The sequence below is a fragment of the Azolla caroliniana genome, unplaced genomic scaffold, assembly GCF_043228905.1.
Source record: "Azolla caroliniana isolate FFs.n. ecotype wild unplaced genomic scaffold, voAzoCaro1.0.p SCAF_3, whole genome shotgun sequence".
Taxonomy (NCBI): domain Eukaryota; kingdom Viridiplantae; phylum Streptophyta; class Polypodiopsida; order Salviniales; family Salviniaceae; genus Azolla; species Azolla caroliniana.
In genome coordinates, this window is record NW_028230438.1 from 15,051,508 (window position 1) to 15,123,596 (window position 72,089).

The following is a 72,089-nucleotide window of genomic DNA, read 5'->3' on the forward strand; positions in this document are numbered from 1 at the left end:
TGAGTATTATTGTTGAATATAGTTTTTTGTGTTTCTCTCTCTGTCTCTCCCGCGTATACCGTGTAAGCCTAAGCTCTCCATTGAACCTGAGTTTCCTTCCTCTGTTCTGTCTTCATACTTGCTTCCGCACGCTACTTTCTACAAGATGAGAATCTTTGAGAGAGAGAGAGGGAGAGAGACCAAGAAGCACGCAATGTAACAATTTATTCTGAATAGTTATAGTACAATAAAGGCAACGACTCTCTCACAATAGCAACAACCACAAACTAGGTTATAGAGCCCATTATATACTAATTGGGCTAGGGCAATTGCCCTTTGAAATATTTACAGAATTGTTCTAAACCTAGTTTGTCCAAGGTACAATGTGAATACGGCCATTATAGACCAATATTCCACACTCATAATCCTCCTTGGTCCAGAAATACGTACATTGACACATATAGACATATATTCATATACATACAATGTACATACAAACATACACACACATATACATACACATACACATACCCTTAGATCTGAATGCATATGCATACTTTTTTTTATTTATACATGCATATACAAACACTTCTATGTGAATACACATACATATTGACATGTTGATTTGTACATGCATACCTATTTTTCTAGATAGATATATTCATTTGTTTATATTGATTAATGGTAGCCTCCATATTGCAAATTAAGAAATGTACATATGTATTTACACCTACCTTTTGAGTATATCGAAGTGCAGGAGAAAGTTACCTTAATAAAATTATACCAATCATGCACTTTTACTCCCAAGAGAGTCGTGTCATCCATTGTGAAGATGCTTATGTACTATTGGAGTTCGGATATCTACACATTTAGTCTAGGTATTTCCTCTAATGTCAAAACTGAATGAGCCATAGTGTATTCTTGCACACTTAAGCATCAGTGTCATTCTGGACTAAACTCCCTTAAAGATTCTCTTGACATAGGAGTATCTTTAAGCTACATAAGATGCTTGTAATGGAAGTGTCCTATGTTCTTAAATATATGTATAGGATCTAATAAATGAAATATGTTACTCTCATAATAAAGACAGGTTGGATAACCAATCATTGGATACCCTTCACCAAACATCATAGTCGGAGAAATGAAAATAAAAATACAATAGACCCGCAACAAAATACCTAGCTGAATCGACTACACAGACATTGGTCAAATCTGCTACAACCGATTCGGCGAACACACAGACATGAACAGTATACTCCAAAATATATCTCTATATTAAGTCCTTCTTTCAGTCACCCATATACAATACCCCTTTATATAGGAAAAACATGAAGAAGTTACAATACCCATTAGCACACCTTTTCTAATCTAATAGTTATAATGTCATCTGACATACCATTACAAATCTACTATTTACATTTGTTTTAATTAATACATAATTCGGCAATAATAATTTCGGCTACATAAATTCGGCCATATACATTATTCAACTTCAACTTCACACTACTTTCGACCATTCGACCATTCGACACTTTCCAAACAGCTTTCGGCCTTTTCACACTTTCATTCCGTCTTTCGGCAACTTCATACCCATTCGGGTAACACATGGCATGCCAGGTGGGAAAGTTCTTTGTACAGTTGAACTCAACGAAAATATTCCATTAATTTTTCTTTCCAAAATTTCAAGGATGCTTTGATCATGCTAAGTTGATTCTCGCTTGATCTCATGGGCCTTCTCTATCTGTTGCATTTGCTTATTTGGCTAAGGCATGCCATGTCGAGTCTTCGGCCAATGATTCTTCCTTGGGTCGTCGGCTTCTATCTTTGGTTCTCCCTCTAATGCCAGTATTTCCTTCATTTCTTGCTGCATTCGTTCAACATTCTTGTTGTTGGGGTGCTCGACTCATTTCACTCATTTTTGCCTCACCTCTTATAACAAATCGGTTTCGCCTGCTCGTTGGACGCACCTCTTTTAATTACAATTTGTTGTGGTCTATGTTGTGGCTGCTTCGCTACCTCCTGCTGTTAGGGATTATATTGGAATTTCCTAGCTTGTCTCGGCCACCTCCGATCATCTTGGAACCATCAGTTCTCTTGGAATCGGCGGTTCCCTGGCCGATTATTCTTATCATGTCTTTTGTCGAAGTGCTGATTTTGTATTGGGTCGGCAAATCCTACTCGATTGTTGTTGTCGAATTGCCATCTTTCAACTCATGGTTCGCCTTCGTACCGCGATGAGTAGTCTCTCTCGTACCACTCCGTGCGATCCCTTCGTTACTCATCTAGTTGGAATCACTCCTTACGCCGGAATCTTTTGTCTTGCCGAAACCGGTCCTCTTGTCGAAATCAATCTTCTCTTGGTGGCTTGTCATTCATTGGCTCTATTTGTCTCACAAGAGCCCTCACTTTATTCAAAAGATTGTACTCACATTGATCAATGGTGTGAGCTCTCTAATGGCATAGCACATAGTGCGTACTCATCGTACACTCCAAAATGGAGTGTCCGGGGTTCAAAAATGTAGTGCATTGCACCGCCTACTGGAATTTGGGTTCCTCCTCGTTCGGCAAGGCTCTTTGCAATGACACCATCAACACTCCATTGTTTTCTAGTGCCTTGTCTATAACGGGCATGACCATTTAATATCCCGTGGTGAGAATTTACCATAGTATTCTATACACGTGGATAAGTGTGAGGGTTAAACGAGAGTGTAAAGAAGGGGAGGATTACTTTTAATCCTCGGGATTGAGACAACCCATTAGGTCAAGTGTGAACTTGCCTAGGGGCCTTGGGTATCGCTATAAATAAGAGGCCTAGCTACCCTCATTTGAGGATCTTTTGACTACATTGAGACTCTGCTCGTGTGGTGGGTCAACTCTTGTAGCGAGCGCGCCAGCACCAGGTACGACTCGACGCCACGGCGGTGGTATGGGACGCCGATCGAGGCTCGAGTCCGTCTCGATCCCTTCGCTCAGGGGTGGTCGGGTGGATCGGCACCCTTCTTTCTCTTTCTCCTTTCTATCTATCATTTGTTTATCCTTATCTAAGTACGTAAGCGACAACATCCTTTTTGTGTATTCTGCAAAAAGAAGGGTCATACAAAAGATCAATGTCGAAAGCTCCAACGGAAAGAGCACGACAACAAAGCTAAAGTTGCAGACCATAAAGGTCAGATTCCTAATGTCCTTCAGGTCTAAACACATCATTTAAGTAATTGTCAATGTTCTTTCCCTCACTATGTATTGGGTCCCAATGATTTACTACGTTGAAACGGGTATATCAATGGATCTCCCGTACAATTTTTATTTGATTCGAGAAGCTCACACAATTTTGTGAATGATCGTTTGGTTCAGATATGGGGAATCCAACCCACCGTAAGTGATCACACCTACACGGTGCACTTGGCTGATGGAAGAGTACAATACATCAACGGGGCGATTCATTCATTAGGAATTTCTATTGATACTTATATAGAGGAAGTAGACTTCCATGTAATGAATCTTTGTACCACCGATGTAATACTGGGTTATCCCTGGTTTTATAATAAAAACTCTTCTTTATTTATTGATTGGGTTCGTCATTCCATTTCTTTTGTACTGAACGATTGTACGCATTTTATTTAATGTGTAAAAAAACAATCCCTCTCGATTGTTTCCTCGTGTCCATCAATATCCGAGTTGTCTTGTTCTACATTATTTTATTGTGTACTTGATCCGGACATTCACATTTACAATATCGATAATGTCCCGGTTCAATTAACATATTTTGAACAACAACAACTTGATGAAATCTTAAATGATTTTCATGATGTTTTTCCAAGTGAACTACCTGATGGGTTACCTTCTAAACGTAATATAGACCATCATATAGATATTGTACCTGGTGTTGCACCAATAAGTATACCTCCGTATCGCTTAAGTCGATCCGAAGAAGATGAGGTATCTAAGCAACTCAAGGACTATTTACGAATGGGTTATATACGTTATAGTAAATCTCCATGGGGTGCACCAGTTCTCTTGGTTAAAAAGAAAGAGGGCACATGGCGTATGTGTATTAATTACCGACGCTTGAATAAAGTGACGATCAAGAATTCGTACCCATTGCCCCGGGCTGACGATCTAATTGACCGTCTCCAAGGAGCTCGGTATTTTACGAAACTTGATCTCCGTATTGGCTACCATCAAATATGAATAAGTGAGGGCGATGTTCCTAAAACGGCATTTCGTACGCGCTATGGCCATTACGAGTTTTTGGTTATGCCTTTTGGTTTGACCAATGCTCCAGCTACATTTCAACAAGAAATGAATGACATTTTCCGAGAACAACTTGGAAAATTTGTCGTTATTTTCTTGGATGATATTTTAGTTTATAGCCGTACATTACAAGAACATGCTAGACATGTCCGCTTTGTTTTACAAACATTGCGTGACAAACAATTTTATGCGAAGATCTCAAAATGTGAGTTCTTCAAGAAATCAATTACTTATCTTGGACATCTCATAACCGAACGAGTTGAAATTGATCCTTCTCGCATTGAGAAAATCAAGCTTTGGCCCACTCTTCGGAATATTCCAGAAGTTCGATCATTCCTTGGTTTTGTCGGGTTTTTGCGAAAGTCTCTTCGTAATTACTCCCAATTGACGACGCCGTTTATTGATCTTTTAAAAGGCCAAACGCGTAAGTCTACAAAACCTATTGTGTGGAATGCTACACTAGACCTCGCCTTTAAGGAACTCAAGGACTTGGTTTGCAAGGCTCCTTCACTTCTTTTACCTGATCCTTCAAAACCTTTTGAGGCTGAAACCGATGCAAGCGATTATGCTATAGGTGCTGTCTTGTATCAAGATGGTAAACCAATAGCATTCGAGAGTAAGAAACTTGATTCTGCTCAATGTTGGTATACCATTCAAGAAAAGGAATTATTTGCAGTTATACATGCGCTCAAAACATGGCGCCATTATCTTTATGGAAATCGCTTTGTGGTAACTACGGACCATGAGTCCTTGAAATATTTTTGTGACCAACAAGACCTGAAAGGTCGTAAGGCACGATGGGCTGATCTCATCCAGGACTTTGATTTTTCCATACGATATCGTAAAGGTTCCATGAACACTGTCGCTGATGCACTAAGTCGCATCTGTGAAGTTAACACGCTTAGCTTCACTGAAATATCATCAGATCTTTATGATCACCTTCGAGGAAAGTATCCTGATGACAGTTATTTCGCAAAATATTGGGCAAGAGTTGAGTCTGGAACTGACACCACCACATCCTTGAAGGAATACTTCCACATTGCTAACAGTTTGCTCTACCGTAATGGGAAGGTTTGTGTTCCAGATTTACCCGAGGTCAAAAAGAGGATTCTTTTTGAATGCCATGATGCACCCTCAGCAGGGCACCCTGGATTACATCGTACACTCGTTCTCATCTCCACTCAATTTTATTGGCCTAAGATGCGTCCTGACATACATAGCTATGTGACTAAATGTCACCAGTGTCAGGTTAACAAAGCCGAGCGACTTAAAGCCGCAGGACTTTTACATCCCTTGGACATTCCCAATAATAAGTGGGAAAGTATATCCATGGATTTTATTGTTAGTCTTCCTCGCACCCAAAAAGGTCATGATGCCATATGGGTTGTCGTTGATCGACTAACTAAAATGGCCAGATTTATTGCTACTAAAACCACGGTAACAGCTCCTGAATTGGCTTACCAATTCGTGGATGAATTGTTTCGTTTTTATGGGTTACCGATGGATATCGTGAGTGATCGAGATCCAAAGTTTACTAGTGACTTCTGGACACAAGTCTTTAAGAAGTTAGAAACTACGTTGAGCATGAGCTCCACAGATCATCCTCAATCCGATGGACAGAAAGAACGAGTAAATCAAATTATTGAGGACATGCTTCGAGCATACGTTGGTGCAAAACCAACAAAATGGGAATGTTATCTCCCAATTTTGGAATTTGCTTATAACAGCTCCAAGCATACGTCGACGGTGTCGAATACAAGTGTATAATGGACGTATTCACACTATCCCTTTGTATAGCTCAAGTTTGGACCATTTGTGTAATTAGCATAAATGGTAGTTGCCCTAAGTCGTCACTATATAAAGTGACCTAGTAACCTTTTTGTAAGGTTGGTTGTATTATTCTTTTCTATTGAATAGAAAGTCATTTTGTGCCTCTCTCTCTCTCTCTCTCTCTCTCTGTCTCTGTGCACGATCTTGCAAACTGTCATACGCAGGTATTCAACCCCAATCGAATGCTATTTGATCTTCCGCATTGACGGCCTTTGTCCCCAACATCTGGTATCAGAGCCTGCACAGTATTCGGTCCTTCAACCCGCTGTCGGCCGTCGTCTCAGCCTGCACAGCATTCGGTTTCCTGCGTCATTCGAAGAAGAGGGAAGAAGAAGAAAAAACGAGGCTTGCATCTCATCACGTTAGATCATCTTCGCTTGGAGTAAGCCAGCCGGTTGTACTCTGTTCCTTGTGATCGTAACCGCTCGAGGTGAAATCCCCTTGTGCAACATTGACACGATCGTGCTCCACTCGGTTAAACGGCATCCGAAGAGGTCATCAAACGCTGCTCGCCGCTCATTGTAACCACTCGGTGCAGATCGGTCTCAAGACAACAACCCCAATTCGTGCTTCATTCGGCTGATCGACATTCGGGAGGATCAGTTGGATCCGTCTCTCTCGTCGCTGCAGTCACCCGAAGCAGAATCGGTCCAGACAATCGGTTTCAATAATCGGTATTTGGCATATATATTCGGAAGCGAACCGGGCTCACTCCGACTCGGCAACATTCGGGAAGACCAGTCGGTTCTGTCCCTCAAGTTACCGGAGTCAATTCGAGCAAGTTCAACAATACATATATCTGAAGCCGAACCGACTCGGGTTCAAATCCGACTAGAACGATATCGGGTGAGCCAACCGGCTGCACTCCAACAAGGTTCGTAGTCAACTCCGAACCGAGCTTCGTCAACCGAAACCAAATTTGATGGCATCAACATCCGGCTCGTCAGAAATGAGTCTACGAAAGTTCGATGGATCGAACTTCAACTTCTGGAAAGAGCAAATGCAGGACTATCTCATAGTCAAGGGGCAAATCGATCCCATCGAAAATGAAGAACCTCCAGAAGGATACAAACCAATTGAGTGGCAGAAGCTGGACAGAATCGTCCGCGCCACGATTCGGATGCACCTATCGGAATCGGTATACTTTACGGTGCAATCGTGTACGACAGCATTCGAACTGTGGAAAACACTGTCGGACACTTACGAAAAGAAGGTCGCCGCAACGAAGATGTTTCTGATCCGGCGCCTCTACAACTTGCGGATGAAAGAATCTGATTCGGTTCAAGCACATCTCAATGAGTACGAAAGCATAAGCTCCCAAATCTCATCTCAGGGGACGGCAATCGAGGATGAACTCAGAGCAATGATACTCATGAGCAGCCTTCCCTCATCATGGGAAACTTTCGTCACAACCGTGTGCAACGCGTCAACCACGGCTGTTAAATACTCCGAAGTCACGAGCGCAATCCTGACCGAAGCAGCTCGGAGAAAGTCTTTCGCCAAAGACTCAACAGACGACGCTTACGTAGTACAAGGTTCGACTGACCGATCGAACATACGAGGAAGAGATTCCTCACGGCAGCCGAACAATCAGCGAAGACGGAGCCAGTCACGGGATAATCGAATCTGCAACTATTGCAAGAAACCCGGACACATCAAAGCCGACTGCCGCGCACTCAAGAACAAGAACGACAAGTCTCAGAAATCAGACAAGAAGAGTGGCCGGCATGAGGAGATCAATTACGTCAGCTTCTCAGCTGATGTGCTACCAAACGACCCGAATATACTATCAATCGAAAATCCAGTCGGATCAGAAGTTCTGCTCACGACTGAAGAATCGAGCACATGGCTCTTAGATTCGGGCGCGTCATTTCACGTGACTCCTCATCGATCCCAATTTCAGCAATATACGATCCGTCACTCCGACTCAGTTCGAGTCGGCAACTCGCAACACTGTGACATCATTGGAATCGGCACAGTAGAGCTCAACCTTGCAGGTGGCTCTACACTTGTACTTCACAATGTCCGACATGTACCCGAGCTCTCAAGGCCATTGATCTCAGTCGGACAACTAGATGAAGACGGCATTCGTGCCGGTTTTTCTTCGGGAGGGTGGACACTCCACAGGGGGAACCTCCTGCTTGCTAGAGGACCCAAGATACACTCACTGTATCCATTACATGTTACGCTCAGAGAGGGTAACCTGTTTTTGGTGGATATTCCTGTGTCATCACTATGGCACAGAAGATTAGGACACCTCAGCAAGGCCGGCATTACGCACCTATCTAGAGCCGGATACATCCCTAAACTCTCCTTCTCGGACCCTCAATTCTGCGAACATTGCCAGTATGGCAAACAAGCAGCCGCATCACACCCGACATCAGCACCAAGAGAAACGAGACCTCTCGATTTAGTCCACTCGGACGTCTGTGGCCCAATGCCGCATCAGTCTCTCGGCGGTGCCTCTTACTTCGTCAGTTTTATTGACGATTCGACTCGAAAGGTGTGGGCTTATCCAATTCGCACCAAAGATCGTGTCTTCTCGATCTTCTCCGATTGGCTCGCTATGGTAGAAAATCAAACTGACCGAAAACTGAAATGCCTTCGGACCGACAATGGGGGAGAGTTCAAATCAGAAGAATTCGTCAAATTCTGCCGACAACGCGGCATCCGACGTGAATTTACGGCACCACACAGTCCGGAGCAAAACGGGATTGCAGAACGCATGAATCGGACAATCCAAGAACGGATAGTTTCCATGCTCCAACACTCCGGACTGTCGGATGGCTTCTGGGCAGAGGCTCTACTTACGGCAGTACACATAATCAATATGTCGCCAAGCAGACCTCTAGGACTTCAAATTCCTCAGGAACTATGGATCGGCAGTAAGCCGAATTACGACAAGCTGAGGATCTTCGGATGCGAGGCGTACGCCCTTATTCCGAAAGATGATCGCCGAAAACTTGCACCTCGGTCCAGGAAATGCATTTTCCTTGGATATGGATCAGACGGCGAAATGGGATACCGACTCTGGGACCCCGAACGCAGACAAATCGTTCGAAGTTCGGACGTTGTGTTCAACGAGTCGGCTATGAATCCATCAGTCGAAACACCGATCGAAGTCCGAAGGGTAACATTTTCCGATGTGCCGACCCTTCAAGAAGGCCCCGCTCTTAACACACGGTCAGCTTCACGGGTAGTTGAACCTTACACTACCGACTCGGACAACTCTGACTCAGCACAGCAGAATAATTCGCTTTCGGACCATCCGACCTCGATACCCGATACGACCAGTCCAATCATACCTCGACGATCCGAGAGACTGTCGCAACCTCCGGAGAGGTATTCTCCTGGAATTTTCTTCACCGACGCCGGCGAACCGACGTCTTACGAAGAAGCATCGACATCTGTCGATTCAGCCACCTGGCATCTGGCGATGGAGTCGGAAATGCACTCCATTCGGGCAAACAAGACTTGGGATCTGGTCGAATTACCTAAGAATCGACGTGCTCTTCCTTGCAAGTGGGTTTATCGACGAAAAGAGACGTCTGATTCGACCACCCCAAAGTACAAGGCCAGATTAGTTGCGAAGGGCTTCCGACAAGAATATGGCGTCGACTTCGACGAGATTTTTTCACCAGTGGTGAAAATGACAACCCTTCGTTTTCTACTCGGCGTAGTGGCAGCCGACAACTTGGAGCTGATTCAGCTAGATGTCAAAACAGCCTTCCTCCATGGTGATCTTGAAGAGGAAATTTATATGGAGCAGCCAAAAGGCTTCGTGGCAACTGGCCAAGAACATCTAGTCTGCCGACTCAAGAAGAGTCTATACGGCCTCAAACAGGCACCGCGACAATGGTACAAGAAGTTCGACGACTTCATCCAATCGATCGGCTTCTCAAAAAGCGATGAGGACCATTGTCTTTTTACCAACACAGCTCAAGATGGATCACCCATCTTCCTCATCATTTACGTGGACGACATGCTAATTTCTGGACGCCACGCGGGCGAACTTGCCGATCTCATTCGGCAATTGCGGTTGAAGTTTGCCATGAAGGACCTCGGTCCGGCACGACACATACTTGGCATGAAGATTAGTCGGCATCGCGATAAACGACATCTTTTTTTGTCTTAGACCGACTATATCGGACGTGTCTTGGAACGCTTCAACATGCAATCAGCCAAATCTGCTTCAACCCCGCTCCCCATGAATCTTCGGCTCTCTCAGCGAGACTGCCCGACATCCGGTCCGGAGGGGGAAGATATGAAGTCGGTACCGTATGCACCGGCAGTCGGCTCCCTTATGTACCTGATGGTCGCGACACGGCCTGATATTTCTCATGCCGTAGGAGTCGTTAGCAGATTTATGCACAATCCTGGCCGATCGCATTGGAACGCAGTCAAGCATGTGTTCAAATATCTGGCTGGCACAAAAGACCACGGCATTCTTTTCGGCCCGAACTCAACCTCAGGCGTAGTCGATTACACCGACTCGGACTTCGCCGGCTACATAGACAGTCGGAAATCAACAACTGGATACTGCTTCAAATTCGGCAATGGAGCAATTTCGTGGAAGTCGAAACTTCAGGAGTGCACAGCGACCTCAACGACCGAAGCAGAATATGTAGCTGCGTCCGACGCTGCAAAAGAAGCTTTGTGGCTCGGCCGGCTGGCGCACACGTTTCGACAAGTCGACCATGACTCGGCCCCAGTTGTCTATAGCGACAGTCAAGGTGCTGTTGCCTTGTCGAGAAATCCGGTTCACCACAACGCCTCCAAACATATCGACGTTCGATATCACTTCGTTCGGGACTGCGTCATTTCAGGGAAAATCGGTCTAGAGAAAATATCCACAACCGACAATGTCGCAGATGGAATGACCAAGTGTCTTTCGGCAGACCGCTTTCGGTCCCTTCGGCATCAGATGGGCGTAACGACAAACCAGTCCGGTTAGAGCCGGACACAGCGCAGGATGGTTTCAGACAACCGACATCAGTTCCTTAATGATCGGCTTCAACTCTTCCGACCCGACCAGTCCGGTCTTCTGCCTTCGGACCCTGCCGACTCGAACAAAACTGATATGTCCGAGAACCTAGGTTTATACCTGTAATCTTAGATAACCCATGTATACGCCCATTACGGGGGAGTGTCGAATACAAGTGTATAATGGACGTATTCACACTATCCCTTTGTATAGCTCAAGTTTGGGCCATTTGTGTAATTAGCATAAATGGTAGTTGCCCTAAGTCGTCACTATATAAAGTGACCTAGTAACCTTTTTGTAAGGTTGGTTGTATTATTCTTTTCTATTGAATAGAAAGTCATTTTGTGCCTCTCTCTCTCTCTCTCTCTCTCTCTCTCTCTCTCTCTCTCTCTCTCTCTCTGTGCACGATCTTGCAAACTGTCATACGCAGGTATTCAACCCCAATCGAATGCTATTTGATCTTCCGCATTGACGGCCTTTGTCCCCAACAGACGGGATATAGTCCTTTTATGTTGATGTATGGTTTTCAGCCACGAGCCCCGATTGATGTTAATATACATCATGATGAGTTGCGAAGTACGCAAAACTTTCTTCGGGATATGCAAGATATGTTGCATATTGCACGATATAATATAAAAACAGCTCAAGATAGAGTGCGTTTTTATGCCAATCATCATAGGCAACCTCGTGTATTCAACCCTGGACAGAAGGTATTTTTACGTGTACCTCACAATTCTAAGACATTGTCTACGGGTAAGTGCGCTAAGTTAGCCCCACGGTTTTGTGGACCTTTTACAGTCCTCAAACGCATTTGGTCATCAGCCTATCGTCTCGCTCTTCCCGATGGTGTCGGAATTCATCTAGTCTTTCATGTGAGTCGTCTAAAAGAACTTCTAGGTTCTGGCGACAATACAGTTACAACTGAAACTCTGGTTACTTCTAAAGAATTATCTTCTAAACCACATGTACTAGAAAGAATTCTCGATGTTAAAACAAAAAAATTACGTACTAAAGAAATCCGAGAATTTAAAATATAATGGATGGATAAATCAATAAAAGATGCCACATGGGAACGCAAATATACTCTCAAAACTAATTTCCCTAACTTTCCATTGCAAGAGTGCAATGTTTTAAAGAGGGGGAGTATGTAACGGGCATGACCATTTAATATCCCGTGGTGAGAATTTACCGTAGTATTCTAATACACGTGGATAAGTGTGAGGGTTAAACGAGAGTGTAAAGAAGGGGAGGATTACTTTTAATCCTCGGGATTGAGACAACCCATTAGGTCAAGTGTGAACTTGCCTAGGGGCCTTGGGTATCGCTATAAATAAGAGGCCTAGCTACCCTCATTTGAGGATCTTTTGACTACATCGAGACTCTGCTCGTGTGGTGGGTCAACTCTTGTAGCGAGCGCGCTAGCACCAGGTACGACTCGACGCCACGGCGGTGGTATGGGACGCCGATCGAGGCTCAAGTCCATCTCGATCCCTTCGCTCGGGGGTGGTCGGGTGGATCGGCACCCTTCTTTCTCTTTCTCCTTTCTATCTATCATTTGTTTATCCTTATCTTAAGCTTACTTTAGTACTTAGATCTCTAATATTGTCCATGTCTAATACCTAGTCGATGACTTGTTCAATTGTGTTATCCTTGAAGTCTACCACCGCCAAGGTCGTTCACAATGGTTCTCTTAGGGCGGTCAGGAACATCTCCTTCAAGTCTTCATCTAGTGGTGGTCCCGTCAATTGTTTCCTGAGATTTTGGAATCTGATAACGAGCTGCGACACTGTCTCATACGGCTCTTGGTATGCCACATAGAATTGCCCCATCAATTCTCTTTAGGCTACTCGTCTGTGAAATAACTTAACAAAGTATTCACTCAATCGATTGAAGGAGTTGAATTCTCCTTGATTGTGTTGGGAATACTAGTTAGCTGCCTAGCCCTCTAACGACAAGCGAAATTTAGACGCATTGGCCTTGACTGTAAGAAAATAAAAAAGAGAGAGATAGAAATAAAAGGGGGAGAGAGACAGAGAGAGAAACGCAAAGTTCGGAGATGTTTGAGAAGGAAAAACACTAATTTTGATGTATCTTCTTGATATGGTGTCGGTTTCCTTTGTTCTTTAGCTCATTTCGAAGCCTGCGGATAGAGCTTTCTAAAGAGTATCTGCATGTATCATTTGGTGGTCTTGGTAGAATGTTATGAGTAAAAATTCCATTCGATTGCATGCATCTCATGATCGCTTGCTTTGATTCCTTCTCCAACACAATTACTTGTAAGTGAGCTCTCTCCTATTTCTTGTCATATGGATGATAGTGTTTTCATGAATATGGATGAGTCTCCAAATTCTTCAAAGGATGCGTGCATGGTTGAGTTGGTATCAAGCCCAAGAGGGGATGGTAAAAGAAAACGATGCAATGACATGTCTTATGCTGAGGCAATGCAACAAGATGATATTGAGAAAGATGATAGTCATTGGGAACATTTAAGATGCATGGCAAATATATTAATGGAAGATTGTATAAGGGAGAATGTGAAAGTTGTTGAGGAGTTTGTTGACGATGAAGTGGCTAAGGTAGAAATAGACAATAAGGAGTTTTTGGGCTCATTTGCTAATTTTTTGTGATAAAGGAGGGGTCATATTGTTTTTCACGGGAAAGATACCTTTCCTTTGGAAGGTCAAACAATGGTTACGTGGGATTTTACAAGCTGATTGTGTTCAGGATGTTTATGCTGGTCCTCGTGGATTTTATGAGGTTGTTTTGGTATCACAAGCCTATAAAGAGAAATTACTCAATAAATTGCCAGTTTTTTATGAGAAAAGTTTGGTTCATATTGTTCCGTGGAGACCACTAGTGGAATATCAAGATATATTAAAGCAAGAGTGTCCCGTATGGGTTGAGGTAGAATGCACATATTCGGTGGTTTGGCAAATATTACGGTCAGCGATGGAAAGTTGGGAAAGATCTTGGTGCCTCCTAGTGCTAATGCTCAAAATCAATATCGGATGTGTATTCTTTGGAATACTGCTATAAAGAGGCCAAGTTGTTTATAGATTGCATGCTCTTGTATGCCGCCTATGTATTTTCGGCTTAAATGGGGTACATTTGCAGGACATTGTTTCCACTATGGTGTGTTGGGGCATTTTATGGCTGAATGTCCTCAAAAAAGAAATAATGTAGTGGAAGTGGTACATGAAGAGCCTAGAACTCATGATCAGATTCAAGCTTTGACAATTTCATAGCAAACAAAGGAACCAGAAATTGTGAATGAGAAGGATGGAAAGACTCTAGAGGATGAAGGACAATAGTCAATAGTTTCTGGAAAGATGAAGAAGTCTAATAAAAATGTTGGGCATAATGTATCTATGGAGAAGGTCACACCGACACATCCCATGCAGAATAAACCATGGGCTCGTCAAGAGGACTATCCAAGGAAATTATCTTTTGATAATAAAGGTAATTTGTATGTTCCTTGGAATAAATGGAAATCGGTGCCTCGTTCATATGAGGAGCCATCAGGGTCTGGAGTTTTGCATTCCCATAGTAATTCATATGCAATCTTAGGGGATTTATTTCAAGATATGGCAGAAACATTACCAGTGAAGGAGAAGGAGATTTCTCGAATAAAAGGAAAAAATAAAGTATGAAGATCACCACATGGAATGTGAGGGGATTGTGTTCTATATTTAGAATGCATGAGGTTTGGAGAATTGTGTTAAGTGAGCAATGGGATGTTTTATGTGCAGTAGAGCATAAAGATCATCATAATGCTGGTTTAATTAGTTATTCTAAGGGTTATACATTATGTTATGCTGGCAAGGTTCATGGGGATTATTCTGGTATTGTCATGTTTATAAGAGACAAATTTCACCCAAAAGTAATTGTTTCAGATGAATTTGGAAGATTTATTGTGGTAGAGATATGTTATGAAGGGAAAGCTCTTTGGTTAGTTGGTGTGTATGCATCAAATGCTTCACATGAACGAAAGTTGTTATGGAGATCTCTAAACTTGGTGCTTGATAATGGTAGACCGGGTTTATCAATGGGAGATTTTAATGTTTGTTGTGAGACAGATCAATCAACATCTATCCACTCTATTATGGATGGACCAGAGGCTCAAGAATGGGGAGATTTTGAGACTGAAGTCATGTTAAGGGATGTATGGAAATGGATCAAGGGAGATGAACCTGGTTATAATTTTCAATCGGCTCAATATAAGGATCTTGGAGTAGGTTGAATCGAATGTATGTAATGGATACCGAAGGTTTTTTACCAGAGATTTTGGATATTTTAGTGTCTTATGGGTCAATTATATCATATCATTTCCCGTTAATTTTTGAGTTCAATCACCACTCAATTAGAGGTTTTCATGAGTTTTTAGGAAAACCACCATTGATTTTTAATTCATCATTTTTGGATCATGAGGTCTTCCATGCCTATATGTGTCAATTGATTGATGCATTTGCCTATCGTGTTCAATTTGATGGGTATGAAGCGTAGGAAGTATTTGTTGCAAATGTTCAGAGGTTAACTAGATATTATGGAATTCACCATGCTTTTAAAAGGAGAAAGAAATTAAGTCTCCTAGTCAATTTGCTTGATAAATGCAACTCATTGTTAACTTATTGGCCAACGGATGTAGAGTTGATGGGATATCAAGAGGTATTAATTTCTGTGATGCATGACCTAATGGCAAAAAATTATCAACATGTTAGACTACATCGTCTAAGACAAGAAGTGGATGATGCTAATTGTCAATCACATAAGTTTCTTCATGACCTTCATGAATCACATGCACGATATAATGTGGTAAGGTTAGAGGAAAATGGTATCATGTGTTATGATCCTCAAGAAATTGTGAAGAAATGCATAGAATATTATACACAATTGTTGGATGTACAAGTGTGTATTGATGATAATGTTAAAAAGGATAGAGATGTATTTTTTAATGGAGTGAAAAATCATGTATCACATGATGTGGCACAATCATTAGATGCTAATATTTCAGAGGATGAGGTGGAACATGTCATGTCACATCTTGCTAATGATAAGAGTCTTGGGTGGGATGGATTAACACATGAACTCTTTAAGAAATATGTGATTAAGTTAAAGGGGCCTTTTACGATTTTATTTCAAAAGGTGTGCCTCATTCTTGGAAGATTGGTTTGATCAAGCTTTTGCTAAAGGTGCCTTCTCCATCTTCCTTTGCTCAATGGAGGCCTATTTCATTGATGGGGGGAATGTACAAGATTTTTGCAAAAGTGATGGCCAATAGGTTGCATAAGGTTTTACCTTCTATTATTCATAATGCTCAATATGGGTTTTTCGCAAAAAGAGACATTTTACATAATATTTTAAATGTTCAAATGGCAATTGACTATGCAAAGGAGTCTGAACAAGAATTAGTGTTGCGACAATTGGATATCGAGAAAGCCTATGATAATGTGGATTGGTCATTTATAAATCAATTGATGTCTCATATGGGTTTTGGTGATCGTATGTCTAAGTTGATATACACATTAGGGGAGGGTTTGGATTCACATGTGATGTTTAATGGAGGAGTAACACAACCGATTTCTATTCGGAGGTCAGTTAGACAAGGATGCCCAGTAAGTCCTTTACTATTCACTATTGTGACACATCCTATTCTTGTTAAGTTACACAATATGGCTATGGAGGAAGAATTGCTTGGACTAAGGTTGCCATCAAGGAAGCCATGTATTGTTCAAGCTCTCGCAGATGACCATATTATGTTTTTGGCACCTAATCGGGAAAATATTAGTAAGACAAGAGATGTGTGGGAATTGTTCAATTGGGGTGGAAGTTTCTTATGTGAAACTTATTGAGTGGGTATCCAAAAGGTTGGAGGATAAGTTTATGTATTGGAGGTCTCAATTTTGGCCTTTTCATGTACGACTTAAGGTGGTCCAATCGATTATGGTCTCTATGGTATCTTATTATCTTCCTTTGCTCCCATGGTCAAAGAAAGCTCTTGAAATGTTGTCACACTCGATGCGAATGTTGTTATGGAAAAGAAAACGGAAAAGTGCCTTGTCATGGTTGGCATGGGACCATGTTTGTGTTGGGAGACAGGTCCCTCCGGATGGGAAGGGAGAAGAACAGTGCTGATGAACAAATTCGGCCGAGGCCGATAGACCGAGGCCGAAACCGTATGAGGAGTACCCGGCTACGGAGAGCCGGATGACGCAGACCCGGTGAGAACCGGATGAGGAGTACCCGGCTACGGAGAACCGGATGGTGCAGACCCGGTGAAGACCGGATGAGGAGTACCCGGCTACGGAGAGCCGGGTGGCGCAGACCCGGTGAGAACCGGATGAGAAGTACCCGGCTACGAAGAGCCGGATGGTGCAGACCCGGTGAGAACCGGATGAAGAGACATATTCGTAAATATGTTTCTGAGAGTCCATCGAGGCTATATTTGTAAATAGCCGAAAAGTCATATTAGTATAAATATGACTTAGGGCAAACTTTTAGTTATTGTTGTTGTCATTCCTGTTTTGCACGAGATTAGAGCGCGTAATAGTGTACAGAGAAAGAGAGAGAGAAAGAGGTCGTTGCCTCTGTTGTAACCGCCACCTGTGGCGAAGATCGTGAGCACGAGGTCGTTGCCTCCGTGAACTCACTGTTTGTACATTCCAACATAGTGATAGTTTGCAGCTTGTGGGCTGCCGTGGTTTTTCCCTTAGTTTGGGTTTTCCACGTAAACATCCTGTGTACCTTTTCTCTCCTTTGTGTCGTGAATTTACTCCCCGTTTTCTGTGTATGATCCTAAGCTCGGTTGTGGCCGAGCGTTGCGTATAGGGAGTGTTCAGTTCTCGTCAGTTTGTACTCCGAAGCGTCTTGGTGGGGCATCAATATTGAATCTATATGAGCATATGGTGGCTCGTCAATTTACTTTCATTCAATTCATGTTTGAAGGTGTACAACCTTGGACAGAAATGGTGGCATACTTTATAGAGAAGAACAGAATAAAGCTTGGAAACATGAAGGTTGAAGCGAATTGGGGGAATGTAATTAATTCTGACAGGGATGTCAAATGTACAGGGTCTATGATAGTTAATCATTTGTTGACATCTTGGCAAAGTATGTTGGATTTTTGGGAATGGCATCCCCCACAAAAAAGGGGATGTGCCAATTCATTACAAATGGAGGTTTTGGCAACATCAAGGTTGTTGAGGTGGGAAGGTAAACAAATTCTTAACCTTCAATTTAATCGGATGGCGAGATTGGGTTTGGTAACAGTTAAGGAGAGAGAGAGAGAGAGAGAGAGAGAACAAAACAGTTATATTATTACGCCCTAACTATTAGATCATTGGTGGTGGCTTTATAAGCCCACCACCAATACAATTACGGTTTCCTTCTCATGAAGGAAACCGTATTCCTAAGATTAATAACTATTTATTTATTTATTTTTGCTTATAATTATAATTATTTTCCACACTCCCCCCTAAGCGAAAATTTCTAGAAGTGTAGATTTTCATCTTTGTCTTCGATTACATCAATTAATCCAACTTGCTTGCAACAAATAATGTGCTTAGAATGTTGAAGAGGTTTCGTTAGAAAATCTTCTATGTTTCAATGAGATCGTGAAGAAAATGATGTTTTAAGTCCACATGACGTATATTGTTGCTCATCTTTGGATTGTTGGCTAACTTGATGCAAGATTGATTATCGCAAAACAAAGTCACTATTGGAATAGTAAATAGTTTAAATTCTACAAACATAGCTTTAATCCATATGCCTTCTTTAGCCGCTAAGGCTGTGGCAATATATTCAGCTTGGGTGGATGACAATGCTTCGGTAGTTTATTTCTTTGACTTCCACGAAATTGCAGTGCCAGCTAGTGTGTAAACATAGCCACCTGTTGACTTGCGATCGTCCACATCTCCCCCCAATCAAAGTCCGAGCAACCAATTAGTTGGGTAGCGGGATTTGTCCATCTTTGCACAAGTGTGGTTGACTCATATTGTGTGGCAGAGTAAGTCAACACATAATGTTGAGTATGTTTCAAGTATCGTAGTAATCTTTTGAGAGTGATCCAATGCTTTGGTCCTAGATTAGCAATTAAACGAGAAAGAAAACCGGTAGCAATGCAAATATCGGGACGTGTGCAACTTACTAGATATCTTATACACCCAAGGATTTGTTTATAGGGTACATCCTTCATTTCGGAAATTTCTCGTTCATTTTTGGGAGAATCATTATTTGAAAGTTTACATGGATAGGTAAGACGAGTACTAATAGGCTTACTATGGAGCATATCAAATCTTTGGAGGATAGAATTAATATAATTTGATTGTGATAATGAGATAGTATAATTTGTTCTATTTTGATGCCTTGAAAATGTGTAATAGGGCCTAAATCGGTGATAGGAAAGACATATGCAAGTTCCTTCTTTGCAATAGTTAGATAAGATTTGGATTTAGAGATCAAGGGCAAGTCATCAACATAGACACCTATGATAACAAAATTGGATTTGGCTTTTCTAACATATATATTTGGCTCATTGTTTAGGCGATGATATCCAACTTTTATAAGAAAAGAGTGTAGTTTGTGATACCATATGCGTGGAGATTGCTTAAGGCCGTAAATAGATTTACGAAGTTGACAAACATGTGTTCGATGACTTGGATCTTCAAAAAATTGTGGTTTTTGTAAATAAAGTTCTTCATCTAAATCTCCATGAAGAAAAGCCGTTTGTACATCCAAGTGATGCAATTCTAGATCATGTTGAGCGGCAAGAGCAACGAGCATTCAAAAACTACATATTTTTAGCGTTGACGAAATGTAACTTGAAAATCAATACCTGGTACTTGAGAAAATCCTTGAGCAACAACACGAGCCTTGAAACGAATTGGATTACCTTTATTATCTTGCTTTATGCGTAAGACCCATTTAGAACCAATTATTTGACGATCTTTTGGAGGCTCAACGAGGGTCCATGTACCATTTTTACTTAAAGCCTTCATTTCTTTGTCCATAGCCTTTCTCCATTTGATAGAATCCGATCCGGAAAGTGCATCTTTGGCCGATAGATTTGTGTCATCACTAAGGGTTGGAATATCTTCTTCTTGTATATAAGCTTCATGCTCCAAGTCCACAAAATGTGCTTCCATTTTATCAAGTTGTTCATAAATACTATTTAGAGATCTATACTTTGGAGGTGGGGAGGTTGGTGATGAAGCTTGGAATGAAGGATTAGGAGAGGGAGTGGAGAAGATAACATTATTTGTATTGTTAGAGGGAGTTAAACAATGTGTATTTAAAGGAGTATGAGGAAGAGAATCATCTAGAGATTGGAATGAGGGAAGATGAGAAGAAGAATTAGTTGGTTGAGTAGGATTGACCTTTGCCTTGTGATTAGATGGAAGAGCAACACAAATAATGGAAGTAGAGGATGAGCCAATGTTGGTTCCTTCAATATGAGAGTTATTAATATTAGAGATGGTTGAGGAAGGTGTTGTAAGTGGGTAGGGGTAGGTAATAAAGGAGGTAGATTAGAAGAGAGTGAAGAAGAAACCTTTGTAGAAAGCCCATTTTCTTGAAATATCACATTGCGATTAAAGAATATTCAAGTCACTTTTGTGGATCGTAGAGCTTGTACGCCTTGTATCCCGAAGCTTCTCCATATCTAATGAAAATTGATTTTGTAGCCCTTGGATCTAGCTTACTCCTTTGAACATTTGGCACAAAAGCATAAGCATCACAACAAAAAATACGAAGGTTAGTTAAGTTAGGTTTGTGACCATGCCATAGTTCATAAGGGGTTTGGAGCCCCAAGGATCTATGAAATCCTCAATTTTGAATATAGCAAGCGGTGCCAACCACTTCCTCCCAAAATTGAGGCGATAAGTGAGAAAATTGTAACATACTCCGAGCCATATCAAGAAGTGATCTATTCTTGCTTTCAGATACACCATTTTGTTGTGGTGTTTGTGGTGTTGATATTCTATGATGTATGCCTTCATTTTGATACAAACTTTGAAATTCATGAGACATATACTCACCATCACCTGAATTGGGGTAGAATGATGTGCTTCTAAAATAAGAGATGTAGGAATACATTTTATGGGATATAATCCTCCTTCTCGTTTGCAACAAGTTTTAATAAGCTCTCCATTTGTGGCTTTATGTTTAATAATAACATGGTTAGGATGAAACTCAATGATAATACCATTTGTCATTGCTTGACTAACCGATAGCAAATGTTTGGTGATGCCCAGGACATAGAGAACTTCATTGATTGTGAAATGTCTTCCTCCTGTGACTTCAAAAGTAATATCACCCTTGCCAATAGCTTGTTTAGTCCCATTATTTCCAAATCTTACAATGATAGGGGGTTCAACTTCCTTATAATTACATAACCAATCTTTCCTATTAGTTAAGTGGTTACTGGCACTAGTGTCGAGATACCATATGTCATTTACATTACTTGGATTTGGGGTCGTGGCTGAAAGTGATTCGGCAATGAATGCTTGAAGAACATCGTCATACTTGTCACCATTTTGATATCCATCTTCTATGGTTTTATCATCATCCATCTCTTCTTCAACAAGATGGGCTTGCACACGCTTCCAAGGTTGATAATTCTTGAAATTTGCCTTTGCGCAACAATCTTTTGTTGCATGAATAGAACGTTTGCATATTTTACAATAGTTGTTGTTGAACCGCATTCCTCCTTGTTTAGTGTAACTTTGATCTTTCTTTATCCATGGCTTTGAGCTTTCTTCTCTTTGAGTGAATCTTCGGTTTTTGTATGCTCTCATTGCCACACTTGGAGTTGAATTTGAAGACCTTTGTAAACACATTGTTTCTTCCTGTCTAATGTTTGCAAGAAGATCAATTAGAGTTGGACAATTTATAGAGGTTTGGGTGGTTCTGAAAGTGGACCACGAGTGAGGAAGAGCACCAAGAAGGAGAATCTTTTGTAATTTATCATGGATTTCAAATCCCAAAGTTAACACATCATCTTATTTCTTTTGCCATATTAATAGAAATTCACCAACTGCTTGTTTGTCATTCATTTTGTAATTAACAAGTGGACACTATGAATATGATTATTTTTGTATGGGCATGAAAGTTAAATTATGATAGGGGCACGTGTTTTATGATTTAAGAAAGGCATAGACTATAGGTTATAGATCGTTTGGCTCTGATACCATGTAGGAAAAGAAAAAGAGAGAGAGAGAGAGAGAAACAATGATATTATTACGCCCTAACTATTACATCATTGGTGGTGGCTTTATAAGCCCACCACCGATACAGTTACGGTTTCCTTCTCATGAAGGAAACTGTATTCCTAAGATTAATAACAATTTATTTATTTATTTTTGCTTATAATTATTATTATTTTTCACATCGACTGCAGCTAATCTCTAGGAGACTTGGTTCGCCTGCAATGTCGTCAAGAAGGCTTGAACATGCACTTCGGCATCAAATTCATCATTATAGTTGCCATTATAATTGTCATTGTTTGAGTGAAAAGCTACCTGCCAAATACGTTTGGGAAATGACAGATCTCGTCGCTTGTCGATACTCCTCCCGAGCACGCATGCACGCACTCTCTTACTTCTTGCAATGAGCTCCAGATTGTCTGGCCAGCATCCATTTTCCCTTCTTCTCTGCCTCTTGTAGAATGAATTGTGGTCGCCAAAATGTGTTATTCTCACAATAAACACGAGTCGGATAACCAATCATTGTTATTTTGTATAGAACCATATCAGTTGTAGCCGATTCAACTAGTGTCTGTGTAGCCGATTCGGCTAGTTATTTTGTTACGGTCTATTCTATTTTTATTTCCATTTCTCCGACCATGATCTTTGGTGAAGGGTATCCATTGATTGGTTATCCAACCCGTCTTTACTGTGAGAGGATCAAAATATCTTTAAGTCCTTTCAATACACGAGTGTAAACTATGTGGACATCTTAGGTTCCATTCCTCTATTGCTTGATGCTCAAACACGTTGGTCATCATCATCCACAATAAGAATCCTCACATCTATAACAATTACTGTTCCTGTAGTCCTCTTACTATACCAAATTTGTGGAGTTTGACAAGTACGGGGTCTTCCTCATTCAATTTTCTCATAAAATGTTGTGCTTGGGCTTTATTACGGAGAGGGTAGTCTTCAGGCAAAAACTGTCTATGTCTAGGGCATAAATTATTGTTTAAGGACTTACAGTATGATGATCTCAACCAATGACTATGCCGAGACGAGGAAAAAAGCCATGTGCAAGGTAGTCATTAATAGTACTTGCTAGAATTCTACGGAGTTTAAAGGCTTGAAGTCTTCTTAGTTTGGTTGCATCAATGACATCTAAATGTTTCCACAATTCTTGTAGGTTGTTGATAAGAGGTGCTAAGTACATTCAATTCCTTAACTTGTCTTTTTCCTACAATTAAGAAGGATAACATCAAATGTCCCGTTAATTAATTACAATCACCGACTAGGTTGACCATTTTGACATGTACATCAAAAATGGGGTTGACATTGTCTAGTCCTACACCTAGATTTAAGTTTCTTGGCTTGTTCTTGAAATTTAGTTTTGTATTATCTATATGTTTAAACGGTGGACAATCAGCCAAAATCCGCATAATGTCATTCATATTGACATTCATGTAATCCCAACCGCATATTTTGAGAAGCTAGGAGCATGAAATAATTGCATACAATACTGGCATTCCATTCCACTTTCTGTTAGTGACGCAACATTTGCAAAAGACCACATGTTGTCATGCTTCTATTGAATTAGACAAATTGATGCCATGTATTCCATGCTTGAACATACTAGCTAACTAGTGATTTGTTAATTATAAAATATATATCTTAAGATAACCTTATGGACACTATGAGTTGTCAACTCTAAGATGGTTGGGAGAGATGCCTTAGATGTCTAAGTTCCTCTTTCAGTATCTAGTAAATGCACATTTAATCCAATAAAACTTAATTTTGTTGTGAGAGATTTGTTTTCTATTTCAATATTAGCTACTTTAGTCACTCTAATGATTAGGGCACATATAATTCTTTTCTAAAAGGTGTCTAATCGTACATAGGATGTCAAAGACAATCTAAGAGCCAAATTATTGATTGTTGTAGGTGAGCTATTAAAAGGCGGGGATGGCTTTTAAGCTCTCGCTCATTCCATTTCATCAATGGAATCCCTATGTATTTGACCATTTCCGTGAGTTTCAGGCTTGTTCCAATCAAATGCCTTCTTGTTGGTATGTAAAGATTTTGATTCATAATCAAATGGGATGGATAAATAATGGCACATATTCTTTTTTCACAATTGGGGTCAAACTTTAAGTGTTGATCTATAACCGACTTTTCATCTTCAACTTCAACTTAATTTGTCTTTTGTACGAGAAGAGAAAACAAATACAAGATGAATACAATTATTATGTATGAGAGAAGATGATGGCTCCATGTATGAATACAAATGGATATTGTCGGCACTAATATGCACTTGTGGGTAACCTTAAATTATGAAACCACCAAGCACACTAATTGCAAAGCCTCAAAGCAATGTTACACTATACTTGTAAGGTTATTAATATATAAGGCAAAGTTGGCATGAATATTTTCCTGCGAAGGGATTAACACATCATGTTTGTTTGTGATTTGACAATGCCTGACAAGAGGCTCACATTTTGATAATGGAGTTCACTATAATGTCCTCATGTGTTGGGATCTATAGACATATTCATACACATAATGTCGGGGTCTGAAAATATGAGTTGATTCCACATGTCAATAGGTCCTGGCATGCACCAATGTACACAATCATTTTTAGGCTCAGTCGAAGATTGGATCCTATACACACCTGGATGCCCATCGGGCCGCAAAAGGCTGCTATATGTCACGTCTAGAAGTTTCAATATTGGTTGAGACGCATTTCCCTTACGAACTATAGCTTTTCTAAGCTCATTTTTTTGGATTTTAAAAATCTCGTTAGGTGTCCACGGTAACTCCATCTTGCCTTCTGGATCAAAATATGGTTGGGTTTTCTTACATGTCCCTCCTTTATCCCATGGATTTCCATCAAAATGGGAGATGCTAACTGACCGAAGAATGGCGAGTCCTTTGTAGTGATCCACTAAATGCTTCATAATTGTCTCCCATACAAGCCTCATCCCATGAAGAAATTCAATGGATGTAGCATTACTAGAATCATGGGAGGAGACGACCTCATTGTTGACATAATATGAGGAGGTTCTAAAGAACCAATTTGTCATAGAAAAAATAGCAACATCATAACTAGAAAGACACTTTGTCCATAATTTATCGGGCTTGTCAACATGTATCTTCCATGGGCCTTCCTCCACTTGGGTATAATCTACAAGGAAAGGTGACCATGCAAGTGATAATATGAAGTTATAGGATGGAAATTTCCAAGCTGCTGCAATGCCTTGACGATCTTCAACATCACTAGGTTCTTCTACCTTCAACAAGCCAATCATATGTTAGGGAACTTGGCACCTTTTCTTCATTATTGTATAGTATCCCAGATATATTCTTTTAAAGTTCTTGTAAGCACTCATATAATGGTCCATGCTCAATATTTTTTCTATTAACATTCTTTTTGTGTAAGTTAAGAAACAAAATAATAGATGCGCTCTTTTAAGGGTCATGCAAAACCTGTGAAAGTGCACAAAGAAGTGCCTCTTGATGATTGCGTGCGATCGAGTCCCCAACGAACAACATTTTCTTTCCTCTCATTAATTGAAGGAACAATGTAGGATCAAATGATGGCAACTCGCAACCATTGGGTTTCCATCTCCAATAAATGTAGCCTTTATCTGGTCTACCATTTGCCATGCAATTCTGGTTACGGAATATGTATTTGCAAGTCTCATTAGTGTATAGAGGAGCAGAGAAATCACGAACCCATTGCCCTTTTGTGTGATCGCAACTCTTATTTTGATCTGCCAAGAAGTGTATGTTAGACTTACTAGGTATACCAAGTGTTCTATAGGTACCATAGAGTTGAACTCTATCTTATCGCCTATCATTCTAGAATATTAAGACACATAGTTCTATAGATCATTGATGTTGGTTGCATAACTTGGTAATCTAGCATTTCATAAGGATTGGAATGCAACATAGAACATTTTAAGTCTTAGCCTATTATAGATCTATGTTTTCTATGCACCATTGACAAACTTTATTGTTAATGTAACATAAATAGGCCTAGGCAATGAGTTCCATAATATATTAAATTCAATTTAACGATTGAACGTAATTGTTAACATAAAATGGAAGCTTTTTAAATGGCGTACTTCTCAAACAATTGCATCCCAATGCAAATATAATGCAATCTTACATTGACCTTACGTTATTCATATATGTACACAAAACATATTTCCTAACAACCATACTACCAAGGCTTTATAAGATGCCTTCCATTTTATGTTAACAAATGATCATAAGAATGATGCTTATAGTTTAAAATGAGTCGAAAGAGCATTCATCCTAATTCCCCTACTTTCTAATAAAATTTGTTCTAACCATGTGCTATTCATCGGAGTATGGACACACATAAACATGAAGAAAATGCATCAAGGAAGCTCAGGTCTCTTCATGAACTCAGTCTAAACAATAATGCACAATCTAACATAGAACGCATATGTATAGCAAGCATATATGATCCGCACACACATATAGGAGTCAAGCATGTTATGGGTTAAATAATGACGGTAGAGATAATATGCAGGAAGAACATAAAGGTAGACTATTTGTTCACACAACAAACACAGTATATATATGTATATAGAATGGTAATGGTAATGGTAATGGTAATGGTGGATGTATGATTACTTGCGAGCATTAAGCACCAATTGCGCGTGGCCCTTTCAACCTCCGCATTGGTACCATGCTGATGAGTCGTAGGGAACAGGTGGAGGCCATCACCATCACCATCTTCATCATCATCCGCAAGGAACCACCATAGATTGATTGAACAGAAGGCGAAGAGGAGGAGCCAGGACAGGGCAATCCTCTTTGATGATGGCGAGGACGATGATATATCAATGGCGCCATTAAGGTGATGGGTATGAGGCTTCATATGTATATATGAATGAGAATGAGAGAGAGAGAGAGAGAGAGAGAGAATGTATGAGGAAGGAAAGCTTGGTAACGGAATCAGTCAAGAAATTAGTGTCGTGTGTCTAAAGATGCCCCCCCCCCCCAATAACAGTAACAATACAGTTTTGATACCAATGAATGAAATGTACTAATGTAGAGGAGACAGACAGACAGACAGACAGACAGACATCACCAGAGCATCTTGGCACTTCGAGAAGATGACCCTACCTCAAAGTTCTTTGTGTATACATACTCTTCACACCTCACCACAAATCTATCTCATAGACTCTCTCCCTCTCTCTTTTTTTTGGGTAATATCCTAAATTCCTAGACGTCTCCCTATCTCTTATCTCTAAGTTATCTTCCAATTATGCACCCATCATGGGTTGATCATTTCCAGCTATATAATCTATATATATATATATATATAATATGGCCCCAAAGCCCTTCTACTATCTTTGTCACATAGTAATATTGACCAATCCAATGGAAAAACATCGGCATCACTTGGCATCCATCAAATGACACTGGATTATGTGTTTAAGTGCATCATGCACATAGTGAAACTTTCAAGTATTCCCCTTAACTATTTTTGTGGCATCGGCAATGCCCTCTTTCCAAACATTCATTGATTTTTAGATTCACAAGGTTACCCCTTGAATAACACAACCTCGTGTGCTTGAGGGTGAGGTGCACTATTTGAACAACACAACATTTGTATGTTGAATCATCAAATGAAATTTGTAAGCATTTCCCCTAGTTAAGGATATTGCTTTACCAATAGTCTCTCTATACATGTTTTCTTTATAGATTCACATGGTTGCCACTTCGTAAACATTATCGTGTAGTGGTAAAGTTTGGTGCCACTGCCAAGGTTTGCAATATCATCATGGTTGTGGTTCATGTAGTCTTGAGCAATGTTTTGATTGACGAGATCATTATGAAAACTCTCTATAACATAAAAAAACATTAGTCTTGAGTGATGCTTTGAATGGTGTGTTCATTATAAAAGTAGTTTATACTAAACATTTGGCAATACTAGTTAAAGATCATGCACTAACACTATCTTCCTAAAGAAATGGCTTTACAACATTTGCATTCACGTTTTTGTTCTTTATGAAGACACAAGCTGGGAAAATGGAAAACATTACCGAATAAAACATGGGTCTTAAGCACCACATGTCTATGGAGAGAAATATGTCACCATTCAAATCATAGCATATGAATCCAACATGCGCGAGAAAGATTTAACTTAAAACAAACAAAACATAGCTCAATGACACCTCACAACAAGTATTTGAAACTTGCTTCGTTTAATTTTGTTTGATGGTAGCATTTCCGTGTATGGAACTCCAATATGTGTGAAAGTGCGGACAAATAATGCAACTAACTTTGAATTGTCTTTCTGTTATGCTTATCATATATGTTATAATTACTTTCGGCAATAGTTTGAACCTTTTTTTAAATATTCTCTTAAGGACAAGCAAAATTGGTTGAAATGTTGTAGTCGTTCTTGTTTATGTGCTAGATGGCAAAGAACAAATACAAAAAGGGATGACTAAGTCATTTGATACCTCAGTACCATGCATTATACCTAGTACTTGCCTTGATGCTATTTCTCATCAGTTTTAGATTATACTGACCAACCAACTCTTTTGGTTCTTCCATATTAAGTATCATTTCCTTGGTACAAGAAGATTTTAGTAGGTATCACAACTATCATTTGCTGAATAATGTTGATGTCCCAACTTACACATTATAGTTTGCATGGCTCCTAAATTCCAATATTCTTATTTTATTCATAAATGCCTTGCAAAACTCTTTAAGACTCACAAATAACAATTACAAATAATTAATTCACAATGTGATGTGTTTATCCTACAAACTCAAGACTCCTTATTGAGAACCTACAAAGCTAAATTAAGTTTAAACCACTTTCTTTTTTGTAAAACATTTATAGCTAAAATTCATTGAAAAACATAAAGCTAACATGGTAGGTGTTGTAAATTTGTATAGTTATGGTACAAGTAACTAGGTTATTGGAGTTGTTTGGATACGTTTGTTGAAAATGAGGTGAGGACTATGTCCGCTTTGGTGGGAAGGCCAGAGTGAGGGCTGTTGAGAGGAATTTTGAGAGTTCTATGATGTAATTTTGTTTGCTAACTAATGCGAAGCAGTAGTTTTTTGGAAAAAAAGAAGAAGAGTGTACTTCTTTTGTTAGTGATTATTGATTTCTAAAAATACATCAATACACATGCACATGCACTACATCAACATAAAATTTGAACAATGAGATTGCTATGAGGAACGTGACTCATAAAACCCATGAAGAATGTTAGGAAGACAAAATCCTCTAGTGTAGAGGTTGTAACTACACACGGCTCATGTATTATATGGAGATCACTCCTAGGCTTAACTAGAGGGCAAACATATGTGTCAAATTTATAGGGGTTGGTGTGTCATTGGTCATGAATGCTCCATTTTCTAACTACGAAAGAGTGTGCACACATAATTCACTCTAATTGGTTCTCTCTAAAGCGTATTCTCAAGTTCAAGATCATGTATCAGTGTGAAGTAGGGCGATTGAACATCCCCCATGAAATGGTAGTAGGATGTGTCTTGTCATTTCCTTTGCAATTGTCCCTAAACATGTTGAGCTTATGTGAGTGTAATGGTATTGCAATTTGCTACTCTTGACAATCTTGACCATCATTTGGTTGTAAGTGCAGAATGAAAGAAACAAAGATATATTGATGTCTTCTAAGACCAAACATGGCTCATGAGAGAAATGATGCAAGAGTGGGATATGTACCCAAACATCTAAAAATAAAATAAAATAAAATAAAAGAAGCATAAAGGACCAATAATGGGGAACACAAAAAAAACGATGCACAAGGCAATGACGAACACCAAACAGGTTGTGTGTGGCGCGAACAATATGACCACCGTGAACAGGAAGTCAGTTGCAAACTAGCCACATACGTCATCCACGGCTGGCCCGTACACGTAAGTAGGGGAGTCCGTCAAATTTTGTTAATGCCAAAACAATAGTACATGTATTAGTAGTTACAAATTACAATTCATAGGCCATAGCATATAGTTTTATTTAAGGAAAGTAAATGTGTAAAACATATGTTATGTGATATGATAAAAGAGAAGGAAAATAAACTTAGGGTTTTACCTATTTTCAACCCATTCCTCTCTTTTGTTTATTTCTTTCTTTCTCTCTCTCTACTTCTTTTTTTTATTTTTCTCTCACTCTCTCCCTTGCTTTGATCAAGTTGTAATTCTTTCTCAACCTCTTTGTGTTGATCAAGTTGTACTTTGTTCTTTCTTTCTTTCCCATCCTCTCTCACACTCACAAGTTATAATTGATCATTGATCGAATACATCCATAACTTCGCAACTCTCACACACAAGTTATAATTTATCATTGATGTCAATGCATGTCTTCAATTTTTACATGATGCAAAGGCTTATGAAATGGAACTCTATAGGTTTGTTGACACTTTATGTTTAAATTGTGAAGGCTATACTATGCATGAAGCTTGGCGTATGTTTTGCAAAATAAAGGATTGGCAAGATAGTTTCCCTCATTTGATGAAATTATGGCACACTACTTTGGTTATTCCACCTAGCATGGTTTCGTGTGAGAGAGGGTTCTCTAAGAAAAATCTCATCAAAGAGATGAAAAGAAACCGATTGAATATAGAACATTTAGATGATTTAATACGAGTCTCATTGAATGGGCCACACATTGAAGAAATAGAATGGGATTGTGTATATGAAATTAGGAAAGATGCAAGGATAGAAGGGTATAATGTATTGTTTAGTACGAATATTCGATGTATTTACTTTTTGAAGGGCAATTTTTTCGACAAACCATCATTTGACGGGCAAATTTTTTGGAATACTGTTCTCATGACATGCAATGTTAGCCGTCAAAAGGCAACACTAGTTCTAACATAATTTTATAGGTATAAACTTTAGAATCTGTTTCAAAGGTTAATAATTAACTTAATAAGGGTAAGCAACCTGATTTCGATCAAGTGCAACAAGTTGATATGTCCCTAGTTCTAAATGATGTTTGTTGAGATATCAAGCTCAACTAGATTTAGTTTGTTAGTCAACACACACAACTTAGTAGTTACCTAGATAGAATCTAGTTAGTGTGTTGACCTTAAAGCCTTAAATAGGATTTTGTAGTTGGGTGGGATACATTGTAGATCCTCCACTCCCATGTTCATTTAATATAGGAATTACACCTTTGTACCTATATTCTACTCACACATGTGCACCTTTGCACATGAGATGTATATATACCTCATTGTGGGTATTTTTGTTTTTGATGATGCTTTTTAATATACACTCGTTAATCATCCCCCATTTATATTATTGTTCATAAGGTAACTTTCTCTCTCTCTCTCTTCCTCTCAAACACATACACACACATATTTGATAATTTTCCGCTTTATCACTACTCACATAATTAGACGTTAATTAACCCTCGCTTAATTACCTAATTATTAGCATGGTATCAAAGCATGTGGTTTAGTACATCCACTAAGCCCACTAGCGAAGGCGAGTCAGGTGGACCATCAAGACCGTGACGTCCACCATTGGCCACGCCCCAAAGACGATGGAGTGTTCCCATGCTACTTTGCCCTCGCTTATCGAAACAGTCGTGACGCGAAATGGTCCCCATCAAGGAGAGAAGCCGAACCACCACATACTGCCACCAGAATGCCAAAGAATTTGTCATCGTAGAAACGCTTTCGTGCCTTTCGGCGCCGGATCGTTGCATGAGTCGAGTGGAAACCGTCGAGGTTTTGGATTAGGAGAAGGAAGACTTTAAAGTAGATAAGATTGTGAATAGATTGAAAGAGAGAGATAAGAAAATTCGTGAATCCCACGAATATAATGTACTATTTAAATAAGAATATGAATTTCGATTGAAAGTAAGAGATATAGAAAACTCGTGAATCCCACGAGTATAATTTATTAGATTAATCCATATTTAAAACCCTAATAATACCCAAGAATTTTGGCCCCAAATTTTTCACCCCAAATACATCTTGCTCCCATCCTTATATAATGATGGGAGAGGCTTGACACATAGCAATCCATGCTTTTTCTAACTTTATGTTTTTTCTAACTATGGACTTTATGTTTTTTTTCTAAACTATGTTTTTTTTCTAAACTATGCTTTCTTTCTATCATGTTTTTTTCTAAAAGTGTTCATGCGCACTATATGTGCATGAGTAACTTTTTTCTAGAAAATATGCGTGAGGACAACATTTTCTACATCGAAAATCTATTCTTTTGACATTCATGATATGTTAGTATAATGGTAAGGATTGAAATTATTAACATGGAAGTACAAGGTTTGAATCCTACCCTATGCATGTGACATACTTATTCAATCAAGTATTCTATACATTCTTCACGTTGTATACAAATTAGCATAAAAGTTAGAATCTTGATGCGAAATGTAACATCTAACTACAAAAGTGGGCAAATCATTAAGTGTTTCTATTTTGCAACATATGTAGCATTAATGTTCATCATTTTTTACGATTGACACATATTTCTCTATTTCTTTCTTAACTAAAATGTCACCCCTCCTTGTCCTCTTCTTTGTCTTGGATTTTTCCCCCATATCAAAGAGTGTACATTATAGTTTCCTAAACCTTGAATCCATTGAGTATCATGCTCCATATTTCAACAAGAAGTGTGATATCTGAGTCATCGATTGATCCCTCTATGCCAAATCCCTCATTCCATGGGTATCCATTGCAATTCCAAATGCATAGTCGTAAAAGACATGGGTTAGTCGCATAAGTCACGTGTCCCTATTTGTCTACATTTCCACCTTTAAGCACATCCTTAACCTTATTTTTCAATCTTTCTTCATATGCTTTACGACGGGCATTTTGTTGTGAGATAGTACAATCTTCACTCACAAAGCATTGCGTACCTTTGAAAAAGAAAGAAAGAAAGAAAGATATATTAACGTCTTCTAAGGCCAAAATTGGCCCATGAGACAAATGGTTTACAACAAAAAATGGGATATTTACCCATTCATCGAAAGTAAAAAATAAAAATAAAAATAGAGTTTTAAGCTAAATAGTTCTAGTAAAATAAAATAACAAACATGTTCTACAATGAAAATGATGTTATACTAGGCTTAATTTCATTTCCATCCAAGTCTCTCGAAGAGAAGCGGGAGGTCAAAGGGTTTCGATGTGGATGTGGCATGTGGCCCCAATTTAAAAGGTACCCCAACCATAGCTTCTAGTCGACGTAGCTCACGTTCCCTTATCTACTTAATCCTTTCTACTTCGTGTCAACTTGTTTTGAAGCCCAACATCTGAGGGCGTTTGGTTGTTCTTTGCGTTTCGGCTTCCTCAAGAGAGAGGCCGAGCAGCGTAAGTGTATCCACATTCATCATCTCCCCTTGCTCCTAAAAAATTACACTAGTTACAAGTTGATGAATAATAAAAGGGTTATGGTTAACACTTTGTAATTTATTCTCCCTATGTTGTTTTAGCTCTAAGATATACCTACCTAGTGTCTTTATATCCGGGGTATCTAATAGTTTGGAGAGGGTGGGAGAGGGTCCTAATATGTCTTGGTATTCCACTCGTATCTCGACATAAGTTGGGCACTTGCATGTAAAGTGATAGTCATCCTCTATCTCTATGTGGCACAACCTGCATAGCCTTTCCTCCATAGGAACTCTATTAGCCCAACCATTCTCAATCTCAAGTTGGTGAGATGATATCCTAAGTTGTCCAATGGCAACCCTTAGTACATTTGATAAGAATGTATCTAGATATCTTGGTCGTGTAATAAAATCTAACTGAGAGAAGTGCAAGAAGTGTTCCTTATAGTATAACATTTTAGATGGGAGTGGCTCTTGTGGGGTGATCCATTTATATCGAGTGTAAATTTGTCATATTTCTTAGCGTATCACTTTATTACGGTCTTCATGAGATATTAGGGTTTGGTTAGTCCCATGGTTGTACTTAAGGGGGGGTAGGTTATTAATGTTTGTGCCATTTGCAAGTAACCAACTCACCACAATGTTATACCAAGAGCTCATGTCTCCAGACGCATGTAGGGATTGAGATGCCTCAAAGGCTCAACAGGATATCCTATCTTGTGGTTGGCTATGTATCCGATGAATAAAAATTACCACTTGAAACAGTGCTTCTACTAACATTCGAGGCAGACTGAACTCTGCTCTAATAATGCCATGTGGTACTGTCGATTTGCTTCGGAGTTGACGTGATAACATCGTGACCAAAGGTCTCTCTAATTGCGTCCACATGAAAGATGGTAGACCTGGAGCCCATACTACTGATGCATACATGAGGGAATGGGTCACTAATGAGTCAAAGAGCCATCCCTTAGTTTGTGGCTCTTGAAAGTATGCTTGGTGGCATTGTCTCTCTAAGAGAGAGGGATGCATACCCTCTCGTTAGCCTATCTTTGGCTGCCTAGGTCATCGCGAATTTACCTGAGCGAGCACTAAAAGTGACTCCCAAGTATACATATAATCCAACTACCTCAACTAGTTTATGAGAGAGGATTAGGTGACATTTACTCCTAACTCGGGACGATGTATGACAGATAAGGACTTTAGTTTTCACTAGATTCACGACCAATCCTTGTTGTGTACAAAAGTCATCTAGGGCATTAAGATGCTTTTGTAGATCGTGTTCTGACTCCGAGAGCAAGACAATGTCGTCTACGTAGAGTAAGAGACTAACTTGCCTATCCCCAATAGCTACTCCCTTGCCTCCCTTACGAGCAATAAAATTAGTGATCTCATCAATGTAGATCCCAAAAAGAGTCGGTGATAGGGGGCAACCCTGTTTTACACCAATGGTGCTAGTGAAACAATCGGATAGGCCACCTAGGCATCTTAAGCACCCAGAGATTTGCTCATATAGGGCATAAATGGCCTAGATCATGTCATTTGGTATCTCCAAGCTCTTAAGTCTATCAAACAACTTCTCCCTAGGAACTATGTCAAAGGCTTTGTAGAAGTCCACAAAGCAACAATATAGTTTCTTCTTACGAGCCTTCATTTGGTCAATTAAGCACCTAAGTGTGAAGATATGGTCAATAGTGGAGAAGGCTCATCTAAAGCCAGCCTGCTCAGGTGCTCGAAGACTTAATGTTTCCATATAAACGTTAAGCTCCGCTTCCATTACCGCACCATATAGTTTAGCGAACGTATGGCCTATCATAATGGTCCTATATATATTTGGGTCCATTAGGTCCCCTCCTTTATGTATAAGGGCCACTATGTTCATGGTCCATTGTGGTAGAAAACCCTCGACAAGGGCGCAATTGAAGATTAGAGTGAGAAAGGGGCTAGGCACTCTCGAGCATATATGATGTGCTCGGCTTGCAATCCTAAGTGGTCCATGGATTTCCTATGTTGTAATTTTTTTATGACCTTCGTGACCCTAGAGGTCGTGAAAAGTGTCCCCATGTTAGGTCGGGATGTGGAAGGCATTGGGATGGGTGGTTGGTTCAAGACATGGTAGAGTCTCTCAAAATATGTATTCCAAATATTGGGATCCTCGATGGGTGTTTGTGGTCACAGTTCCCGTATCCTCTTCCATGCAAGGGCGCAATCCCTACTCATGAGCATATGGTAAAGTTCCCAATATTGGGATGCTTCCCAAGCTCATCTTTTACGACGTGTCATCTTGCACATCTCTTTTCGAGCCTCTACTAAGGAAATAGTACCACTAAGTTGCGACACTTTAAGTTGTCTATACAACTATCTACAATCCTCTCCATGTCACTTGTTCTATGGCATAAACCCTATTCTACTATGATTGGAGTGTTTCGTGTATGGGAAACTACTAATTGCTGCTAAGTGAAGGGTGTGTGCAAGTTCTATAGTGAGGTTCTCTAAAGGCAAGGAAGAATCAAAAGAGGAGAGATGGGCTTGACCATGTCGAGAGTAGATGTCAGCGAACTCATGCGTGAAATGTATTATGGTGTGATGGTTTGGTTTATTAGAGTTGGTGGCATGGGAGGTGTCGCATTTTAGCTCAAAGTATTTGAGAGAGAGAGAGAGAGAGAGAGAGAGGTTTCTTCAGCAAAAACATCAAAAACTTGTCATAGCAATCATCAATGACAACTTATTAACCTAGCGACCCAATGTATTCATAACATATGCAACACAATAACCATACAATAAACAACATAAGTGGCAAACCTATACGAAAACTTTCAATATCCATTTTATCCAGATTTAACATAGGCCTTAGGAATATTAATTCCTTTTAAAAACAATTTCGCATTTAACTAAAGTTGTGTTTGCATTGTATGAACATAAACATAAATAAAAAGTGAGCCACAAATACCCCCTGTAATTCATGAATGAACATTTGATGCCTAAGGAATTAGATTTCTGTGTTTCTTGTTAAGGTTGGTGATTCTCACACGTCAAGTCCTATAAGAAAGAAGTCGATCTCTTTCTCTCTCTTTCTTTCTTTTAGAGTAATTAGCTTACCCTAGTGGTAAGTTTTTTACCCTACAAGCACTGCGTCTTAGGTTCGAAACCCAATTTTCTCACCTCTCTATTATATACTTCATATATATCTCTTAATTCACTAGATGCCATTGATCCCATGACCTCTTGCTCTCTCTCTCTCTCTCTCTCTCTCTCTCTCTCTCTCTCTCTTACCCACCAAATATGTATGCTACATTGTGGAGATGCATATGTATGTACGTATGTATAACGTGCATAAAATGTTGTGCTCATCATTTCAGCTATCATAAGAGCAAATTTATATTTAACCATATCAAAGTGCACAATTTCCCCTATGTACCAAAATACCACACATTTTTTCTATTTGTGAAATTAACACAATGTAGTGCAGGAACCAAATAAACTGCCTATGAATGTCTATCATTCACCGAATACTTTATGCGTTCTTATTTTCCTTTTGTCTAGGTTTTGACATTCTTTATCATAGACATTAGAATATTACATAGGCCAATACATAATCTATGGTGAACAATATAGAAAATTGCATACAATATATACCTTGGAGACATTTGACATTACATAGTTAAGACCTTGCAATTGGGCCAACATAGAGGGATAAAAAATTATGATCACCTACCTATAAATGTTGCTTCTGTTTGCTGAAACACAAGCATCATTTGATTATCCATAAAAGAGCTTCTCAGCCATTGGATGATGACATCGGTCAAACTACTATAACAAAGTTCAATGTTTCCACATTTTCATCTCCTTCTGGCCTATAGAAAAATGTATTCAATAAATCACATTAGAATTGCATCAATACTAAATATCACAAATCTGGCAATATGTAGGAATAAAAAGATTCGTTAATTGGCACACATACAAATTGAATGGGATTCACGGTCTTCTTCTTTTGGATAGATGATAGTTTGCGGAGGCTTGGCCTGTATAACGTTATCACACTTCCGATTTTGCCGACAACTTGACCTTCAGTTGCGTCTTCGATCTTTCTTATCACTTCATTTAACTCATCGGGGCAATTATCTAATACTTTTAACTGAGAAATTGCACAACCTCCCAATTCAGCCTTTGTTTACCACATAAAACTAATTTTTATTTGAATCAGAAAATGTTCGTTGAACAAGGATGGAGACAGGTATGCATAAACCTTCAAAATCTCATTTGCTTCTAATATATCGCTTATCGCGCTTGCTAAAGATGGAGTTACTCCAGCCTTGCCTATCTGAATGAGAATAAATTATTGAAACAGTCGTGTCAATTAACAAATCACAAGCTGAAGCTATACAGCATTCAAACTTTACAGTTGTGGAAAGAGAGGACATTCTATACAGGAAAAGAGCTCAATAAAAAATTGTAAATCACTCAAGACCATAGTCAGTTTTTAAAATATCATCACCGTTTTGAGAATGTGCAAGTAAAATATATATTGCGTGCTGTGCTCTATTTTTTTGGGAAAATGTATCCGCTATTGTTTTTGCTAAAATGTTCAATCAGAAATTACATGCAAACGCCCTATAGTTTTAGCTATGGTGGTGGCGGTGGAAGTTGCAATGACAATAAAATGGTAAAAGTTGAATAGACATTGTCATATCGTTTCTTCTCCAGTCTCCACTAGCAAGAGATTGCATATCATAAATGTCAGAAATACATTATTGCATTTGGGGAGATCTTATGTCATTGCATTTTGTTAACTATTTCATGTAGATGTGTAAACAAACATGACATTGCTCTGAATGTAGCGAAGAGAAAGAAAAAAAAATGATAGACAACCGAAATCAACAAAAACAACAGTGGGGAATTTACCTGTTGTGAAACGATTTTCTTTCCTAGGCCGTGGGCATAGGCACGCAGCTCTTTCTTCTCTCTTGGAGTGAGAGGAGGAAATCTTCTATTTCCACCATGGATACTACCTTCTTTGAAGCTCGTTTCTTCTTCCTCGACTCTTACCTCCTCTTCATCATCATCATATTCATGGTCCTCCTCCTCCTCCTCCTCCTCCTCCTCATCTTCTTCTTCTTCTCCTTCTTCCTTTTCCGTTTTGGTATCATGGTTTCCAAGAGATGAACAGAGAGGTCGTGCTGCTGCGGAGATGCTCTTGGATGAGACAAGGACTCGAAGTTCAGACAGTCTCCCAAGAGAATAAGGAAGAGGGAGTGGAAGAGGAAGAGGAAGAGGAAGAGGAAACGTACAAGGAGGAAAGGAGGGTGTGTGGAGAGGATGAGAAGACAGAGAGGAGATAAGGCGCCATGGAAAAGAGGAAGAAGAAGAGGGAGAAGAAGAAGAGGGAGAGGGAGAAGAAAGTCGAGGTCCTATCATACACCATGCCATGTTCAATGTCTTCTGTGTCTGTGTCTCAGAATGGGACGCAAAAACAGGGTATCTCATATGTATCTCATATACACATACATATTACATACATACATATGTATGCTCTTCTACTAATATATGTCGCACATAGTAGTAGTTACTAGTTACTAGTTACTAGTTAGTAGTTAGTAGTTAGTAGTTAGTAGAAGTGTTGTACAGATTAAGTGCTCCTTCTTTGTGCACATTTCTTCACGACGGGTGTGCCGCTTGCCATATGCTTAACCGTATGTACATTAAATAGCCATACCTAAGGCTTCCAATGCATAAATTTTTCCTTTAATTTACTACCAATCCAGAAGATTAGTTGAATGTCTTGCAACATCAACATCCAATGGATACCCCAAATGTTGATAATTTGATACTCCTGTAATCATTGACCCTCCCCATCCCAAAGATTCCAAATCACTCTCCATACAAGAAATAAGACGAGACTTCCTCCAAATTTTATATGCAACCGTGGCGCCAAGACGAATTGATCCCAAATTTGTATACTCCTTATAAGATTTCCTTTTGAGGCATGTAGAAACATAAAAGAGTCATTGGCCAATGCATGTGCTACCAAATGTTCACTGCAAGGAAGATGCGCACCCACAATATCACCACTAGTTGTAAGATTGAACAACATTACTAACAAAGGATATGTAACAATAACAAATAACAATGGACTTAGTGGACATCCTTGTCATATGGATCTAGTAAGAGAAACTTTGGGACTCCACCATTAAGCATCACAAGAGATGTTGCATTTTGCCCTAGCAGAAAGATAAGTCGACACATATGAGGACCAACCACCTAAGAGAAAAGACTAGTTCACAAGATCATATGGTTTTTTCAAATCTAATGGCACCATAATCATTTCTTGATGTGTATGTTAGGCATTATCGGTATCCATTTGAAAATTCAATACATTATATACTTCTAATTGCAATAAAACCATATTGAGATGGGTGAATAAATTGAAGTAAGAATTTCTTGAGTCTATTGGATAATGGATTTGCAAACACTTTGTACAACCCTCCCATCAACAGCCTCCATTGATGAAATGACTCGAGAGATGGTACATTTGGTATCAATTAGATTAGGCCCACCTTCAAACTCTTAGGCATCAAATCAAAATCCTAACATTGTTGAAATATTTGCGTGAATGGACTCTTAAGAATGCAAGCATAATTGTTCAAAATTTCATTTGTAATACCATCCCAACTAGAACTTTTACCATTTAGAATGTGTAACAATAACTTTTCCACCTCAGCGTCTTCAACATTACCATCCAACTCTTGACAAATATTTGTATTCATAGCACACCCAACTACATTATAAAAAAACTCTTGTCTCGCTTTCAACAAAATTTCATTAATAATCAACTATGGCCCAATCAAATTCGTAAAATGAGAAATACATGTACCTCAATAACCTTGATTGGGTCTATGACAATGTCATCTCCTATCTTATTTTGCACCACATTCGAATGAGCATATGATGGTCTTAATCCTTGAAAAACATACAAGATTGCGATTAATTATCTATAAACCCTTCTAAGTGTAACTGACTCAGTCTTGCCATTTGATAACTTTGACAATACAAATTATTCACAATGTCTTGTAACTGAAATTGAGGATCGAAAAGCTCTTCATCATATGGATTACTCATCAATAATATAAATTGCATCATGTAAGAATATGTGAAAAATTATTAATCAATTGCTTATGTCTTTTAGCATTAGTCAAACCATACATACAAAGAATATCATCGATGTTTTTTAATGTTGTATCCCATGCATGCCATCCCTTTGAATTAATATGTTCTAGAAACATACCAAAAATTTATTTCATATAGTCATCAAATCAGGAATGAAACAATAAAGAAGAATTAAACCTCAAAGGAACCTTATGAAGCAATGTTTAATACATATCACTACATGTTTATTAAACTCGAAACATACAGGAAAATGAGCTAAGGCGTAATTGCCATATTAAGCATCCCTAGCAAAGAGGACTCATCATGCATAACATAGATTTTGTCTAACCTACTCTATGTTTTGTGAAAGATAATGTGTGGAAGCTTAGATAAGTCGGCTCAGCCGGATAACTACAGTAGAACAGAAATGAAGGTTTAATGGAAGCTTAAGAATACACAGTACACGGGGGAGACAGAGAGAGTAGAATAGTATAAACTCAATTCAAAATAACAACACTCTGTATCTACAAATGTCCTACAAAACACTTTTTATACAAGTCCTTAAAAGGACTGGCAGAAGTACTGACAAGTACTTCAATACTCATACGAGCGACTGTCACTAACTCCAAGGAATATGCCTACGTTGGAGCCTACGGTTCTCACTATTCTGAAGTATGATCCGGTTCTCCGGTTCGGCTCTAGGTTCTGGACACCTATCCAGTTCTCCGTTCTGGATATCGATCCAGATTCGGTTGAGCTTGCCCGCTCAACATGTTTCCAAAAGGTAACACCATTCCCTTTTATCTTATTGTTACTTATTGTGTCCTTTTGCATGGCAACACCCTTCCCTTTTATCTTCTGTTGCACTTGATCTTCAACGTCTGGTTCTACACTAGTATGTACTCTATTATCTACCCTAACACCTCTGACATGTCACATGACCATGAACTTTAGAATCTCACTTTAACCTTATTTTCTCTCTAACATAATTTTTTGTGGATGGTTCACTATGATATTGGCATTCAGCCATAAAATGCCTCAATTGACAACATTTAAAATAATGTCCTGCAAAAGTCTCCAATCAACTAAATCGTGACGTATCTATACTCAACCATCCCGAAAGTAATGATTTCCAAAAGAATGAGTTACTACAATCAATAGTCACCCAAATTAGAGATTGTTGTTTCAATCAACCTTTATAATCAACCAAAGGAATCCATTCCATCATATGCACTAATCAAAACAAAAGGGTACCTTTGCCATCAAAGCAATATGATGTTTAACGATAAAAAAACCACATCGTAGAAACCTCTTGGACCCACATGCACATGCTCAACACAATTAGGCATTATGAATTAATTGAACCATTGCTTAATCCATGATACCAAAGGAAGTTTACTAGTGAAATACAAAAATAACACTGTGATCATAAAATCTGTTAAAAGTTGCTAACATGGACTTGGCCTCCAGTACCACTTCCACAACATCCTATTCTACTACAGAGAATCATACTCGGCCACAACCGAGTTTCAATCACACAATGGAAAAATAAACAAGACAAATATGTTTCTATCTCCCTCACTCACACACACACTCTCTCTCTCCATACACCAATAATCATAACAACTAACTCGCAACTCACATATCCATTTGCCCTAATCATATTTATACTTATATAACTTACGAGCTATTTACAAATGTGGCCTCAACGGCCCATAAGAAACATATTTACAAATCTATCTCTCTTCCGGATCCGTCCGGTCCGGCTTCCTGATATCCTTTTGGATCCATTCGATTTGGCTTCCTCCGATCCGGCTCGACCGGTCCCCATCCGGAGAGACCGATATCTCAACAATCTCCCCCTTCACTCCGGCATGGGGTTTTCGTTAACCCAATCCGTCTCCGGCACGAGTCTAGCTTGTCGATTGACAACACCTTGGTTTAGCATATTCGACACGTTCTCCTCGGTGTGAATCTTCACTAGAGTGAAGTCCTAGTCTTCTACTCTCTCCCAAAGCCAGTGCTATCTGCGCTGGATGTGCTTCGTCGTGGAGTGGTAGGTCGCATTCTTTGCAAGGTGGATGACACTTTGACTGTCGCGATAGAGCCGATATTTCCTTCTGTTGTAAGCTCTCCGATGAAGTCTTTCATCCCAGTTACTTCCTTGTCGGCTTCCACGACAGCCATGTACTCCGTTTTCGTTGTCGATAGTGCAACGGACTTCTACAACCTGGATTGCCACGATACAATTCCCTCTACATATGTGTTGACGTATTTGGAGGTAGACCGGCTCACTAGTATCTTGGCAAGGTGACAATTCTCTCTCTCTCTCTCCGTGGGCGATTTTGCTATATAATTAATGTCTTCGTGCAAAGGAGGTGGCAATCATTTGGTGTATAGATGATTTATGGATATGGCTGCCGTAGGCTTGCATCGTAGTTGTGGCTTCTTGGAGTTCAACGAGAGACCCACAAATCCTCGCACCTATGGCATGACTGAGATCAGAGGCCCCTATTACTCAGTTATGGGCCATCGCTACCTCTAGGTCATTTCTTTCGCTCTCATGGTGTATGTTGCTGCATTTGTATGTCATATGTATGACGGTGATTGTTGTATATACGACAGTGCAAGGTGCATGCTGTATGTGTGATGGTGCACAATGCCTGCTGTATGTGAGACGTTGCATGATGTATTCTGTATGTGTATATGATGTTGGAAGTTGTAGATTGGAGACGGTGCTGCGTATGTGATGGTATTTTCTCTATAGGTTTTATGGGTATGTTTGTTGTATGTGGTACGAGCTCTAGTTAGAGTGCAAGTTCCTTGAGAAAAATATTTTGTCAAGGTGCCCATTCCTTGTGTTAATGTTCAATGTTGAATAGAAGCATGAGGGAAAGTGGGCTCTTCTCCCCCACACGTGAAAATTTCCTCTCTATGTGTGTGAGAGAGAAAGATTCCTTGATTCTAGCATGTATTTCTATAGAGAAATACAAATGATGTGCTGATTTGGTTGAATGTAATCAGGATATAATAGAGACGATGGGTTACTATGAGGATGGTCCAAAATTTGCTGGAGGCTCATTCAGCTTGATGCCACGGGAAGCTGTCCAACAGATAACATACACTGCCCATGCATATGGTGTGTATGTGAGCACCGGGGGATGGGTAGAACATGTTCTATCAAAAGGATCCCAGTTTTTCAAACCATACCTACAAGTAAGAAACGCTATAGCATATTTATATTTCTTTCACATTTCCATCACTTCAATGGCATAGAATAGTTATAACTTATAGGTTAGCATATCTAATCCCATATGTGTAGGAGTTATGAATGGCATTTGTAGGAGTAAGAACTTTTAATGACATCTAGAGTTTAAGATTAGGATATCTAATAGCATGCTCAGTTTAGGGTTTAGGACATCCAACGATGTTTAAATTTAGGATCTAGTGTTTACAATATTCGATAACATGCAGGATTTATGGTCTACATTTAAGTTATCCAATGGCATGTAAGGTTTAGGGTTTACATTTTACATTTTACGATATCCTGTAGCATGTAAGGTTTAGGATATCTTGAATAGATACAAATATCTTTTTAACATACACTGGATATGGATTGTTATTTATGGGACAGGGCTGAGCCCTTGGCAAGGGTCAAACTTGGGTTCTCTCAAATATTTGACTTTTGAGGCATGTAGGGTTTAGGATTATTGGCAATGGTATGTCTACGGCTTAAGATATTGGCAAAGACATGTATCAGGTTTAGAGTTCTGAATGCTGGAAATGGCATTAAATGTTTAGGATGTAGGATATTAAATTGTTTGAAAGGTTTAGGATTTACTGCATCCAATGACAATCAGAGTTTAGGATTTAGGATATGTGATAGATGTAATATCTAATCGACTGGACATGTTTGGAATCAGGAAGTTAAAGACTTGGGATTTGATGTTGTGGAGCTAAGCACCAGCTTCATTAGCATTCCTCTCAAGAAGATCTTCTCGAGCTTGTTCGAGCTGTGAAAAATGTGGGGCTTAAAGTCAAGCCTGACCTTGGCATACAATTTGGGGCTGGAGGGGTACACCCACATCTAAGCTTGAAGCCGAAGGTTTCACCTGTGTGATTATGGAATATTTTATATGAATCAACACCAAACTACCCCTTGGCTCTTAACTTTTTAGGTATTTACCAGACTAATCCTATGTTTCCAAAACTTACCAGAATACCCCTGTATTACAAGGTAGGGATAATCTGGTAAATACCCATACCCGACAAAGCTAGGGTTATTATCTTTGCATTTTGAGCTTTCTTATATGAGCTAGCTAATGATGCACACATACTTCTTTATATGAGACATTTTGGCCTTCTTTTGTATAGGCTAGCAATGCATTCGTATAATGATACTGACACGTATCTTTATACAAGGCACTTTGCCCTTTTTGTATGAGTTATGTATGCATTCACACTAGTTATGCTCGTGTACGTCTTTATATGATCTAGCTATGCATTCACTCTAGTGATGCACATATGTATCTTTATATGAGCGAGCAATATGTTCACAGTAGCAATGCTCACATATATTTTAATATGAGCTAGCTATGTATTTGCCTTTCACTGCTGAGGCTCACTTGGTGATAATGATGACGTGCATACTTTCTACATTCTCAACACCCAACCCAATAATTTATGGGTATACTGGGTCCTTCATATGAGCTAGCTATGCATTCACACTAGTGCTACTCATATATATATTTTTTATGAGCTAGCAATTTAAATTCTCCCCGGGATACTCATTTTCTAATGATGATGATGTGTATGCTTACTAGGAACCCGAGATGTGGATTGGGTGATTCAAAGAGCCAAGGCTTGTTTAGATGCTGGGGCAGACATGATAATGATAGAGTCAGAGGGCATCACCGAGAATGTAGAAAGTTGGAGGACAGATGTTGTAGCGAAAATTATAGGGCAGCTTGGGCTAGAGAAAGTGATGTTTGAGGCTGCCGATCCCAAGGTCTTTGAGTGGTATATCAAAAACTATGGTAACAGAGTAAGTGTCCCTTGTGGCTAGGTATATTATATAATTTATTTTCACCTTTCTATTAGAGCATCAATAGCAAATTAAAAATTCAACTAGTTGAGGAAATAGTATGTGATGAAAAAATGCCATATCATGATGGGTGATAGCATAATAAATGTGAGCTACTATTATTGCAATGTTTGTATACAGGCCAACTATGTGTTGTGTGGATATCTTCCATGAGTTAATACACCTTAAGTAACTGTATAAAACAAAACCTTCAAATGACGCTGTTAACAATAGGAATAATCTCGATTTTAAATAAGGCAGTCTATAACAGACAAAACCAAAATGCTATCTCCATATGTGATATGCATTTGGCAATCACTAGGAGGTTTTTCCTTTCAAAGGTAATGTGCCATAGCCACTATTTTGTGTTGTAAGAGGATCAAAATTTTATTTGAGTAACTGAATTGATTAAAACTTTGTTTATGAATGTAAAGTGGTTATTTATCTTTAAAGTTCCAACCATCAATTCTAATTCAACTTTGTATTGTCCTCATGATCCAGGGGAATTTGTTTGTAGATCATTCACAAATTGTACAGTTAGAATGCTTGCGTTCTGGAATATGGGGTACCAAATGACCTGGGGTAGGATGATTACATTCAAACCATAGCATCCAGAAACAGTCATTTTCCATATATGAATTATGAATGCTTTTGTACATAATATCTTGCTTAATATATATATTATAGGTGAAAACATAATTTATATTGTACATGTTTTTGGTACTGTTAATACGAAGCACTTTTTTTAATTCCTGATTTCTAATCTCACTTCTATTTGTATCTCGAGATCTCTTTGTTGCTTCGTTTTGTATAGACATTCAATCATCTTTCAATGGAGCTCTCATAATCATTGCCACAATTTAACAAAACCACCCTTCTCATCACTAAGTCCAACTGGATTTGTGATTTGCCAGTTAGTTGTGCTAATCAATTACTTTCTCATAAACTGTTTGTGCTAAGCAAATTCAAACTCTAGGTTCATTACAGTATATGTTTATTGATTTGTAAAGTAGCCAGAAAGAAAGCAATGATGATAATGAAACGGTTCACCATTAACTGTTTGTGCTAGTTAAGGTTTGTATGATTATCAGCATCATCAAACCCTACCACTTGGACTTAATTGTTTTCTTGAATGGATGTACAGTTTTGCCATATGTGACATTATTGTTGAATTGTGTGGTTTCTGATTGTTTATTGAGTAATATTATAGTGTCTAAATTGTCTTCTGGTGAACTTTAACAGACATCCTTACATACAAATTGTTTTGCGGTTGATACAAGTTGCCTAGAATACATCCTTTCAGTCTAGTCGACTTTATCTGACCAATATGGTTAATTACAGTAAATGATTCTTTGATTATTCAGTGTTGATATTACTAGTTTAAGTTAGATGTTTATTGAACCAATGATTCTTTAACAGAAGGGAGATTGATGGTTGGAATGATGCATATCTTTAGAGATATTCTAGTACTGTAATTTAATCAAAATCCCCTTTTGGATTGGGTAGCATCCAATTACCAAACAAAGCCCACAAATTATTTTGAGCAATGTCAGATTCACTGCTGAAGCTGCTTTTCATATTCATTCGCTGATCGATAATGCAAAAGGTACACCATTAAGATGGAAAGTGCGACAACACGAAGCTTCACACGTTGGCTTTGTCTGAAATGTAGAAAGCTAAATGCTGAAACTAAAAGGTAAGTTATGTAGGCTATTCTCAACGCCTTGAGTTCAGATCCTTCAACCCATCTTCATTGTGCCATATACTACATGCCGCATTTGTGTATCAAACTAACTGCCTCACATACTCCATACTGTTACTGTGGCCATTTCAACTTTAGTCTGAGAAAAGAAGAGAAAGAATAGGTAGGTTTTGGTCAGTCATGAATCATGATATTATTAAAAAAATAAAAAGTTTATTTCATTCAAATTAATATAAATTCATACAAATTAATTTGTTTCATTCAAAATAGTGCCTCGATTTGAATGAAATATCTGTCTGTTAGTTCCTTTAACTTGTTTACAGGGGATCTCTGTGACTCTCCAAGGCCAGTGGACCCATGGAAAAAAGAATCAGAATCATTCTAAACAAAGAGCAGGTAGGCTTGGAGTGCTACTTTTGCAATTAGCATATTTTGTGGAGAGGGCTACCAACCTTTTGATGAACCCTCAGGATTAACTTGCACTCAATAGTACATTAACATTTGATTTATCCCTCAGCCGTAGCACAATGATAGTTTTGTGAATCTTCATTGTTGCTAAAAATTAGAGAAATAAGTGTGCTTCGAGCAATAGTCTCATCCATACGCTGTATTAGTAGGTGGTGGAAATTTGAGTCTCTCCTAGTTTTTCTGCGTCTCTTATTGACCTATCACACAGTGACAAGGCCATAAACATCCGATTTGCCTCCCCCATATACATCAGATTCACCTGCCAATCCAAACATGCTACAACTAACAATCGTTAAGGGTGGACATCCAACTCCCACTTGTGTGCGAATATAGGTTTTGATCACTTTAGAGAAAGCACAATAGCATCCTCTCAATTTAAATGCAAGGATCTTTTGAATACCTCCTTTGCCATGCCTGAATTCCCTGATTGCCTACAAGCACCTAGAATAGAATGCCAAACAATAAGATCCGGAGGGAATGGCATCTCCTTGATCAATGCTTGAGCCTCATCTAAATTGCCAACCCTACCAAGAAGATGGATCATGCAAGTATGATGTTCTAAAGTTGGCACAATTCCATACTCTTCATTCATTGCCTCAAAATATGTTTGGCTCTTATTGAATAAGCACGCACGACTACATGCATTAAGAAGAATAACAAAAGTGACCAAATTTGGTTTCATGCCTTCCCCTAGCATTCGATCATATACATCAAAAACATGCTCACTTTTCCCAATTTGTGCATATCCGGCCATTAACGCTGTCCACGAGACCCCATCTCTCACTGGAAGCTTCTCAAACACTTCTCGTGCCTTAGAAAGTGCACCACATTTAGAGTACATATCAACCAAAGTGGTGCCAACTACAGGGTCTCTTTCTATCAATCCATATCTTTCAATCTCTTTATGTATTTCACACCCTTTTTCAGTTGCCCCTATGCTTCCACAAGCTTTCAAACAACAAACAAATGTCACTGCATTAGGATGTATACCTGCTAGTTGCATCTCTTCATAACAATCAATTGCTTCTTCACCATGTCCATGTTCAACATAACCTGACATGAGAGATGTCCATGAGACCACATCTCTATTCGGCATCTCATCAAACACTTTACGAGCTTTTGCAAGGGAATTACATTTTGCATACATATCAATCAGGGCATTTCCTACTACAAGATTTGTCCCTAGAAGACCTTGCCTTTCTATATCATCATGTATTTCTTGGCCCTTATCCACATCTCTAGTGCTTATACAAGCTTTTAAACCACAAATAAATGTCACAGCATCAGGAGAAATCCCCTCAGCATGCATCTGTTCCAAGCACTTCAGGGCTTTCTCTTCGTATCCATGCTCCACATATCCTGAAATTAACGCATTCCAGCAAATAATGTCCCGAACCCTAAGCTTATCAAACACTTTGCGTGCTTTGACAAGTGCCCCACATTTGCAATAAACATCAACCAAAGTGGTCTCGAGGAGAAGATCTCGAATCCCTTTTTTGTCAATTTCTCCATGTATTTCTATAGCTTTCTCTATATCGCCAATGCTCACACAAGCCTTCAAACATGATGCATATGTGATGGAGTTAGGCGAAACACCTTCTAGAAGCATTTGTTCAAAGTACTCGATCGCTTGTCTTCCATGTCCACATTCAACATATCCAGCAATCAGAGCTGTCCAAGAAACCACGTCTCGGATCAGAAGCTTTTCAAATACATTCCATGCCTTTTCAAGCAAGCCAAATTTCGCATACATATCAACCACAACCGTCCCCAGAAGAAAGCCTCTTTCCAGCAATCCTTTGCTTTCAGCCTCTGCATGTACTGCTTGGCCCTTGGATGAATCCTTAAGAATGCCACATGATTTCAAGGTAGAAATGAATGTCACCGAATTTGGTGATACTCCGTCATTTCGCATACTTTCAAAACACTTTATAGCCTCTTCTCCAAGGCCATTTTCAGTATACCCTGTTATCATAGCATTATAAGACACGACATTCTTTGCGAATAAAACATCAAAAACATTCCGAGCTTTAACCATAGTGCCACATTTCGCATACATATCGATCAAACTATTACCAACAAATACATTGTTTGTAAGCAATCCGGTCTCTACAATATCTCCATGAATTTCTTCACCCTTCTTCACATCTTTAAGCATAGCACAAGCTTTCAATGCCACAACATAGGTGTGCCCGCTACGGTGTATACGAGAACAATCATCCTTTTTCATTAGATTATACAAGTGAAGAGCATGAATTGGCTTACCACGTGTGATATATCCATTGATAAGAACATTCCAAGACCATTCATTTGGATATGGAAACCTGTCAAAAGCTAGTTGAGCTCGATGGATGTTTTCTCCCACGTCCACTAACATGGGGATGAGATAATTCCCTAGTATTGGATGGGTATCCAACCCATTTCTTCTCATATAAACATAAATGTTCAAAGCTTGTGTTCTGTTTCTGTCTTTCCCGCATCTCTGCAATATCCTCGCAAAGTCTTCAATGCAATGTTGGGAGAGGCCTATACAAGGATTGGGTTTCATGAATGTGACACTGAGATCACCATCATCCTTCGGTCACGTGTTTTTCTTCTTCAACCAACACCATCACTACTACTTCTCTAAGAAAAATGGCCTTATGTAAAACATACTGAACCATACAACCCTTTCACACTGTTGCAAAACCTTCAGCTAAAAGCCAGTCTCGCCAATATGTACCTCAGAACTCCCTCCCTTACGGCCGCCACCCGCTCCCATCTTGCTAGAAGAGACAATCAAGTGATTCCGGAAACCACCCACATGCCACCTTAAAACCATGATGTTGCTACATCATTACATGTTGTTGCTTGGGTTTAATCCTATGTTTGTCACATGCTTTTGTTGCATGTTTGATTCATATCTAGATACCATTCGTTGTCCAACCATGACAAAGTTAGGTACCAAGCATGTTTGCTACACATTTGTTTTTGCAGTCAATGATCATGTGTCATCCTACTTAACATCCGTTTGGCCACCCGGTATGGACTCGCCCATGTGTCTCCCTCAGCCTTGACTAAACTCTAAAAATCTTATGACATTGAATTGTTACATATATCAAATACCTATCAATAGCCATATTCTGAATAGTAGTTGCATGGGTAGGGCATGCCTCTTACCAATATTACCTTTGTTTGCTTATACGAAATGTAAGAGGAGAAAGGGAAACTTCGATATTATTGATAAGAGGCCTTCATTATAACATAAAATTTGATAACTCTTAAGTATACATAAGATATTTTTGTCAAACTTGTAGTTGTTTTCCCATTCACCTAAGCTTCTCAAATTAACAAAAATATCTTTAACTAAGCTTCTCAAATTTTTTGTTTCTCTTAATATACACAACATTTTGAGATGTTTGTGCAAGATTTATTATTGCCTTGATTGAAATTGCATCTTCTTTGCTTATACAAGTGTTTACAAAGAGAGTGTAATCTAAATATTTGAAAGATGGTCGACAAATAGAACCTTTTAGTTTATTGGATCAACATTTAAGCCATGCCAAAAGCTTAGGCAATCTTTTCTTTTTCTTTTCAATATGGAGTAATACTAGTCCTTGAGCTTTAGGTTTTTCAATGTAAATCCAATCCTCAAGAGATGATAAAGACCTTAGGAATCAAGATCTCAATTTTCATATCTTCTATGCAATTATGAAGGGTAAAAACTTGAAGATATGGATCTCAATGTTGTCAAAGGACATTGATTAATTTATACTTCATTTTGTGTTTCTCTTTCATGGAATATCTTTGTTGTTTGTTCATTTCTCTCCTCTTGCTCATGAATCGTTCAACATGGGAACATAATATTCTTATCAATCCTTAATTGTCAATGAATATAAAGGCATATCTTTAAAACTTTCCATTTTGATTCTTTGCACATGCTTGGGACTTGAGCATGTTGTCAATTCAATACGATGACAATATATTAAATCTCTATACATTGACTCCAAAATCATGATGCTCAAATCTCAATGCCTCCTTGAGAGGGTGTAAAAAAACAATACCTTCCCCATGTTCTCCCCATCTTCGTTCCCCTAATTCTCTAGACATGTTCAATCATGTCATAAAATTGCCATGGTTATAAGTGCCTCGTCATTTCTTGTATCCTTTGTCATTCCACATAATATCCTCTTGGGCAACCTATTGCAATAGTTTCAATTGAGATTAAACATCATGACTCCACTACCTGTAATATAAGGCTATTGATAAATGTATGCATGGGTTTTGATTACATGCACCAATCATATAACCTCATATACTCTTGAAAATTACAATCAAGAAAATATAATAATTCAAACTATATTCCATCCATTTTCTCATGCTTTTTGTATTGTTCCGTTTGTTTTCAATGCATTTCCATCCATTCTCAACCTTAGACCCGAAATAAAAATTCTTCCACCCAAATAACAATTCAAACCTTAGGAAAAATTAGACATGCATTTTTCATTTATAATTAAAAATCATTGCACATCCTTGAAATATAGACTACAAACACAAAATGCTCCATTGCCCTATTGATGAAACTATTATATTTGTTTAGGTCAATATGACCTAGTATCAACTCTCACTCCATTCACTAGGGCCTACCTTTCAAAGCTTGATCACAAGCGCAAAATGTGTATTCATAATGCTCATTACTAACAATACATTAGAGTTTACGTATGAATTGTTATTTCTTAAGTATATCATCCCTCCACAACAATGTCACAACGTATTTTCATTGCTCTCTCAATTGAATAAAAACAAAATATTATAAACCTTCAAAGCCATTTATTTCATTCCTTTACACACTAGAATTATGGAATACATGTTATCATCAACCTACAACCAAAAGCCACATTGTTGTTTTGTATGCTAATTACAAATTAGTTCTTGAATAAACTATGGTAGGGCTTAATGGAAGCATATGTAATTGGTGAGTCATTGCATTATGTGTATTGAATCATGCAGGAATTCATTTTCCTTCTTCCATTAACTTGAGAATTGACCTAGTTGTTGGAAGCATCCTCAAGTCTTTTAATACCCATAAACTTCAACATCCCGTGTTCATGTTTGACCTACATCTCTAAATCATTTAATTGGATATCAACCTTTGCGACTCTCTTTATCAAATGTTGGTCAAACACTTCCAACATGTCATATACCTCTATATGAAAAAGGAAAACCAAACACAACCTTATGGAGTCTAGACTTTTTTTAAGCGTTTGATATTCATATTTAGAAGATACACCTAACTGCATTTATCACTCATGATGTGTTCTTTATTGCTACAAAATTAATTATAATAAGTTTCTAATACTTCAATTGAGCCCCGAAAAGTGAACACTAACTTTGTAGAAACCCAAAATAACGCCATTTGAAAAAGGAAAACCAAACACAACCTTATGGAGTCTAGACTTTTTTAAGCGTTTGATATTCATATTTAGTAGATACACCTAACTGCATTTATCACTCATGATGTGTTCTTTATTGCTACAAAATTAATTATAATAAGTTTCTAATACTTCAATTGAGCCCCGAAAAGTGAACACTAACTTTGTAGAAACCCAAAATAACGCCATTGTCAAAGGCTAAGGCAATCAATAGGATCACCTCCGTTAACAATGTCAATAATTCCAACAACTTTAAAAACTTGATGTATTGGGTCCTATATGATCGTGAAGGTTATAAAGCTTGTGACGGTTAGCAATGTGAGGGTATTTGTTAAGCACTTGTTGTATGTTTCACACCAAATACCTTTCAATGGCCAAACCAACCTAAAGGATAGAATATCTTAGGTAGAGAGTACCATCTAACACTTCAAAACTAAAGGGAAAGAAATTTATGTCCAACAAAGTGTGAAGAGGGCTCTCTTCTCAAGGTTTTGTTATTGTGCTCTTAATTCTTCATATCTAAAGTTTAGACTCTTCTCAAAGTCACACTTTTTGATGAGGAATATAAAGGTCACAATTTTGATTGTTCACGAGGTTTTCTTCAGTTCACATATTTTAAAGCTAGACGTCTCTATCAAGCACTTGAGTTGATCTTGTAATAAAAATTAGTTTTCTTATTATCACCAAAGACTTTCGGTAGCCTTTTATTAATTAAGGGATAATAATTGTTGGCATAAAAGGCCGACTCCTTCCACTTTGTATCCTAGTGTGAACTCATCCATATAGTTAGGGCTTAGTATATAAGCAATAACCTAATGTTGTAAAAGAGGCTTGATCATTCTTGTACAAGAGTCTCTGAGAGAGAGAGAGAACGTAATAACAAAGCTTCCATTAAAGCTTAAACCGCGTACATCTTCCGTCTATTCTCTTGTCTTCCTTTTGTGTTGTTTGCCAAACACTATGACAGATCCTCACACATATGTTTCCGCACATAATCATTCCTTCAACTAGTATCAGAGCGACCTGCTACTCGGTGGCAATAGACAACAGAAAAGGCTGAAAAAGAAAATACCAGGTTAGCAAATCTCACTTTCAAAAGAATCATGCAATCAACATCCGGTACATTAGTTGAGTTGAGATCTGGAAGTTCAATGGCAAAAACTTTGCCCTATGGAAGGAGATGAAGCAGGACGTGTTGATCATTAGAAGACAAGTCAAAGCCATTCGACATAGTGAAAAACCCACCTCGATGACAGCCGAAGAGTGGAGATCTACAGACGAAATCGCACGCTCCACCATTCAAATGCACCTAGTCGAAAACGTCTACTTCAACATGGCAAAATAGACGACAATGTTCTCATTGTAGGAGAAGCTAAAAGCCGTGTACAAAAAAAAATCCTCATCTTCAAAACTAATTTTGATCAAACAACTATTCAACATGACGATGAGAGAGACCGATCCGGCTACCTCCCACATTCACCTTTAGTCGGGTGTTGTTAGAACTTTCCTCACAAGGGATCAACTTCGAAGAAGAAGTGAAAGCCCTTGCCCTCCTATCGAGCTTGCTAGCAAGTTGGGAGGTATTCTGCATGACATTCGCCAATAGCCAACCGATCCTAAATCTAGATGAGACGATCGACTAAGTTCTCACCGAGGACATTCAACGAAAATTGATGGGACTCATCATTGATGAATCGGTAGAAGCCCATCACTCGACCGAGTCGTTCGACCGTTAGAAGCGAATGAGAGAACAAGCCGACAGAACCGGTGGGAACACCAACCGATCAAAGACAGACAAGGGGAGACCGACAACGGTCGAAGTCGAGAACGGGCCGATCAAGCAAATTTTGCACACATTGCAAAAAAGCTGGCCACAATGTTTCCGACTACTGGTCGATAAAGGAGAGGTCAACGATCCGAGCGAAATCGAGGACGACCCCACTCCAATCGGCAACCAAATCAATGTTGCCGACACCCTATCAGGAGAAATTCTCTCCTTAGAGGATTCAATGATCGAAGAAGTCCTCTACAGTGCACAAGATGCACACACGTGGTTACTGGATTCTGGTGCCACACTCCACGTGACCCCCAACATTGAATGGTTTTCGAACTATTCGGCCGAGACCAATGGCACAGTCCCACTAGGCAACGAGCAGGAGTGCAGAATCGCAGAGACCGTAGAGGTTCCCATTGGATTGCCCAATGGCAACATGATCACCCTGCACCAAGTCCAGCATGTACCTGATTTGACAAGTCTGTCATGTACCTGATTTGAAAAGGATTCTGGTCTCCATCGACATGTTAGTCGAAGACGGGTACCAAACGACTCTCAATGAGTCAACATGGATGATCAGCCGAGGAAACCTAAAGATTGGATGCGGGCACAAGTACAATAACTTGTACCCATTAATGGCGATCAATCCAGAAGGGGTCGTGAATGTAGCCGAAAAGACCGACCCAAACTTATGGCATGGCCGACTCGGTCATATATCTCAAGCCAGACTCGATCAACTGATGGTGGTCGACTACATCCTTAAACTCCAAGCAAACACGGACTTCTACGTTGTTACGTAATTCCGCGTGGATGCGTAGAAGTGGGGCAGGACCATAGGGGTCTTGAACCAAGGAATCTAACAAAAGGGGAGGAATATCCCTCGCATTGCGTACACGCAGACCGTAGATAGAATAGAGAGGGACAGGAGTGAGATGACGGTAGGCCACCGTTACAGGGCGATATGATGAAATTGCAACACCGGACAACAGAATAGATTAACGATATTAGTTAGAACGTGTGTGTGATGCGCAAGGAGTACAACCATGTTGAGCGGCAAGCTCAACCGGAGCTGGATTGGCTGAATAAGCTTGAGCCGGTAAGCGAGATGAATCGGTATGCCGGTGAGCAACCGAGCCAGTAAGCAGTAAGGACCGGTGAGCTAGGGAGCCGGTATGCCGGATCCGATCCGTAACCTGAAGCCTAGTATAGGTTAGACTACTAGGCATTTATAGTCTCGTAGTTAGTGTCAGATGCTCGTTTGAGCATTGAAGTACACCGTACTTCTAACAGTCCCGTGTGGACTTGTATAAATAGCGATGATGAGCGCGTTGTAGACACAGACAGAGAACACAAAGTGTTCATATAATTTTTTGAGAAATAGTGTGTGTGTGTGTGTGTCTCTCTCTCTCTGTCTCTCCCGCGTACTCTCTCTCTCTCTTTGTGTACTGTCCTTTCTAACGCTTCCGCAAGCTATCTTTCACATGGTATTAGAGCGCGTGGGTTGAGAACCTCTGCTGCAGACATCTACGCTTGTGAAGGAAACCCTAACAGATCGGAAAACAGACACAAAAGTAGAAATGGACAGAGGTATGGCTACGTCGCTCCCGGTGGAGAAGCTTGACAGAACCAACTACGCATCTTGGTCATACAAGATGCACCAGTACCTGCTTGGGCATGGCTACTGGAGTTATGTCGACGGATTTAACGACTCAGCACCGGAGACGACACACAAGGACTTCCCAATGTGGGAACAGGCGGCAAGCAGGGTGATGTACTGCTTCGCGTCCAGTGTCGGTGACTAGCTGCTCAGCCATATCCGTGATACCAAGACACCGAAGGATGCTTGGGGAAACTTGAAAAAGGTTTTCGCCGTAAGCACCATTGCCTAGAAGCTGCAACTCAGACAGGAGTTGAGCAATGTTCGACAGAAGAACATGTCGGTGGCAGATTACACATCATGGATCAAAGGGATCTGTGACTCGCTTGCCTCTATTAACGTCACCATAGAGGAAGACGAGATGGTGCAGATCTGTCTTGGAGGCCTGGCATCCAAGTTCGGAGCCTTCCAGACTGCGGTTTGTACAAGGGAGAATACGCCCTCATTTTTTGACTTACAGTCGATGCTCCTTGTAGAGGAGAACCACGCCGGTGCATCTACCAGTGCATCCCCAAACAACCGGATGCTATACATGGGAGCGGATCGGTCCCGCGGGCGTGGTGGACGAGGCAGGTCGGCACGCAATGGAGGCGGCCGGCAAGAGCAGGAACGAAGGCACAGTGAGCGTGCCGACAACAGTTCTGAGACTTCCACAAGTAGGGGGAGTCAAGGTGGTGCCGGAGGCCGGCAAGACAAATCCGCTATGGAATGCTGGTACTGTGGCAAAAAGGGCCACAGGGAAAGCGAGTGCTGGAGAAAGCGTGCCGATTCGGACAAATCCGGATCCGGCAAGACCGGTAAGGAAGGCCGGCAAAGCTCGCACTACGCAAACGGATCGGGAGGATCCAAGAACGGTAAGGGGCCAACCTTGGTGATGAGGCACAAGGCAAACTCAATGAAGAAGACTACTTCCAAATCGGAGGAAGTGTGGTACGTTGACTCCGGCGCATCGAACCACATGACGAGCCACGAGGAGTGGTTCTCCTTTTTGGAGAAGCCAGATCAACCGGGAGTTGTCGAAACCAGAGACGACACTCCCCACCCGGTTGTGCACGTCGGAGAAGTCCCTTTTAGCCACGTCGGACAGAGGGGGAAGCTGATGAATGTATTACATGTTCCGACGATCACGAAGAACCTGGTGTTGGTCGGACAGATCGTTGACCAGGGGATGCAGGTGCGGTTTACGCACCTCGGGTGCTTCATTGAGGATGAGGGCGAAGTTATTGCGCAAGGGCGCAGAGATGGGAGGATGTTTATCCTCAACACCAATGATGTTGGCATTGCACTGTTCGCCAAAGGACAGAAGGTCGAGTCGGATATCGACCTGTGGCACAAGCGGATCAGCCACGTCAACTACCGAAGGCTTCAAGACCTGCAAACGAAACAAGTCGTTTTCGGTTTGCCAAAATTTAGTGGCTGGAGAGCCCAGATTTGTGAAGCCTACCAACTCGGGAAGCAACACCGGCTTCCATTCCCCACCGAAAGAAATGGAAGCTGTAACAAGCTCAATCTTATCCATTCGGATGTGTGGGGACCGACACAAAATGTTAGCATTGACGGGAGTCGATATTTCGTCTCCTTCATCGACGACTACACACGGCATACGTGGATCTACCTCATTGAGTGGAAGAGCGAAGTCTTCGAGTGTTTCCGGAGCCTCCAGAAGATGGTGGAACAGGAATCGGAGAGGAAGATCAAATGCCTACGGTCGGATGGCGGAAAAAAGTACTTTTCCGGCCAATTCAACAGCTATCTGCAACAAAAAGGAATTCGGCGAAAATTAAGCTGCAGATACACACCGCAACAGAATGGTGTGGCCGAAAGGAAGAATCGGTCGCTGATTGACGCGGCTAGGGCAATGCTGGAGGAAAAGAGCATGCCCAAGTTCTACTGGGCGGAGGCGGTCCAAACGGCCGTTTACATCCAGAACCGGATCGGGGACAAGGTGTCAGCTCACGGGCTGTATTTCGGGCGCAAGCCGAATTTGAGACACCTCCGGATATTCGGCAACATAGCCTATGTACATGTGCCGGATGAGAAGCGGAGAAAGCTGGATGCAAAATCGGAAAAATGCATCCTAGTCGGCTATGCTCAGGAGCAAAAGGGGTATAAGTGTTATAACCCCCGAACGAAGCAGGTCTGAGTCAGTCGAGATGTCGAGTTTGACGAATCAGCATCGTGGTATTCCTTACCAACTCCGACTTCCGATCCCGACCCGAGGTCAGAGGATGGGGCTAGCGAGCCCGAACCGGCCCAGGTAGAGAAAGATGAGAGTCCGGAATCATTCCGGTTAAGCGGACCGAATGAGAGTCTGGATTAGTCCAACCAATCAGATGATGAGACGACGAGTAGTGGAAACTCTATCGTGCTCTCCCCGCGCAAGGAACCGAGGAGACGGTTCACACACAAAGAGAAAGGGAAGCAGAAGATGCCGGAATTCGAGACCAACAATGATGAGTCGGATCAGTGTGTATCTGACTTCGGCAAGGACATAGGCAGATCTTCAGGAACGAAGACCAAACCGGCCAAGAAGGGTCTCATACCTGGTAACGGTGAGTTATGCCGGTCCACCCGCCAGAAGGATCCCGTTAAACGGTACGAGTATAACGAGTACATGGCGCATCATTATGCGTACATAACCAAGGTCGCGGAAGTGCGTGAGCCGGAGAGCTACGCAGAAGCGGCAAAGGACGCAAATTGGTGTGCCGCTATGGAGGAAGAAATGCGGGCACTAGATGCCAACGGAACTTGGGACCTGGTTGACCCTCCCTGTCATTGTAAACCGATCGGATGCAAGTGGGTGTACAAGGTAAAGTACAATGCCGACGGTACAGTTAACCGGTACAAGGCCCGGTTAGTGGCGAAGGGATATGCGCAGACCCACGGAATCGACTACGACGAGACCTTCGCTCCTGTAGCGAAGATAACGACAGTTCGTGTGGTACTGGCGGTTGCTGTGGCAAGGGGGTGGCATCTTCATCAGATGGATATGAAGAATGCCTTCCTTCAAGGAGATCTTGAAGAAGAAGTCTTTATGACTCAACCCCCCAAATTTCAGTCGGAGGTGAACAAGTCGGCGGTATGCCGGCTGAGGAAGTCGTTGTATGGCTTGAAGCAAACCCCCCGTGCTTGGAATGCCAAGATCACGCACCGGTTGCGAAAGATGGGGTTTGTTGCCTCTAAGTCAGACTCTTCCCCGTTCATCCGTGAAGGCTCAAACGGTCCGATATGTATCTTACTCTATTTTGATGATTTAGTCATCACCGGCCCAGGTCTTCCGGAAATCAACTGCGTCAAGTCCCAGTTGTCGAACGCATTCGATATGAAGCACTTGGGGGACCTTCATTATTTTTGGGGGATCGAGGTGATCCGCACCCCTGATGGTATATTGCTTTCTCAACGCCATTATGTGTTGAATATACTGTACAAGTTCGGCATGACGGAATGCCGACCTGTCTCCACACCCTTGGACCGGAATCAGAAGATCTGTCCCAACTTCGAACCAACTTGCGATGAGAAAAGGTTCCGACAAATAGTTGAAAGCCTGATCTACTTGACCATCACCCAACCCGACATTAGCTATCCGGTCGGAGTGGTAAGCCAATTCATGCAAAAGCCGACCGTGGAGCACCTTCAGTGCGTGCAACAAATATTGAGGTATGTAAGCGGCAGTAAGGACCGGGGGTCTTATACCAGGAAGGAATAACCGAAGAGCTTGTCGGCTACACGAATGCCGACTGGGTTGGCGATGCAACGGATCGTCGCTCAACTTCCGGGTTTATGTTTTCTCTTGGGAGCGCGGCTATTGCGTGGAGCAGCAAAAAGCAGCCAACAGTGGCTCTATCCAACACCGAGGCTGAATACCGGGGCGCGACCGTTGCCACCTGCGAAGCCATTTGGCTTCGGCGACTACTGCAAGACCTGCGGATCAAGGTACCGACCCCGATCCTGATCTACTGCGATAACCTCAGCAACTTGCAACTCGCCAAGAACCCTGTGTTCCATGCTCGCACAAAGCACATAGAACTGCATTATCACTTCGTGCGTGAGCGGGTCCTGAGCGGTGAAGTTGAACTACGGTATGTTCACACGGATCGGCAAGTTGCCGACATCTTCACCAAGCCGCTCGGGTCGGACAAGTTGCAACACTTTACCGAAATGCTTGGTGTTCAGCATCTCGACGTGCCGCACTTGAGGGGGAGACGCAAAGGCAAAGACACTACCGAAACGGGCAAAGGCAAAAGAACTGTTGAACCCGTAGGTAAGAGAAGATCCGGTAGAGGTGGAGACAAGAAGAAAAATGAAGCTGAGTCGATGAAAGAAGTCGGCACAACCGAACAGGTCGGAGTGAGCGGTTGTGAAGAAGAAGTGTAATCTTAGGAAGAGAAGTGCATGCTATGCGGAGGTCATCATGATCGTAATGGCCATGATGTGGAGTCGAATGAAGAACTCGACTTTGGTGAATCGGCTGAAGAAGCCAAGGGAAGCACGGAGAAGGCCAAGACCCGGACGTGGTCCGATGTGGTGAGAGGCCTGAAGCCGAAAATCAAATCGGAGGATACCGATTCAGACAAGAGCTGGAACGAGTTGGAGACAGCCGATTCGGATCAACAGATGGATCCGGATGAGTCGGATCAACGAGAGGCCAAGGAGACACGGACGCAGTGGAAGTCGATGCCATTGCGGAGGAATCGACGGATTGGCAAGCGCCGGAGTCATAGCAGTGAAGGAGCTGAGATGGGCCTATTGAGCAGACATGCCGAAGGTCGAGGCGCGCAGAACCAAAGGGGTCGTGGAAAACGGGACTGGACCGGACAAGGAGCGAGAGCAAGGCGAAGCAACGCCAGGAGAAGTCGGTTGGAAGAACCGGCTGCCATAGAGGTTGACACTACGACCCTACCTCAGGTTGAGCTTGAGGGGGAGTGTTGAGCAGCAAGCTCACCCGGAGCCGGATCGGCTGAATAAGCCTGAGTCGGTAAGCGAGATGAATCGGTATGTCGGTGAGCAACCGAGCCAGTAAGCAGTAAGGACCGGTGAGCTGGGGAGCCGCTATGCTGGATCCGATCCGTAACCGGAAGCCTAGTATAGGTTAGACTACTAGGCATTTATAGTCTCATAGTTAGTGTCAGATGCTCATGTGAGCATTGAAGTACACCGTACTTCTAACAGTCCTGTGTGGACTTGTATAAATAGCGCTGATGAGCGCGTTGTAGACACAGACAGAGAACACAGAGTGTTCATATAATTTTTTGAGAAATAGTGTGTGTGTGTGTGTGTGTGTCTCTCTCTCTCTGTCTCTCCTGCGTACTCTCTCTCTCTCTCTTTGTGTACTGTCCTTTCTAACGCTTCTGCAAGCTATCTTTCACAAACCAATCTGAGCCGAGAACAGAGCTTCGAGATCCACAATAGATGTTCGCAGAGTGAGGATCCTTTGGTCTGGAGCACACGGGCGTCTGACGCGAGCAGAGGATGCACCTTCTGGAGTTTGGTCGTCGGTTGTAATCAGAGAGAGAGAGAGCTTCGATACTCTGATCGACAACGTTTCCTCCTCCTCCAACCTGGATCCCTAAAATAGTCTGGGGCCGCCCCTTTTATAGCATAAGGGACGACCGTTACATCAGGTCTAATGACCTTTCGTTATCCCCTCCTCCCATTATTCTCCTCCATATATGCGACATTAAATCACCTATTAAAGCCTAACTTCCTAGTAATTGTGGAAAGTTAGTAGGTGTGTGCGTATGAGAACTTGTTTGCTGACTCGGAAAACAACACAGAAAGGGAGGAAGGCAGAGACTTACACAGAAACGAGCTTTAATGGAAAGCTTTATTACGTTCTCCCTCCCTCCCTCTCTCTCTTTTAGAGACTTGATATACAATATATGGTCAAGTGGATCTTTCTTTACAACGTTATGTTATTATTTATATACTAAGCCCTAACTATATCGACGAGTTCACACTAGGCCTTTTATGCCAACAAACTCCCCCGTAAAAGGACTACTCTTTCCTACATGTACATGTGTTTGGGGTTGTCTCCCCCGTAAACTTAGATTACAACACTAATCTAAATTTATGTTACAAGTCGTTTGGCATATAGTCAAGTTGGCATAGATGATGTCTGTGTCGAGCCTAGCATGGCTCATTATCATGATTGATTCGGTCGACTCTTACCTTTTGCTTCTCGTTCGACTTTCTTCTGCTCGGTTGCTTGTCGTACTCCCATCTTTGTCCTTAATGCTCCGAAGCGTTGATCTGGGAGTGGCTTTGTCAGCCAATCGGCGATGTTCACCTCGGTGTCGATCTTCCGGACTTCGAGCATCTTCTCGGTTGTGAGCTCCCGAATGTGATGATACCGCACCTCAATATGCTTTGTCTTTGCGTGATAGACGGGATTGTTGATGAGGTGTATTGCACTCTATGAGTCGTAATAGATGGTTGCCATAGATGGTTGGTGATAGGCAGTCGTTTCTGCTTGTATCCGAGAAGTCAGCAGACAGTCAGTGCAACCAGATCGCTTCCTTGGCTGCTTCCGATGCTGCTATGTACTCGGCTTCTGTGGTAGACAGAGCCGTGCACTCTTGAAGTTTCGACCTCCATGATATTGCACCACCACCATAGGTGAAGATGTAGCCTGATGTCGATTTCTGATTATCTGTATTTCCAGCATAGTCGGAATTGGTGTAGCCTTCAACTTCGGTTGAGGTTGTCAAACCGAAAGTCAGGTGTGTATCTTCGGTTCTTCTCAGGTACTTGAAGATCTGCTTGACGGCCTCCCAATGCTTTCGTCTTGGGTTTGACATGTACCAGTTGACCACTCCTACAACATAGGCTAGGTCGGGTCGGGTTGCCACCATTGCGTACATGATACTTCCTATGGCCGATGCATAGGGCATCTGTCCATTAAGCTCTCTCTCCTTTTCCATTGAAGGAGAGTCTCTATCCAATAGTCGGATCAACGGCGGAAGCGGTGTTGGTGCTGGCTTCACATTCTCCATATTGAAGCGCTTCAGCACCTTTCGGATATAGTCAGACTGGGAGAGTCAAAGAGTCTTGGTCATCCGATTTCACTTGATCCTCCTGCCCAGTATGTGACGGGCTTGTCTGAGTTCCTTCATCGTGAACTTGTCGTGCAGGCTCTGCTTTAGCTTTCCGATCTCTGCTTGATTGCTTCCTGCAATCAGCATGTCATGACATATAGGATCAGATAAATCCTAGACTCGTCCGCCAGTTGCCGAATATACATGCATGGGTCGGAGTTAGATTTGCGGTATCCAAGTTGCCTAATGTAGGAATCAAACTTCTGGTACCACATCCTCCGCGCTTGTTTCAAGCCATATAGGCTTTTCTTTAACCGACATACGAGGTGACTGTCCTCCCCCGTCGCCGTGAAGCTTGCCGGTTGAGGCATATATTTGTCTTCTTCTAGATCTCCATGTAGAAATGCCGTCTTTACATCCAACTGATCTAGCTCTAGGTCTTTTGTCGCCACAACTCCTAGTTAGAGTCAGAGGGTGGTCATCTTGACTACTAGTGAGAATATCTCATCGTAGTCTAGTAGTCTACCCCGTTGTCGCGGTATTCTGCGGGTACGTGTAGAAGAGGGGCGGGACCACGGGGATCTCGGACGAGGAAGTGATGGGGTGTCGGAAGCCGACTTCACTCCGGTCCCGGTTGCACTGGTTGTGGCGCGACCAGGAGTGATTCCGGACGCGTACCGGTGGCTACCAAACACGAGAGAGTGTCATGAACAGTACTGAGACAAAGAAGGAATTAGTACTAAACGAAGGATTAGTACTATGAGAGGTGTGGAACTTCTTCGAGAGAAGGAAGAAGTGAGCGAGACAGAGAGAAAGAGAGAGATTGAGAGAGAGAGAGAGAGTGATGATAAGAAAGATATGTATTATATGAAGTGAATATACAATGGTGGCTAAAAGGCTTAAGACTGGCGTTGAACCAATTTGGTTCAACATAATGCCTAGTGCCCTCTTTTATAGTGTTTTCAGGAGTAATCCTGAAGCTTCTAGAATGTTCCAGAGAAATCTGGAATATACACTAATTTCCTATAATAAAATGTAAATGAAAATAATATCCTACGTATTACAATAGATGATCTAATGGTCAAGAGCTCGACCCATATAACCTAAGGTCATGGGTTCGAGTCTTGCCATATCATGACACTATCCCCCCTTTAAAACGACAAGTGTCACGAGTCGTCTTGGATTGAGGACCTGGTTTGTGTGGATATTGATGATGGAAGTCTTCAAGAAGAGCACGAGCATTGGTCACATTCTCGATCGGTTCCCAAGTACGTTCGATGGGGCTATAGCCTAGCCAATCGACTAGATAGTAGAGCTTGTTGCGAACAATCTTGGAATCAAGGATGGCGGCAACCTCGTACTCCGGCCCATCTTCAAGCTCGATCGGGGGTGGAGGTTGGATAAGACGTCTGGGATGGTGCTCTCATGGTAGGGTTCGAGGAGAGAACTATGAAACACCGGATGTATCCGAAGTTGAGGAGGTAGATCGAGACGAAAAGCGACATCATTAATCTGTCCAATAATACGGAAAGGACCTAATCGCCGATAATCTAACTTCTCACATGGGCGAGTAGTCTTGATGTGTCGTCATAGCAGCCACACCCGATCTCCAATATTAAAACTGGATGGAAGTCGATGACGATCCGCGTAGACCTTGTGTGTTTGTTGAGCTTGCTGGAGATGAGTAGATAAATCCGCTTGTATCTTGCATAACTGCTCCAAACGATCCTCCGCGCATGGATTTGTGGACACCTCTGGGGTTTCAAGTACACTCCACCGGGGGTGACATCCCGTATAAGCATAAAATGGCGTAACTTTAGTGGATGCGTGGATAGAGTTGTTATAGGCAAATTCGGCGAAGTGGAGAATATCTGCCCAGTCATCTTGATGATAGCTGAGAAAGCACCGCAGATACTGCTCCAACGTTTGATTTGTTCGTTCAGCTTGGCCGTCGGCTTATGGGTGGTAGCCGGAGGAGAGGTTACAAGTGACCTTGAGCATGTTAAAAAGGTGCTTCCAGAATTTTGACACGAACTGGGGTCCACGGTCGCTGATGATACTATCGGGAAGTCCATGATGCCGACATACTTCACGCATGACAATTTCGGCAGTGTCTTCACTGGATATCTCCTTAGTACATGGCAAGAAATGAGCCATCTTCGTATATCGATCGACCACCGTTAGAATCACATTGAACCCCTTAGAGACTGGAAGATTTGTGATGAAGTCTAGAGCAATGGATTGCCACGGCTTGCTTGGAATTGGTAATGGTTCTAATAAATCATATGGATGATGCCTTGGCATTTTCGCTTTGCAACATGTATCACAAGTCTGAACAAAATCCTCGACAAATTGTCGCATACAGGGCCACCAGAATGTTCGTTGTACTAAATGTAATGTTTTAGTACTACCAAAATGCCCAACTGTATATGTGTCATGACAGTTTTGTACTACTCGAAGGCGGCAAGAACCATTAGGAACATACAAAAGTTCTTTAAAGATGAGTAATCCATCATGGTATGTGAATTGCCGATAGTCCGTACCTGGTGGTTGCGACTGTGAACATGACGCTCGAGAGGGATCAATTTGTGCTAGTATAGCTTGGGTGAACGCATCTGTCTTCAAGTCTTCACGTATGGTATCGATAACGCGGGAATCCATAGGCATGTCAAAGATCTGTGTTGCTTGTAGTCGTGTCGGTCCCAAGATGACTTGTTTTTGGTTATCGAAAGCTGGCTCGCCAGGACGGGGTGCTAGATACGAACGCCATGATAATGCATCTGCCTTCCCTTGGTGCCTCCCCAGACGATATGTAATTTTGAAGTCGAAACGCGTGAGGAAGTGGGCCCACCGAGCTTGACGTCGATTCAACACACGAGCATCCTGAAAGTAGGCAAGATTCTTGTGGTCACTAAATACTGTGACTGGATGAGAGGATCCCTCCAGAAAATGCCTCCATTGGATAAAAGAATCCACTATTGCCAATAACTCCTTATCATGAATTTCGTAGTTGATTTCGGCAGCGTCAAACTTGCGTGAGTGAAAAGCCACAGGATGTAGCTTCTCATCATTCCCCTGTTGTGACAGAATGCTCCCCAATGCAAAATCCGATGCGTCAGCTTCGATAATGAATGGTTTTTCCGGATCGACATGAGCTAGAATTGGAGCCGATGTAAATGCCTTTTTAAGATTCTCAAAAGCCATGTCCGTTTCTTCAGACCAGATGAACGGTTGTCCCTTCCTAGTAAGTTGTGTGAGAGGTAGAACGATCTTTGAGTAATCTTGTATGAACTTCCGGTAAAAATTGGCAAAGCCTAAGAAGCATTGCACATCCCGCACTGAACGCGGAGTCTGCCATTCTACCACCGTTTTGACCTTAGCTGGGTCCATGGAGATGCCTTCTGATGAAATGATGTAGCCGAGAAATTCCACTTGGTTGCACCCGAAACTACATTTTTCTAGCTTTGCATACAGACCATGTTCTCGAAGTCATTTTAGTACTAATAGTACATGAGAATCATGTTCTTCTTGGGTCTTTGAATAAACCAGTAGATCATCCAAATAGATGATCAAATAATCATCCAATAGATCTCAGAATATATCATTAGCCATGTGCTGGAAGACTGCCGGCGCATTAGTGAGGCCGAACGGCATGACCGTATACTCGAAGTGCCCATATTTGGTGCGAAACGCGGTCTTCCATTCGTCTCCTGGTCGGATCCGTACGAGGTTATATGCTCCCCATAAGTCGATCTTCGTGAAGAACCTGGCACCATTGATCCGTTCTAAAAGACTTGAGATAAGGGGAAGAGCATACCTATTCCTGATTGTAACCTTATTCAAGCCACGGTAATCTACAACGAGACGAAGCGATCCATCTTTTTTTTTGACGAAGAAAATGGGCACGCCGGCTGGAGATTTCGAATGCCGAATGAAACCATTTTCCAAATTCTCCTCTATATAGGCATGAAGGACTTCCAGCTCGGTTGGTGACAAATTGTAGATCGGTCCCCATGGCGGCTGTTTTCCTGGTTGTAAATCGATGGGGCAATCGTACGGTCGATGATGAGGAAGTGTGTTGGCTTGTACTTTATCAAACACATCGGCGTAATGACGATACTTCTCGGGAAGTTGAACGATGGATTCTTCTTTAGTGGTGCTGGAGGGGTTTACTGATATTACTGACTTTGGCTCTTCGCGGAAGGTCAATAGTAAATCCTTGACGTCGTTGCGTAAACCATAACGGAATTGCTCCATCAACGCTTGATCATCCCAAGGGATATCGGCGGCGAGTAAGCGAAAATCTGTAGCGTATGCGGAGGCTGGACGGTCACCTTGGCGTAATCGCCAGATTTTGTTGATTGCGGTCTTGATGCTATCAGTATCTCCGAAACATGCTTTAAACTCACCTAGAAATTCTTCAAAATTGTTGAGTAACGGAGATTCCTTTTCTAATAGTGGAGTGAACCATGACAACGCTGAGCCACTTAACAAAGTGCCTACTAAACCCACTCATGATGCATCGGTGGGATATCGGGAAGGATGCATTTGAATAACTAATCGTACCTGGTTAAGGAACCCTCTAAACTGCGATCGCGTTCCATCGAACTTCGTGGGAAGGCCAATCTTGGGTTCTTTATGAATCCGTTGTGTTCCGGGCCCTTGTTGTTGCATCGCTACGATGGTTGCTTCGAGTTGTTGCACGAGTAACGCAAGTTCCCCATGTTGTTGTTGCGTTTGCTGCTTTTCTAAGGAGATTTGCTGAAGATCCCCCAACAACCATTGGTTTTCTTGTTCTAAAGCATGGAACTTCTCCTTCAAGCATTGAAATTCCGAGAAAACAGATTGATATTCTTTAGCGCTAACAGTGGCCATGGGATGAAAGAAAAGAGGAATAAAAGATTAGTAGGAAATGAGAGAGACAGAAGGTAGGCAAATTGGTTCAAATTGTCATGAACAGTACTGAGACAGAGAAGGAATTAGTACTAAATGAAGGATTAGTACTATGAGAGGTGTGGAACTTCTTCGAGAGAAGGAAGAAGTGAGCGAGACAGAGAGAAAGAGAGAGAGAGAGAGAGAGAGAGAGAGAGAGAGAGAGAGTGATGATACGAAAGATATGTATTATATGAAGAGAATATACAATGGTGGCTAAATGGCTTAAGACTGGCGTTGAACCAATTTAGTTCAACATAATGCCTAGTGCCCTCTTTTATAGTGTTTTCAGGAGTAATCCTGAAGCTTCTAGAATGTTCCAGAGAAATCTGGAATATACACTAATTTCCTATAATAAAATGTAAATGAAAATAATATCCTACGTATTAAAATAGATGATCTAATGGTCAAGAGCTCGACCCATATAACCTAAGGTCATGGGTTCGAGTCTTGCCATATCATGACAGAGAGGAAGAGAGAGAGAGAGAACGCACGCGCAGCACCGACACAACACACACCTCTTATGTATAGGAAACACAGGGAAGGGAAAGCACCTGACACCAACAGAGTCACAAATATACACACACACACACACACATATATATATATATATATGATTACAAGAGTGGGTTACAACTCTGGCTCCGAGCCGGATTGAGGTAAGCTAGATCGTAACAGCAGTCTGCCGCTGTCGGGGAGCTCTCGGGCTTGTCACACCGAGCGGGGTCTTGCACAGGAGGCCGAGTAGAAGCAAACCTACAACAGGGGGGGTGGGGGGAGATACAACCCCGGCCGCGAGCCGGGTACGCTCAGAAGAAGAAGAGTTAACCTAACAGCTTTCCCGCCATAGCTGCCGCCCGAGTTCTCGAGAAGGAGAAGAATGTAACTAACCCTAGAAAAGAAGCACAAAATGGCATACCCTTACGACTCAAAAATGGGCAACCCTTTCACAAGAGGCGCTCCCTTCCTTTTATAGAACAAGGAGGGAGATGCGTTACAATGTGGGATGAATCCCGACTTACATGGGATTCTCTGTCCCGACTTGACTCCTACTATTCACACGTTTTTACAAGGGTAAGTGCACATGGTGCACACCGCCGATTCTCCCGGTATTCTTCGATTCCGCCTAGGGACGGTTTTCTCCATGACATCCGCCCCCACCTAACCGCGCATCCACCGGTATGCGCCAAAATAGACTCTTGCTGGAGAAGACCGGCCCGCAGTTACGATTCGTCCTCCGGATCACCAATCGCTCCGAACCGATCGTCCTCGCTATCCATGTTGCCTGGATCCGGTTCATCCTCGTGCTGCTTGCCTCTCCGTAGGCTCATTCGTCCCGCAAATAGGTCGTTCGTTGCGACCCTGTAGTATGTGTTCCCCATTGTTGGCCCTTCGCTCGGCTGTATGCACGCTCCGCTCTCCACACACCGGTGTCCTCCAAGTTCGAGGAACACCCCGTGGTAGCCCGCTTGGCCACTTTCGTCTCGCGTTGCTACTATCGGTTTGGAGCCTTCTGCTCGCCGTTGTCCCCTCGCCCCCACCAGCTTGTTGTCTCGGGTTTGGTACGCTACGCCCGTCATTGCCACTCCTTTTGAACTGCCGAGATCTCCGAAGCAGGTGTGGAGGATCCTCCTTCGGACCTCGATCTTGTTTCCGGTCTGCATCCCACGTAGTTCGTCTACGCGCGCGCGTGTTTTCGTTCCCGGCACCGCCGTGTGCTGTCCTCCGCCCTCCTTGTCCGGCACTGTCTGTACCGAACACTATCCCGTACCCGTGCTTGCTTTGGCCCTCGATGGCCACACACACGTCTTTTGTTCTGCTTTCGGGTGTGCCCCCTTTCCGGCTCGGTACACCGCTCCTTAATTGCGTGTCCCCGGCAGCTCACCGGAAGATCACCCTTGCCGCGTCTTGGCCCGCACAACCTCCTTCTTTCTCATAACGCCTTGGTTGGTCGGTGACTCTGCCATCGCCTCCTTTGTCCCCTTGCCGCCACCTTCCATTACCCTCGGTCTCACGTTGCCATGTCAGCCGAACAGCCGGGGTCTCCGGGCATGTGTGAAGGATCCTTCTCTAGCCTCCGTTTTGTTGGGTCGCCGACTTGTGTACCAAGCGCGTCCGATCTTTGTCTTTCCGGCCCTACCAGTCGGGCCCGTATTTGGTTCGTAGCCACCTCGCTGGCCTGATACCTTCCTTCTCTACTTTCCGTCGTTCGACCACGTTCACCTGTCGCCATTGTCCTTTCTTATAGGACTCACGCCGGCTCTCGGGCCGACCGCCGGATCGGTGTGAGGATCTTCGTGGAACCGCCGTCTCGGTCTTCAGTTGCCCGCCTTGCCTCCGCAACCATTCTTCTCTCTAGGTCTCACGCCGGACCTCGTTGCCAGTTGCCGGAGTGTCTAGAACCGGTGTGTGTAAGCTCGCTGCAGCACCGCTTGCCGTCTTCCCGTCCTCCGCGTCGGCCTCCTCAGCTGGTCGCGTTCACCTACCGACACCGATCTCTCCTATAGGACTCACGCCGGCACTCGGGCCGACAGCCGAACCTGTGTGAGGATCTCCATAGAATGCCCAGCCCACAGTTCTCTGCCTTCGTCCCCTCGCCGCCACCGATCGTCACTCTAGGTCTCACGGCGGCTCTTGGGCTGATTGTCGGAGTCTCTGGAACCGGTGTGAAGGATCCTCCTTGGGCTCGTTGTATCCTAGACCCTTATCTCGGGTCTTCTTTGTCCGCAAGTCGAGAGGGTGGCTCGCTCCACACCCTTTCCCTTGGTACCGACGTACCGATCTTCTCAGCCTCTTCGTAGGCCTGCTCTCTCCCCTCTTCCGGATCGGTTATCCGGAAGTCTGCTCCGCCCGGTTCTCGTCCGGGTCCACCTGTCATTCTCCAGATTGCCGGGTTCCATTCTCCCGTCGCCACCGTCTTTTCCTATAGGACTCACGCCAGCACTCGGCCGACAGCCGAATCGGAGTGAGGATCTCCGTAGGACCGGTCTTTGTTCTTCTCTTCATTCTTTGTACTTCTCCCAAACTCGTCCTCGCTCTCCTCGTTGTGCTCCAGCTTCCATCTTCCATCTCTTTCGGTCTCACGTTGCCACGTCGGCCAAACTACTGAAGTCTCCAGACAAGATGTGGGGTAACCGATTTCGTAACGTCTTTCTGCGACTCGTTCGGGCCACCGACCCTTTTAGTGGTGTCGGTGGAAAGCATCCGCTCTGTGATCAACCAAGCCCTGCTTGGGCTTGATTCTCCAATGTCCGGAGTTTCGGCTCCGATGCCGATCCAACTGGACTCGT

General features: G+C 41.5%; 3 protein-coding genes and 1 pseudogene across 5 annotated transcripts; 1 reads left to right on the plus strand and 3 right to left on the minus strand.

The window, feature by feature from the left end:
* Positions 1–24,743: 24,743 nt before the first annotated feature.
* LOC147866292 (protein trichome birefringence-like 25) lies at positions 24,744–27,171 on the minus strand. Its single transcript, XM_087316663.1, has 3 exons — positions 26,887–27,171; positions 25,708–25,994; positions 24,744–25,511 (listed from the first exon to the last, which is right to left on the minus strand). Exons 1-3 carry the CDS (start codon positions 27,131–27,133, stop codon positions 24,747–24,749), a joined length of 1,299 nt encoding a protein of 432 aa, XP_087172789.1. The 5' UTR covers positions 27,134–27,171; the 3' UTR covers positions 24,744–24,746.
* A 9,839-nt stretch (positions 27,172–37,010) lies between these two features.
* On the minus strand, positions 37,011–39,063 carry LOC147866293 (uncharacterized). 2 transcript variants are annotated; one of them, XM_087316664.1, is made up of 4 exons: positions 38,498–39,063; positions 37,842–37,916; positions 37,557–37,730; positions 37,011–37,444 (listed from the first exon to the last, which is right to left on the minus strand). In XM_087316664.1, the coding sequence occupies exons 1-4, from the start codon at positions 39,020–39,022 to the stop codon at positions 37,418–37,420; spliced, it is 801 nt and encodes a 266-aa protein (XP_087172790.1). In that variant the 5' UTR covers positions 39,023–39,063; the 3' UTR covers positions 37,011–37,417. The 2 variants fall into 2 exon arrangements, with proteins under 2 accessions (XP_087172790.1, XP_087172791.1); XM_087316665.1 differs by having other exon boundaries at positions 37,011–37,449; positions 38,498–39,061.
* A 4,069-nt stretch (positions 39,064–43,132) lies between these two features.
* Positions 43,133–46,575, plus strand: LOC147866294 (protein HEAT-STRESS-ASSOCIATED 32-like; annotated as a pseudogene). The gene is made up of 5 exons (XR_015529566.1): positions 43,133–43,283; positions 43,763–43,954; positions 44,662–44,843; positions 45,562–45,782; positions 46,323–46,575. The product of XR_015529566.1 is annotated as a protein HEAT-STRESS-ASSOCIATED 32-like (transcript).
* Positions 46,576–47,724: 1,149 nt separating this feature from the next.
* On the minus strand, positions 47,725–50,623 carry LOC147866295 (pentatricopeptide repeat-containing protein At3g03580-like). Its single transcript, XM_087316666.1, has one exon. It carries the CDS (start codon positions 50,537–50,539, stop codon positions 48,362–48,364), a length of 2,178 nt encoding a protein of 725 aa, XP_087172792.1. The 5' UTR covers positions 50,540–50,623; the 3' UTR covers positions 47,725–48,361.
* Between the last annotated feature and the right edge of the window lie 21,466 nt (positions 50,624–72,089).

Coding starts and splice junctions, on each gene's coding strand:
- LOC147866295 (XM_087316666.1), bottom strand. CDS start 50,539: ATGAAACCCAATCCTTGTATAGGCCTCTCCCAACATTGCATTGAAGAC.
- LOC147866293 (XM_087316664.1), bottom strand. CDS start 39,022: ATGGCATGGTGTATGATAGGACCTCGACTTTCTTCTCCCTCTCCCTCT. Junction 37,917..38,497: donor AGAAAATCGTTTCACAACAG/GTAAATTCCCCA, acceptor ATTCTCATTCAG/ATAGGCAAGGCTGGAGTAAC. Junction 37,731..37,841: donor AAGCAAATGAGATTTTGAAG/GTTTATGCATAC, acceptor GCAATTTCTCAG/TTAAAAGTATTAGATAATTG.
- LOC147866292 (XM_087316663.1), bottom strand. CDS start 27,133: ATGAAGCCTCATACCCATCACCTTAATGGCGCCATTGATATATCATCG. Junction 25,995..26,886: donor TTGGTGCTTAATGCTCGCAA/GTAATCATACAT, acceptor ACTTCTTGGCAG/ATCAAAATAAGAGTTGCGAT. Junction 25,512..25,707: donor TTCTTTGTGCACTTTCACAG/GTTTTGCATGAC, acceptor GGCTTGTTGAAG/GTAGAAGAACCTAGTGATGT.